Source organism: Primulina eburnea, chromosome 3 (genome assembly GCF_022965805.1).
Source record: "Primulina eburnea isolate SZY01 chromosome 3, ASM2296580v1, whole genome shotgun sequence".
In the NCBI taxonomy this organism is placed as follows: Eukaryota; Viridiplantae; Streptophyta; class Magnoliopsida; order Lamiales; family Gesneriaceae; genus Primulina; species Primulina eburnea.
The window spans coordinates 7,827,810-7,888,757 of NC_133103.1; the positions used below are offsets into that span (position 1 = coordinate 7,827,810).

The following is a 60,948-nucleotide window of genomic DNA, read 5'->3' on the forward strand; positions in this document are numbered from 1 at the left end:
TTGAGATATCTTGGTATGTTGCAGTCAAACTTGTGTCAAACTTTGGGGTATGTTCAGATTTTGGTTTCTGAATTTCTAGATACTTGTTTTGGAAGATGATTTTTTTGATAATGAATTGGAAATGAAGTGCATGTTGGATCCTGTTTTTGGAAGGCAACATAATTTAGTGTAGGTGCCAGTCATTTACGTTTTCATATGGTGATTTACTTTTAATAATGTGTGGGGTATTTTAGAATTTTGAAATATATTATATTGTATAAGAATATAAAGTGAAAAATCAGTTTGAAAATAATTATTATGTTGGGTGACCTTAGAAAGAGTCTCTAGAAAAAAAAATGCGAAAATAGAAGGATGGCGTTGGTTTTGTTTTTAAAAATGGACATGCTTTCAGAAAATGGAAAAGACTGCCTGAAATTTCATCATGCACAGGTGTGGGATGCGGCTTCAGGTTCAAAACAGTTTACATTTGCCGGCCATGAAGCAGCTGTACATTCTGTCTGTCCGCATCATAAAGAAAATATTCAGGTATTAACACCATTTTAGATGTGACAACTAATGACTGATTCATATGTGAGCGGTTTTCAGTCTGGAATTCCTTTCCAGGCTTTGAAACCGCCCTATGAAAAGAAAAAGCTTTTTCCTGTTAAAGAACAAATGCAATGATGAAATAGTTTGGCCACGTAGTTGACCAATTCAGGCATGAGATGTGCTACCACAGTATTGATATTGTAGCTGACTGCTTCACATCCCCCTGCAGTTCATCTTCTCCACAGCGACTGATGGTAAGATAAAGGCATGGTTGTACGATAACCTCGGTTCTCGGGTTGACTACGATGCACCAGGTCATTCATCCACCACTATGGCATATAGTGCTGATGGAACAAGGTCTATACAACATTATTTATTACTGTTTTTATCCATTATTCAACTATAGTTTTAAGATCCTAGAAATCCGCTTTACTTCGTGTATTGATATCCAGGTTATTTTCTTGCGGGACGAACAAAGAAGGAGATTCATATCTTGTGGAGTGGAATGAAAGTGAGGGAGCTGTAAAACGTACTTATACTGGTCTTAGCAAGCGAGCTGCAGGAGGAATAGTGCAGTTTGATACTCTAAAAAATCGAATTTTGGCTGCTGGAGATGACTTCACGATTAAGTTCTGGGACATGGACAATGTCAACTTATTGACAACAACTGATGCCGAGGGTGGATTACCGGTAATTGTTATTTAAACAGAGTCAAACTTGTTTAAAATACTTGTTGGTACTAACACGTATTATTTAATTTTCATAGCCATCTCCTTGTATCCGTTTCAACAAGGAAGGAATAATGTTAGCTGTCTCGACAAATGAGAATTCTGTAAAGATTTTAGCCAATGCAGATGGTGTTCGTCTGCTAAGAACAATTGAAAGTAGTCCTTTCGACACTTCTTCTAGGGTAGCCTCCTCAACAGTTGTAAAGGTGAGCACGTGTGTCTACCATTATATTTTGATTCTATTAATTTGATTTGCTCTTTTTGATGAAATCCACCTTGTGTCTTCAGTCTCCCTCATTTGCTGCTGTTAATGCTACTACTGGATCAAGCATTGTTGATCGAGTTGCTCCTGTAACAGCATTGGTTGCAATGGTATGCTTCTCTTTCAGTGTGAAAACAAGAATCCTTTTGTAACCCTGTGTTATAAAGTTGATAAAGTATTTGACTACATGCATAATTTTTTTTTTCTGTGAATGATTTATTGATCCACATTACTAAGATTCACAATTTACCTTGGGCGTTAACTTTACAATCCCATTATTTGATGATTTCTTTTAGGGTGGAGAAAATCGAAATTTGGCAGAAAAGCCAAGGATTGCAGATGAGTCTGCTGAAAAATCCAGAATCTGGAAAATGGCAGAAGTGAATGAGCCATCACAGTGCCGTTCCTTGAGACTCCCAGATAATTTAGCATCTGCGAAGGTATGAGTTCAAGCCCCTGTTTTTTATCACATCCATAGGTTTATCGTATGCATAACAAGTTTTATCTGAATTGTTGATAATTCATTATTCCCTTTTGAGTTTGAGTCTGTTCAACTGTGCAATGTTGCTTTAGATGCAGTCAAAAGGTAGTTTGAGATCTTTAGAAGCTTAATTTTCTCTTCAGAGTTGTGATATCACCTCAGTTTCATCTAATTAACCATTTTGAAATTTGTCCTGAGTTTGGAATCCGTTCCTATTTAGTTAATTGAAAACTGTGAAACCTCTCTAATATGATCTTAACTTTATCAGGTTTCAAAGTTGATGTTTACAAATTCGGGATTTGCTATATTGGCACTAGCTGCTAATGCGGTGCACAAACTCTGGAAATGGCCAAAGAATGATCGTAATCCAACAGGAAAGGTGTTACTTTATTTCACAAAAAAAATTCACTGTGTGTTTTTCTGCCAATATTTTAATGAATATTGAACTTTTGTAGGCTAGTGCTAATACAGTGCCGCAACAATGGCAACCTGCTAGCGGGATAGTGATGACAAATGATACCAGTGATGCAAATCCTGAAGATGGGGTTTCATGCTTTGCGCTGTCAAAGAATGACTCTTATGTCCTTTCAGCTTCTGGAGGCAAAATTTCTCTTTTTAACATGATGACTTTTAAGGTAAGGGGTTTACATAGCCTTTTCTTGCTAGCTTACACAGAATGTTGACAGTAAGAAACTCAAACCACCATCCAGCCTGAGCTGGTCTGCATGAGGAATTGCTGATGGACCATGGTACTGTGGGGTCCTGGGTTCTGTCATCCGAAATTTATTCTGGTCTGGATGTTTTCACTAATTGCAGTTTTTTTTGCTTACAGAAGCTTGATATCTGAAGTGTTTATCAGAGATTTGATTCACATTAGGCCATTGGAGCTTGATACATGATTTCCTACTTTGAAATTGACTGCCTATTCATGTCTTTGTTCCTTTGCATAACCAAAACCTGTGGTCTTTGGTCATTTGCTTGAACTAAAAAGCTTAGTGTGTGAATTATTATATTTAAACTATTTTCTTAAAGGAGTTATTCTCTAACGTGAACTTCAGTTTTAAGGTTCCTTATCTTATACTTCAGTATTTGAAGCTGCTTAGTAGTAATGTGCTCTCTCCTTATTCACAGACAATGACGACGTTTATGCCCCCGCCGCCTGCAGCGACATTTCTCGCGTTTCATCCTCAAGATAATAACATCATTGCCATAGGCATGGATGACTCCTCTATTCAAATATACAATGTGCGGGTTGATGAGGTAGTACCTAGTGCATGAACGTCTGCTTTTATTTTTTAACACAGTAAATTAAGTTGTTTCAGTATACGGTTCTCACGGACTTTTCATTTCACAGGTTAAAGTTAAGCTCATAGGACACCAGAAAAGGATTACCGGTCTTGCTTTCTCTGCCTCTCTTAAAGTGCTTGTATCTTCAGGGGCTGATTCTCAGGTCGATAAATTTGTTATAGATGTCTACAATTTGAAGATTTGAGATGGTTATAAATAATTACTCCAATCCCGATCAACTTACAAGGGGCCATTGCTGAACCTGACATGATGATCATATCTTTTTTAAATATATGACTAAAATAGAAGCATCTAACTCATGGTGGCTAATATTCTCTCCTTTGTGTTTCTATATCTGTTCTACTCCACGAAAACTTATGTCTTCTTACCGCTTTGTTTTGTCCATTCATACTGGAGTTCACATAATCTGGCTTTCTGTTTATTCATCTTCAGACCCTGACAACTTTGCACTTTTACAGCTCTGCGTTTGGAGTTCGGATGCCTGGGAGAAGAAAACAAGTAAATTCCTGCAAACCCCACCTGGTCGAACAACCGCTCCCCTTGCTGACACTCGTGTACTATTCCACCAAGATCAAACACATTTACTAGTAGTCCACGAGACACAGATTGCAATTTACGAGGCTCCGCAGTTGGCATGCCTTAAGCAGGTGTGACTCGCAGCACAATTGTATCTTTTAAATAACATTCTTTACCATTGTGAGATCTTTTTGTTCTAAACTTCATCATACCACTGCTCTTGCCTTTAACCATCCCCTTGATGGCAAATGTTATCGATTGTTTCTGAGAATTTTTACTTGTATTCATCTTCGTTGTACTCTTTTTTAAATATCATATCAACTCTTTCTGATTAGTTATTTCTTTAACAGTGGTTACCTGTTGAAGCAAGTGGTCCAATCACGTATGCTACATATTCTTGTGATAGCCAATCAATATACGTGAGCTTTGAAGATGGAAGTGTGGGTGTTCTCACTGCTTCTACGCTGCGGTTAAGATGTCGAATCAACCCCTCTTCATATATTCCCACCAGCGCAAGGTGCATATCGTGAATTTTTTCATAATTTTTTTATGTTTTAACTTTTTGACCTCTTAACTACACATCTTTTTCCTAATGGTCGGTCATGGTTTTGCAGTTTAAGGGTACATCCGCTAGTCATTGCAGCACACCCCTCGGAAGCCAATCAATTTGCTTTGGGCCTTAGTGACGGTGGAGTCTGTGTACTCGAGCCAATCGAGTCTGAAGGTAGATGGGGAACAGTACCTCCACAAGAAAACGGTGCTGGTCCGAGTACTTCTGGTGCAGCAAGTTCCGATCAACTTCAAAGGTAAAACTTGATGCAAATAGTAGCCTTTCCCAGAAACCAGACAAAGAAATCTACCAATGGGCGTTTATTGGACTTGTTCTATTGTTCTTACGCTCAAGAGAAACGTCGACACAGTTTAGAAACCTGACAATCTAGTGTTGAAAATTTAGATACATCTTAATAAAGTTGGAGGTGTTAATATTTTGGTCATGTTCAATGAACGGAAAGGTACACGACTGATGGAGTGGGTGGGTTGGAAGTCTCGGCCATTTTGTTTATAGCTTTGATTTCTTTTTATTTATTAATTTTTTTTTTTGTTATTTTAGATAAACTCTAATTCCCATGTGATATAATGTTTATTTTTCTTGGGCAGTATTTTCATTGATTTGGTGGGGTATTTTAATTTTCGTTTCACACTTATATTTGCTACTATTATGCCATATTCGATATGTTAAGTTACTTATAATTTACTAGAAAAGAGCATTACAAAATTAGAAAAGAGGATGTTCATCGCACACGATACTTTGATCCTGTTAGAAAAGAATACGTGTCTCGCACGTGGTATCGATCTTGTGCTGTAAAAGAGCACGCTTGTTGCAAATTGGAACCCGTAGTTGGATATTACAATAAAATTTTATTGAAATTTTTTAGAGGTATAGAACCATATTAAAAAAAAAGAGCAACAAAATTATAATTAATTAAAAGAAATTAAATTGTACGACGAATAATTTTAACTTCGTAGTTTGATTGATATAGTTTTACGATAATAATAATTTTTTCCTTTATCGAAGCTAATGATTGCAATATTCTATTTAGGAGTTTTTTGTCGTTCTATTGGAATTTGCAGGTAAACGTATGGTGAGAAGAATGAACTTTTGGGCGTTTTCTGTATTGTTTTTTTTTACCCATATTTGTTTTTTTTTTTTTTAGTATCAACTTTGTTTTTTCATACTAAATATTTATCATCTCGTTTAATGAATTGAAATCTAAAATGCATCCAAGGGTTCTTATCTAAACATATGAACACATGATTAATGTGACAAAACATAAGTCATTAAATCAATTATTAAGATAATATTCATCAGATTAAATTTAATTGTCTGATTTTCTTTGCCTCGGATTATTTTTTTCTCTAAATGTTGTTTATTTCTGTATATGTAGTTGACATGATAAAAATTGTTTATTACAGGAAGTTGATCGCGGCTAACCAGTAGTTTGTCATTTAAGCTAGGGTGGGTCTCATGTGAGACCGTCTCACGGATCTTAATCCGTGAGACGGGTCAACCCTACCTATATTTATAATTAAAAGTAATACTCTTTGCTTAAAATGTAATACTTTTTCATGGATGACCCAAATAAGATATCCGCCTCACAAATACGACCCGTGAGACCGTCTCACACAAGTTTTTGTCTTTAAGCTAAACTATATTTTTCAGTGAATCGTCGTTGTGGATTAAATGTGGAATTAGACCATTAGTTCATTTTAATGATAAAAATTTTGTTTTTCCTCGTGCACAATCCTCGATCATCCTAATGCAAACTGTAAGAAATGTTCGAAATTGTAATTTGTTGTTGATATTTATTTAATTTTTCTGATGGCAAAAAGGTTTAATATGTGGTTATATTATATTTTCGGGATGACGAATATTATGATATTTGATGTCGACATATTAATGTATATATTACGATAATTTATACTATATGATAATATAATCATGTTCAGGAAGAGTCTCTTGGGATAATCAACTTTGGCATTTGGATTTCGTGCACAAAAATATATAGTGGTGATGTGTTGAAACAAGTGATCCAATCACATATGCTACGTATTCTTGTGATAGCCAAGCATTATTATACGTGAGCTTTGAAGATGAAAGTGTGCGTGTTCTTACTGCTACGCTGCGGTTAAGATGTCGAATCAATCCCTCTTCATATATTCATTCCCACGAGCACGATGCTAGCTATATATGGTCTGTTAGCGTAAGGGAACTAATGCAGGTTCACATGTGTGAGACACGTGTTCTTTTTAACACGTGTTAGACACGTGCAAAGCACGAATTATTTTATATATAAGTCACACGTACTCTTTTATTCTAAGTTGTATCGATATTTCTCTCGAAAATTCCAAAAAAGCCATAGATAGATTTCCTTGTTTGGTTTATGGGAGAGCTTGCTATTTGCATGAACCATCAAATTTAACCTTTGAGGTTGGTCGGAACTGGCTGCATCGGAAATGCTACTTGTGAGACGTTCTCACATATCTTTATCTGTGAGATATATTATTATACTTACAATAATAAATAATATTTTGACACAAAAAGATATATTTTTCCATGTGTGAGTTAAATAGGAGATCCGTCTAACAAAATCGACTCGTGAGAACGTCACACAAAAGTTTGTGTGTTTAATCGATTCATCATACTCTTTCTCTTCTTCACCCTCATAACGCAAGAAAGACACATATAAATTACTTCTAATATTTTAATGCGTAATTCCGAAAAACTCAATATATAACAAAAAAAAAAAAACAAAAACTTGCATTATTTTGATTTTCATAGAAAAAAATGAAATTTTTTGTGGATATCATATGATAATTTTAACACAGTGCACATAAACAGTTGGTTATGTGTTGAAGCAAGTGGTCCAATCACATATGCTACGTATTCTTGTGATAGCCAAGCCATATATACGTGAACTTTGAAGAAGGAAGTGCAAGTGTTCTTACTGCTCCTATGCTGCAGTTAACATGTAGAATCAATCCATCTTCATACCAGCACAATGTTGCGGTTCGGCAATTTAAGGCTATAATAACAAATTTATATATAAAAAAAAAAACTCATGTCTTGCACGTGCGAACCTGTTTAAAAGAGCACGTGCCTGGCACGTGTAAAAAAGCGCATGTCTCGCACGTGTGAATCTTTAATAATGAATAATTATCTTTTTTAATCTTATATTTAAAAAGCACACACAAACTTATTGTACTTAAATAGTGATCTTATGCTTAGGAAAAAGTAATTTTTAATATATAAATATTGAATATTGGATAATACTTGATGACAAAAACTAGTGTGAGATGGTCTCACGGATCGTATTTTATGAGACATATATCTTATTTGGGTCATCCATGAAAAAATATTATTTTTTTATGCTAATAGTATTACTTTTTATTGTGAATATATGTATGGTTGACCTATCTCACAGATAAATATTCGTGAGACCGTCTTATAAGAAACTTACTCATATTTGATTCATCATTGTTGTCATTACTATTACTAATTAATAAATAAAATGTGGTGGACATTTTGTTTTCCTTTTAGCATAAATACGATAGTTATAGAGAGTGGTCAAATCAAGTTGTTTAAAATTATGGGACAAAAACTTATGTGAGACGGTCTCATGGGTCGTATTTGTGAGACAGATATCTTATTTGGGTCACCCATGAAAAAATATTATTTTTTATGTTAAGAGTATTACTTTTTATTGTGAATATGAGTAGGATTGACATGTCTCACAGATTATGATCCGTGAGACGGTCTCATATGAAACTCACTCAAATTATAAATATCAAATTATTGGATTATTTGAATGTATTTTCAATGAGTTATATATAGATATATCATTATTATTATGGTCTGAAACTCGAAATTTAATTATATTATTAAATTTTAATAATAAGCACATTAATATTTTTAAAAAATAGATTTTATCCAAAAAAAATTTAATTATCATGATATAATGTTTTACGTGTTGATTTAGCATAAAATATTATCAGAATTGGATTTTTGACAACTAAGATTTTCCACCGATTATAGATAAATTTCCTTTTTAAAAGTAAAATTAGTTTCCAATATTTTCATATATTAATCGAGTCGTTATCTTTTCATTCCCATTTGCCAATAAATGAATATATAAAGACGAGAGGAAAGTGTAAATACAAACCTCGTCAAGTGGTTTAATGATTCATCCATTGCTGCGTTACTGTTTCCATCTCTTTCTCTTCTTCTCCTTGTGGATTTTCCGGCGACGGTGACCTCCGGAAGATTGATCGTCTTCTCTTCATCAAGATACTTCAAAACCAACGTAAGTTTTTTTTTTCTTTTTCTCACCAACCTTCTAGATTGTATATACAGTAAGCATTTCTTAATGTGAGAGTTTATTGATCGATTCTGCTTTTCAATCGAAAGATTGGTTTTTAAGATCATGATGTAAGATCCGTATTTCAAAATTTCCCTTTATTTGACTGCGTAGGAAACTGCATGCGAGCGTATGTTGTCCCGGCAGTGATGTCATGCTTTTTTTCCCGATTAAAGTATGTGGAAAGAAAAAGAAATGTGTTTCACGTATTATGCGTGCAAGAATCGATGTGATTAGAACTTGAAGCCCATTCCCATAAATGTATCGGTTTTTACTTTTTATTAGGAGATCTTATGGTACTCTTATTCACTGCATTTTCAAACAGTTTCAACAACTACAGGAGAAACTGAGATTCGGGAATCAGTCAAGTGTTATGGGATCAAGATTTGAGTGAGAACGAGATTAAGATTTGGTTTAGTGGTTGTTTTGATGGCATCCAGGACGATCAGAAAGGCAATTGGGGCGGTGAAGGATCATACTAGCATAAGTTTAGTAAAAGTGACAGGCAGCGTTGCCCCTGACCTTGAGGTGTTGATTGTGAAAGCCACAACACATGAAAATGAGCCTGCAGATGACAAGTATGTGAGGGAAATATTGAATATGTTATCGTATTCAAGAGGGTACGTCGTGACATGTGTTTTGGTGATTTCAAAAAAGCTGAGCAAAACCCGTGATTGGGTTGTGGCCTTGAAGACCTTGATGCTTGTGAATAGATTGTTGAGTGATGGGGACCCGGTTTTGGACAGGAGATTATGTTGGTCATCCCGAAGGGGACGAGGTTTCTAAATTTGTCAGATTTTCGAGATGAGGCTCACTCAAGCTCGTGGGACCATTCAGGATCCGTGAGGAACGTAACTATGCATTGTACTTGGATCAAAAGCTTGGTTTCATGATGTATGAGAGGAGACTCAGTGTTGTTCATGGTGAGAAGCAGAGGAATGAGTACGAGTATGGAGAGCTCAGAGATCAAGCTCATTATGATACACACAGGAAGTTGAGGTCATATGCAGATCTGAACGAAATTCAAAGGGAGAGCAAAGAAATGATATCTGATAAGGAAATGGAGCCCTGGAGAATTTTGGAGAGATTAATTCAGTTGCTCCAGATTCTTGGTCGACTATTGGCTTCTAAACCAACAGGAGCTGCAAATAACAGTAAGATGGTGCTTGTAGCACTATCCTTGCTTGTAAAAGAGAGTTTTAGGTTTTATGCAGATGTATCTAATTCATTGAATCTTTTGCTCGATCATTTCTTGGAGCTAGAATATGCTTCCTGTGTTAAGACTTTTGATGTGTATGTTGATGCGTCGAAGACCGATTGATGAACTTGTTGTGTTCTATAGTTGGTGTAAGGATCTAGGGTTGGTGAGATCGTCCGAATTCCCTGAAGTGCAGAAAATTACGGATAAACTTTTGGGAACTTGAGGGGTTCTTGCGGGAAAAGGCTAATAGGCTAAAGAGCACAGAGGAAATCAAGGAAGAGGTTTTCCTAAAACTCAAAGTGGAGAAAGGACCTGATATATATGAAATAAAAGCTCTCCCTCCACCAGAGAATTACAACTCTCCAACCACGCCACAGTCCCTAGACAAGCCGAAGCAGCAGGTCACTGGAGACCTTGTGAATTTGAAAAATGCAATATCAGCTGATGAATATGACGATAAATTGGTACTCTCCTTGTTTTCAGTGCCTGCTGATGCAGGAAAAAATTATGTTTGGGAAGAATTTTCTCCTGATGGAGAGCCTGTCTTGACTTCAGCATGGCAGAATCCAGCAGCTGAGAGTGGTAAAGCTGACTGGGAACTAGTCTTGGTGGAATCTTCCAGCCATTTATCACAGCAAAGGCAAATCTTCCTGGTGGCTTCAAGTTCAATTCATTGCTATTAAGTGGATTGTATGATCAGGGGGCCATAAGGCAACAAACTAATTATTCTGAATGAGCGTTGGAAGTTCAAGCAGTGTAGCACTGCCGCAAACAAGCAAAAATATGCCAGTTTTGGCGTTACCTGCACCGGATGGAATGGTCCAACCAGTCGGGCAACAAGATCCATTTGCTGCATCTCTTTGCGTGCCACCACCTTCTTATGTTCAAATTGCGGACATAGAGAAGAAACAACTGTTACTAACACAGGAACAACGGCTTTGGCAGCAATATGCAAACAATGGGATGCAAGGACAAATGGCCTTGGCCAATGTTGCTGGTACTGCAAGCTACTATGGAACACCGCAAGCTTCAGGCCTCGGAGTGCCAGCTGGGTATTATTAGTCGCCCTACTAAATTCTATCACCATTTATATATAAAACAGTAATCCTTCTTGGTTGTCTGCCGCACCTATCTTTATCCGCTATTAAGCTTTTTATGGAATTTTCTGAAATGAGATTTGGTGAAATGATGCTGTGATGTTACTAATAAGCATTTTCAATGCTTGGTGATTATATACACTGGGATCATAGGTAAACGAATTTATTGTATCAATGTGATGGATGACCATTGCTGGCATGAGGTGCTATTCTTGATTCATCTTGGAAAGCTTCTTTAGCAAAATTGTGGAACTCTTGACTGTTGAAAGATTATAGGGAGAAGAATACTTGGGAATATAGATTTCAATGAAGTCTATGCCATAAATCGTGTGAAGCACACCTAATGTTGTATAGCCTTTATATTACACACAAAATAAATTAAAACGATCCGTGTTGGATACATGTAAGACTCGTGTATATGCGCAAATTATATATTTTTAAATGTTCATGTTACTTATTTCCCTATGACATGTTTATTGGGGATGTAGTCACATAATTCCTTTGTCACATGCCCGTGTCGAGATATTTTCACCTATAAATAGCAAGAGTATTTGTACACTCATTTGACATATGATGTTTCGATTTTCTTGAAAAAACAGGAGTCGTGTCCTTCTAGCCAACTCATAGGCTATACAAATCGGATAAATTGAACTTGATGTATACTGTATGTTACCCTCGGATGACACCGAGGAAAAAATATTATTCGATTTTGAGTATATATATTTTGATTTTATTATTTACGAGCTCAAAACCAGACAGTAATACAAATTAGAAGGTAACATAGTCTTAACTGTGTTCTACCTTTTTACGAGGGAATAGTTTCAAAGATAAAAACATCTTTTCGCAATAAATCTTTATGAAAATTGAAAATAAAAAATTTGAATTTTTCCTATTAAATAAGGTCAATTCCTTGTGGTCACGTATACATTGTTCAAGCACAGTTGCGAACAAGAAATTCCACCAAATGTTGCATAGACGTTGCGTGGTCAAATTGGACTCAACTTTTCTCTCTTTCTGAACGCATTTTGTTTCATCTTTTTAAGTGGGAAACACCATTTTTTTCCCTCCCAAGATATAAGTAAATTTGGAAAAGGGTCGGTCCGACGAATAAAAAAGTCCTTAAATAGATATTTTAAAATATTTTTGTTATATTAGTGGAAAAATCATTTTCAAATCATTTTCAAAACTTAACCTTTTTTGAAAAAAACGAAATCGTATTTTAATTCAGTCAGTTTTTTCGATATAAGGTCAAACCACCTAGCTCATGGCTAATTCTTGGAGATCATGCACGCGTTTTGTGACTTAGGTTTAATATTTTTAAGGGGAAAAAAAAACACAAATTCAGAAATATTAAATATGATCATTCAATTGGGTCATAAAATACTTGTATGCTAAAATTGATATATGCGTGTATGTTTTGCATAAAAATTACGAGATAAGCCACGAGAAAGTAACATACTAATTAATATTTGCGGTGGAATGGTCAAGAAATATGAAGTCCCTCTCAAAAAAAAAAAAAAATAGCTCATACTTTATTGATCCAAGAATCAAAGGCTACTAAACATAGAAAATCATATTTATTCGTATGAAGACAGTATATATATGATGAGAAAATTACATAAAATAAAACAAATATCATGAATCATGAAATAAAAAAGACATGCATCGTATCTAGTTGTACAAAACTGCGAAGGCAACGGCCAAGAAAGTCAAGGGCAAGGTTGCGACGGCGAGAGATGGGGCGGAACTGTCTGGTGGAGGTGGAGGTGGAGCTGTGGTGCTTCCGGAGGGCGGTGTGCCCGATGGTGTGGAAGGAGAAACGGGAGGAGTGGCGGTGGCGCCGTCGGCTGTGACGTTGATGGCTAGCTTCTGACCTGCTGGGCAGTGCCCCGGGATGGTGCAGATGTAATAGTGCTCCCCGGAGGAGTTGAGGGTGATCCTGGCGGGGCCGGTGGTTATGATGGCGGTGGAGGATGTGTTGCATGAGTCGTATTCATCCTTGGTAACTTCAACCACGTCATGCCGATTAGTTGGAAAGTTGAATACTGCATTTTACAATTAAAGATTGCAAATGAGAAACATGGAAATAAAAGGAAATATTTCAGGAAAATATTTATAAGCGTTTTGCTTCTCTTTTTTTTTTTCTCTTTTTATATAGGTGAATTTTAATATGCGTCATTTTAAATATATATTAAATCAACAATATTAAAAGATTTATTGGTTTTGGACAAAAAAAAAACAAAGATATCAAAACATACCAACTTTTCCGGCTAATTGCAATTTCCTCACCAAACAATATTAAATCACTCAAAAGTCAATTTTTTTATAAACAAAAAAGTTACGTTTTTTAGAAATAAAACAAGTTTAAACATTTTAAAAAACATCAACTTTCAAACGCATTAATAAAATTTAAGATTCTTTTAAACTTATGACCAAGATGAAATCTTACCTAGAGTGTCTCCGACCAAAAAATTCTTGCCCCTAGCCCATGTTTGGTAAGCAACTGAACCACCAGGAGGAACAGTCCATCCAAGGCTATCTCCCACAGTGTAAGTCACCGCAGCTCTAGCCGGCGGTGCTGGTGCTGGCGTAGCCACTGGTGGAGGGGTGGTCGTTTCCGCCGGTGATGGGGCAGGGGAGACAGAGGGAGAGTTGACCACATTGATAGACAACTTCATACCAGCACCACAGTGACCTGTGAAGGTGCAAATGAAGTGGTGTTCCCCGGAAGATGTCAAAGTGATATTAGCCGGTCCATCGGTAGAACGAGAAATTGGGTTGTTTCCATTGCATGAATCAAATGAAGCCTTGGTCACCTCTGCTACATCATGTGATCCTGTGGTGAAATTGAATACTGCAAAAAAAAAAAAAAATAATTGTTCATACCAGCATATCTATTTAGTTAAAACAAAAACTTCATAAAAATATAGTTTACTAATGGTCACACAATAAAATATTGACTTCCTGCAACTTACCAAGCACATCTCCGACCGCAAAATTTCGTGTGCCGGCCCAAGTGCTATACGCTACTTCTCCACCGGGCGGAAAGGTCCATCCCAACGCGTCACCCACCACATGTGTGGTTTGAGCCAACGACTTATGAAACATTGCTATGACAACTAATGTCATGAAAATAATGTTAGAAATGCCTAATCTTGCCGTCATATTTTCTCTGTGTTCTTAATATCTCGGGTCGCCCCCACCAGACTTCGATACAAGATTGTAGATATATGTGTCTATATGATCTAAATGAATTGAAGATGTGTTGAGTGTGGTGGTCGCATTTGTATGATCAATATGTTCATATATTTATAGGATACAAAAACCGACCTAGGTTTCATACGTGATTTGAACGTTGAACCAGTGAAATGTTGAATGGGATACGTGGGACAAAATGTGGACTCTTCACACAATAAAAAGTCAAATATTAACCAAATATTGCTCGGTCCGGTAGGGTCCGTGTTACGTGGAACATACTTTGTAATAATAATAATTTTTTGGTAAAAAAAAATATATTAACGTGTGAAACCATCAATGTTGAACTTTCTCAGAGGTAGACTAGACTCAGTCCTTGCCATATAAATATTTTTATGTCACCAACTTTAAGATTGTTCGTTTCCAGATGACAAATATTTTTATGTAAAAGAATTTTTTGAATAATATTCAAAAGCTAAAAAGAACTAATCACAATAATCAAAAGCTAAAATTTATATATATAAAAAATTTATAGAGAAAATATATGGAGGAAATTAAATAGTCGTCTTATTTGTTTCCTAGAAACATTTTGTTACGTAACCAGAATGAAATTAATTAATTTTTATTTATTTCTCCAAAAAATAGATTTTGGAGTTTGCAAATTAAACCTTTTTATTCAAACATGTTTTGGATTTACCCACCCTCCTCAAGAAGGTATATTTTAACATGTTTGCCAAATGTCAAGTTCTGAATATTTTTCATATACATTTTGAAAATATACAATTTTAGAGTTTTCAACATTTAAAATCATAAAAAATTTAGAGATACAACATACAACAAAGAATTCGAAACCAAAGTGCGCGGGCCACAGCAAGCTTACTGAAATTTAAAGATTTAATTTGGAGAAAATTATTAATTAGCCTATATGCAGCCAGCCTTATATATTTTAGTGACTTCATTTAGGTGGCGTTTGGATCTGACGAAGTAATTGAGAGAGATTTGAAATGATTTTATTATATTGGCATTGATTTGAAATCTGTCGTCAATTGGATTTGCCCATATAAACCAATGGATTTGAAATTCTTAACTTCAAACACATCAATCCAAATATAACATTAATTATAAACATGTACGAATGGTGAATTCGATTTGAAATATAGATGTCCTACCCAAATTTAGAAATATGTAAATATAGGGAAATTTGGAGGTCTAAAATCTAATTTTTTTTCAAAAAAGTTATATCCACTATTAATAAAATATGGTTTTAATTTTAATTATTAACGATTTAATGATAAAGTATTTTTATTATTTTATATTTATCGTAGAAAAGGTCATCCATAAACTATATAATTGTTATTGTAGGCTTCGAGGTAACCGGTATCACACGGTTTCCAAATTATGTTTTTCTTCGTCTCTATTTGTTTATATTTGTTTGGTGGATATTATACTTTTAGAGTGGTTATCATGTGAGACCTACTCACGGATCTTAATCTGTGAGACGGGTCAATCCTACCGATATTCACAATAAAAAAATAATAATTTTACCATAAAAAGTAATATGTTTTCATAGATAACCCAAATAAAAGATCTGTCTCACAAATATGACTCGTGAGATCGTCTCACACAAATTTTTGCCAAACATTTAATATTTCATTGATTAATTCGTGTTTCTTCTTGGTTTACTAGAAGTAGAGAACTAGTCGAGTCATTAAAATATTTTTTATATCAAATAAATTTTTAAAATTTTAATGCGTCAATATACAATAAATCAAAAGGTAAATATTGAAGTATTACTTTGGCAGCATATATCTCTGGCATCTATTGAAATGAATGAAGTTACACAACAAAAAATCACATTAAATAAAAAGTTACAAATTTAACAATAAACCAAATACAACCTATGACTGTTAAAATACACTAAAACATCAAAAATAACCAATTAATTTTATTAGTACACAACTCCACAGCATATATCTAATCCTCAGATACGTAAAAAGAAATAGAACCAAACAATTAATTGCACACAAAATATGTGCATAAACAAACAAGAATACAAATGCCACAACTGCATAGACACCAATAAATTAAAATAACATACTCCATCCAAACATATTTACATCATGATCAGGCCGGTGATCATGGACGCGAAAACAACGAAAAGCGCAGCATAGCTCGTTCTAACCGGGGCTGAGCTTGGTGGCGGAGGCGGGGTAAGTTCCGAAGTCGGGGGAGGAGTAGATGGTGTTCCGGGGAACGTGCCTGGAGTTGGTGCTGGTGGACTGACCATGCTTCCAGGAGCTGGTGCTGGTGCTGGAGGGGTGGCTCTGCCGCCCGGTGCGGGAGACGGGCTTGACGTCGGTGGTGCCACTATCGGTGTAGGTGACGGGGTGGTGCTAGGAGGCATTGGTGGTGAAGCTGGAGCGGGGCTAGGACTAATTTTAGAGGCAGTGACATTGATAGCTAGTTTTTGTCCAAGCGAACAATGCTGGCCGAATGTGCAAATGTAGTAGTCCGCATCAGCCGTGTTGAGGGTTAAGCTTGCAGGCCCGACTGTGGCTAAGAAAAGGGGCCTCGTGGAGCTGCATCCATCATATGCCGACTTTGTTACTCTGGCCACGTCATGCTCTCCGGTGGTGAAGTTGAATACTGAAAGCAAAGGCAACCATATCAACTCAATTGTCATCAAAACACCATTCTTTGATTTTGATCTAATGATGCCAAAGTAAATCAAAAATTTTAAGGGCATAAGTATTAACCTAAAAATCTGCTACTAGTACTGCTTAATGATGTTCAATGCTCCATTTTGTGGTAGATTTTGTGTCACGGAAGATATACATGGTATAATAATTCTCGTAGGACGATGAAAATTAAGGAACAATTATGTTGTATGTATCGATTTTGAATGAAACGTAAGTACAACGTGGAACAGAGGATTTCATTCTGCAGATACTCGAGACAGAACCAAACATAACCATGTCTTCCATCAATTTAAAACTCTGCTATGGACTCTTACGTACTGTAGAATAATTCACATATATTATTTTTTGTCTGGATAATTTTTGTGACTTTTTAAGATTAAGCACGAGATTAAGCAAACCAACTTGTGAAGGAAAAAAAAAATCAAACCCCAGAAATTTCAATGAATCCTTTCACGTAATGAAATAATACACACACATTACCAAGAACGTCCCCGACTGTGAAAACATGCTGAGAAGCATAGTTGGCATACGTCGTGCCGCCGTCCTGCGGAATACCCCATCCGAAGCCGTCACCGACGACATAGGTGGCTGCGGCCGCGTACCCCACCAGCTCCGCCGCCAGCAAAATTGCAAAAACAGCCGTCCAATTGAACGCCATTCTCTCTGGTGTGTTCTAAAGTCGCCCCTGGATTCGAGATATCTGGCTGAAACAGGTTGAATTCCGATTTGGGTAGGGGCTATAAAGCGATCAAATCTATGAATCTACGGGGTAGCCTTTGAACCATGTTAGATGATTGTTGCAGTCTTAGTGGAGTCGCTATTTACAGCGCTACTGGCTGGTTGATATCATCGTGTAGTTATTACATAGGTTAGGGTGACCACAATAATAGCAATTTGCAACTTGAACTATTCAAACATTCAAATTTATCTCTAAATTTTTAATTGAAACCGCCATAGAGTTAATATCACTATTAAAAATGATAAAATTATATCAACGTAAGTTAATGAAATAAATGATCGTTTGACCAATAATAACAAGAAATATCACTCTTATTGATACATTTATTATGGTGAGCTTATTATACAAAATTTTTCAGTATCATTTACATGATTAACGTAATTTACACGATAATATATTAGACCAAAAGTTTACTCTTTATACACGGAATAGTAAAAGTCTAATCTCATGCTTCTATAATTTACGAGTACATGTTTTTTTAAAAAAAGGCATTGCATTAAAAAATAATTTCAGCTGGTAAGAGGGCCTAAACCCTATCTATACCGACGTACAAAATAATTTTTTGAAATTTTATGAAATCTAGTAACTTATACACATTATTACTATAGCTTGACTTTTCAAGTCAGCTTCTCTTTCTGTTTTTCACCAAATCTTGATTTAAGATGAAATCTTTGGTCGATCTAATATTTTCTTATATACTTCAGACTTATAAAATAATTTTAAAAATTAGGAAAGGGTTTTCATTTAACAATGATGCATTATTTCGTATTAATATTTGTGAAAATGTTATTTCTACGTTTGCCCACGTGCGCACCGAACAAATTACACCAGCAAATTATCACTATCTTTGTATTTTTTTTAAGTAAAATAAAAATTAGGCTATTTTAATGCCCAATCCTTTCATGTTCTCAGCCATGAACCAAGTATACTGTATACATAGATGTGTGTTTATCGCATAATTGTCAACTACTCGTATGCGATAGAACTTGGTATATATCATCCATTGAAGCGTAAGGTTGTATGTCGTTTACCCAGAATTTGGATATGTGCGAGGAGTCGGGCGAGGACAATTTTGCACCGAATCGAGATATATACAAGACATGCACACTTGTCATATTCTACATCACTCCTTTATTATTATTATTTTGTTAATGTTTTCCCCATTTTTGTTTTTAAAATAATCAATACAATAAGTACGTATATATATCAACCACATAAACTGATTTTAACTATTTCTTACAATCCAATATGGATAGAAGCTAGATATTCAATTAGGGAATCGGGCTATAATTATCTAAAAACAATTTAAGTTAAAAGCTAAATATGATTTGAGCCACAGTTTTAATCGTATGTTACCTAGTCAAATCTTATCAATTTCATAAAATAAAATAAAAAAATCGACGAGTGCGGTACTTACAGATGTGTTGAATTGAGAAGTTTAGTTGTATAAGCTCTCCAAGAAGTCCACTTTACCATATCATTGGCTTACAATCAATGAAACAAGGGAATTGTCAGAGCATGAAAAGAGATTCCTTGTGATATAATTCATCGTCTGCCCCATTCTAGGAACATGTTGCTTATATAATTTTGTTTATAAGCATGGATGACAATGTGTTGAGTCAATTTGAGTAAAAAAATATTATTCCATGTCAGGTTCGTATCATATTTTTCTCTCACACATACAAGAAAATGGAGATCACCAAAAAATCGCATAAAATATTGAAGCCTTTAATCGAGTCGAGAAAGTGAAAAAACAATGGATCTCAACTCGAGTACCTATACACGATAGACCTCCACAAAGAGCAGAACTCGTTCCACAAACTTCATCCCGGTGAACGTAAACAGCCACCGGGAAGTAGGAACTTGAACTTCTTGGAATTTTCAATCAAATATGCAGGAATATGAACTGCTGAAGCCGACCTGGGAATTGAACCCATTTTCTTGATCAAGTCCTTGAAAGAATACTCCTCAGGCAACATATCGAACAAATCATCTCCCCGGCATATGAGTTCCTGAATTCTTGAATGTTTCAAAAATTCATTTCGCCTCACCCTGTCTGCATGACTGTATGCTGTCATTTTAAATACAAATTCTCTAAGATACCGAAAGCAAAAGCTACAATGCCACCCTGCATCAGAGAGAATGACATCAGTCTGGCGAGAATGACGGTATTGGGTATGTTGGTTGTATATGTGGATGGTAGCACGCCAGCTGCTATAGTCGACTGGGAACTCGAAGGAATACATATAATTCTTCATTTCAAGATGAAGCACAGAAGGAGCCCCATCACACCATTTCAGTAGTTTCACAGTATGGGGACTCGGGATTTCATCGGTGTCTGATATGATGAGTAGGTCACCAACTTCTATACCAGCCCGACGAAGCAGCCCATTCATGGCTATACGATGTTCTGCTTCGAGTTTGAATGGGTCTTCATGTGACCCGTATGACGCAATCCGACCCGGGAATACCCCATGGACTATTTTTTCTTCGGCAAAAGCAAATCTGTTCCGATTTGTAGCGAAGTAGAGAGGCTTCAGAATACCTGTGAAAGTAGTATTGGCTTCCAGAATCACGAATTTATTAACATATGGATAGAGTTCGTTCCACCGAATCTCAAGCATGTCCAGTTCATTGCTAAATATAATTCCATCAAAAACTCTGCGTGGCTCTGATCTTAAGGACCAACCATGGAGATGACAAAGGTTTCCCATAGAAATGTTCTCGGCATAATAATGTGGTAAGTGCTCGAATGGAGGAGGAGGATTGTCCCATATCGGGCGGAAAAAATATGAGATCTTCTGACCGTAGGTAAAAATTCCAATGACACAAATTGGTCCAAGTATCAAGATCAGAATGAAAATGAACTTTCGAGGAGTGCGTCTGGAGGAGATACGGTGAGATCTTGGGGCCATGCTACAGGAGACATTTATCAGGATTAATTGCTAACACAGAATCATGGTTCCACAAATCATGCCCTGCATATCAATTTCGGAATATTTTAAGAAGGATAAAGGACAAGTAACAGATAAAAAACCTAGTAGAATCTGATAATCTGGCCAGATGTTCATAAAATCAAAAGTCCAAAGAGCAACTGCAAATACTTTTCACGGAAGTTGAAATTAGAGCCAAATTCCCAGAAAAAAATAAGACAGTCAACTACATTAAACATACAGGATGGCCATCGTTCAGTTAAGGCAAATCACATTTTCAGCACCTATTGTAAGAACATTTTCATAGCAGTGTGCAAAATTACCAATAGATTACTGGAACCTCAGAAATAAAATAAAATAAAACTCCAAACTATATGAAGGCTTTCAATTGTGCTCCTCTCAAGGTCCAAATAAATTTGAGATTTGGCCCAACAACGTACAAAGATTTCTACAAGCGTATCTCTATAGTTGAATGAGATTTCCTTCAGAGAACAACGGTTGACAACAAGTGAGAGTGTGATCCCTCGACTCAGTGCCATTCAATTAACCAGAATAATTTATCAAGTAACTACTGTGGCTCAGCTACTGATGTCTCTGACTCTTTTCCACCACCAAACTCCATCAGCGAGATACAGAACTTTAAAATTGTCATCACGTCAAAAAACCAGTACATAAACCCTTTACTTTTCATATGGTATGAAGATAACATCCTAAGTAATCATCTAAAAATGTCATAAATACCTCTCAGTTTATTGAGACCGTGAAATTTATATTGTTTTCAACAAAAACTCCAGACTTAGTGAGGTAAATGTACAAGTATCACATAAAGAAATTTCACGTGTTTTTGTATTTCTACTGGGAAGGGATAATTCATGCAAAGCAGAATCTATACATCAACTTAAAAGAAGCCAAATTATGTATCATCAGAATGATATAGAACACTAATAAAAGTAGATGGTTAAAACACAGAACTAACTGCAACCATCATATGATAAATTGTCATTAATCACTCATGTTATTAACAAAAATACTTGGGGCCAACCAAGTTGAACAATTTATATATCATAGAAGTTCGATGTACATGACTTAGAAACAAGGCTTCAACAGTGAAAAGATTGCAAAAATGCTGCCTGCAGTTTAACAATTGTATTGCTGGATTCAGGAAACTTGTCATGCATTTTAAATTAATCTCTTTTAACTAATGACTCTAAGAACGCATACAAAGTTTAAGTTTCATGCAAAAACAATTTTAGGCATGCTCTGCATTGATGTCCATTATTTTCCTTCGGATTAAAGAATTTAATACATTTTTTAAAATGATACTTGAAATGACACTTCCTTCCAAATATGGAAGGTTATTCATACTTATCACTTTTCACTAGTTTAAACATGGGATTACTTCCTAAATAACGCAATCCGTCATTTATCCACATAATACCGCATTCCATATCTACTAGCTGAAGGAGAACAAAACGCCAACCTTAAGCGATTAATACTCAACCTCAAAACATAATCAAAATCCAACTTAATCTATCTGCAATTAAATACACACCCACACAAAACAAAAAAGAAAAGATTTTAACCGTAGGATTCGAACAATCAACGCCATTAATAAACAGAAGAAAACAAAACTGCGTAACAGAATGACGAGGAAAAAAAAGTCAACGAGTATCTCCAATTAGGTAAGGAATGATAATTCCCCAAAATTCGCACACAAAATTCAATAAATCCATTTAGGCTTTGACCACTTTCACATACCTTTCATCGTTGAAATTCCATGTATCGTCGTACGTATTTGGAAAATGCCAGAACTGTTGCGATATTATTATACGTATAGAGAGTGTATGCAGGAAAAAGGGGAACTATGAATAGCTGAGAGAGAAATGAAATATCATTTAATAACAATTTCATAATTGTTGCTTTCTCCGCACAAGCAGTTAATTATAGCTCTGGAAATTTTTATAATCAATAAATATTTATATGAAATAAATATAATTAAGTAATTTTTTTGGTCTGAATAGTTTTGGAAGTTTTTTTTTTTTAAGTCGAAATGAATTTGTCCTTATTCGAGTTTTGATATTCTTGAGACATTGGTATCACATTAACTATAAATAATTGAGAATAGTTTTTGAGGTTTTATTTTTAATAATCTCTTTTTTATGCAATGTATGTTATTTTTTGATACTTAGCTTATCATCCCCGTCTATTAGCATGGTTGAGATATGTCGGCAACAAATTTATATCAAGGTTTTTAATTTTCCAATTAAAATCAAGATCTAGCTAGCTTTGGGGTAGATGTTTGGTATCATAGTGTTTGTGCTCGATTGATGACATTCTATGAAAATATAATATTTCTTCAGTATACTTTTGGGATACACAGTACTTTGGAGGAGTATAATTAGCATGAGAAAGGTTCAGCAGTGTAAAAATTAAAGCCACCAAGATAAACAACATAAAAACTCAATAAAATGACTGAAAACTGGAAAAAAAAAAAAAAACAAATTTTTAAAAAGAAGACAAAAAAATACTTTAAAAATCACTATGCCAACAATACCATTCATGGTAATAATAATCATGTTTAAATTAAGAGTAAATCTCTTGTGAGACAGTGTCACGGATCTTTATCTGTGAGACGGGTCAACCCTACCGATATTCACAATAAAAAGTAATACTCTTAGCATAAAAAGTAATATTTTTTCATGGATGACCCAAATAAGATATGTATCACAAAATACAACTCGTGAGACCGTCTCACACAAGTTTTTGTCTTAAATTAAATATGCTTCTATTGAAGGAAAGTAATTCTATCGATATCATGTTCATTCTGGAATTTCAAATTGAAAATTACGTTTAATAATATTTCAAACGATAAGTACATCGTAAAATGTAAACATCGACCCTTGCAAAATTACGTGTAAACAGAAATAGATTCGAAAATATTTCACTTTTTCGTAATTTTCTAAATAAAAATTCTTGATAATTAAATAATAAAAAAACTTCTACGCCAAAACAAGTCGATTCAAGAACCGATTAGCTCTAGTTCCACAATAGCTTAGACCGAAACAAGTCGATTCTAGAGAATCGTGGTCAGACCCATCAGGTCCACAAACTTCCGATGAGCCAAATCCAGATAGCAGAAAGCGATGATATATGAACTTATTATGGCCAATGTTTGACTTTAGAACAAAATTTATCGAGTCGAAATAAGTAAAGACGAATTCAGTTCCAGTAAGAAACTCAAATACTAAATTACACGAATGCCAAAATATCAACCACAAATGTATTCACATGATTGAGTAGTACATTTACAAAGCATCTACAGTATATCATCGTCTGGTTGAGGATATATCGAAGCATCCTCAAGCGGCAGAGAAGGTGGAGTTCCAGGTGGGATAGAAGCCGCACCATTCTCACCAGCATGTATGCACAAGGCTTCAGCGTCCCTAAGGGTTGTATCGAGGTCAATGCGATCACTCAGCTCATTGATGAATTTTAGGAGTGTATCGAAATCCATTTGTTCTCCCATTATTATAGCTCGGTGTCTTTTGAGGATCGCGACACAAACATATAGGTGAAGATGCTCATTTGGATAATGGGTCCATAGTACCTCCCACAGACGCATTGTCTTCTCATATTCAAATTCCCTGCAAATATTAGTCACCCACTTAATAATCAGAATCGAATACCCAGCCACACTATGATGTCGTTAATGCGCTGCACTATATGGATTGTGAAAAATTGTAGATTAAGGTTGCTTCAATCTGGTGTATCCAAAACTTTAACTTTCTCTTTATTAGTTTCTCTCTCCTTAGATGCATGGATAACACTAAGATCCAGTGTTCTAAAAAACGGTATGCGGTAGACAGGCGGCCGCTCACCATCTAGCGCCAAGGCGACTAGGCGGCCGCCTAGAACACTACTAAGATCTCTCGCAATGGAGTCCAAAATGAAATTTAGGTACTTAACTGAAAGGAGAAAAAAAAAATAGCAGTGACGAAAGTAACCATAACCATGGAAAAAATTGAAGAATCCGAGAAAGTAAACACAAAGGTTTAAATGTTCAGGATTTTATCCGGGGTACTTGAGAAAATTTCATGAGATAAAACAAAAACATTAAATAGATAAGATTCAAAGCAGCAGTAGCACTTGCCTCTTAAACTGTATAAGAATCCAGCGAAAACAGAAGAAATAGTTCAAGCAATCATTCTGCGCAAAATAGTTATGCAATGGGCTGTCCAACAACTCGACCAGCTGCATGAAATAGAATTTCATTTTACTCACTAATCGAAAAGAAGAGCCAATTTATTGGCCATAGCGCCAGAACTAAACTAAAAACATTGAACAAATATCTGGAAACATAAGAAGCGAAGTGAGGCAAATATAAATACTAGATCAAAATCCATAACTCAAACTCTTTAAGTAAATGTTCGACCATTCCTTCAAACAAATATTATATAACTAGAAACCTCTCTATTTAGTAGGTGGACACGTTTGCATAGATTCGTCAACAAAATTGAAGTTTTCCCCCCGAGAAAAATTTGTTCAACTCGCTCAAAAAAAAATTAAAATTTGCAGCTTCTGCATAAAACAGTTTTAAGTAGAAAATCTCATCCGAGCACAAAATATGTCGAGAAGAAAGAAAACTGAGGAAAAACAAGGCAACCATAGTTCAAGTCTAGGCATCTGTCCTGTTGATCAAGATCATATTCCTAAACAATCAGATGGCACTAGATTTACAAAAATAGCCAGATATAGCTCTGAGACTCCTATCAAAGCTACATCTCATGAAACAAACTAAGTTTACAGATCTCGATTCAACAAACTAAATCCACAAAGACGTAGAGAAACATTTATTAAAAGAGAGAGAAAGGACCTTTGATAATGCAAAAAGTTGAGAATGCATCCCACTTTGGTCGCGATTGAAATTTGGTCCAAGGCGTTCCATAAGAGAAACAAAGCACCAAAAGGACTCGGATTCATCACCCATGACAAACAAGATTGGGGATAGAAGATCACTCATGCCCTGAAAGTCAAACAAAAAGCTTTAGAAGCAGCAAATCGGCGTAACAACAATGATGATCATGAATAGATTTCTCAAGCCCTTGTCCGCTTAACGATAAAAAGACAAGCCGATTACCTGGCAATAGCCAAGATCAAAGTTGTAAAACGAGTAGGTCAGCAGAATGTCACGCAAGAGATACACATTTGAATTTTCATCGCCATCATAGAATGAGAGTGACCTATCAGTTCTCACCTTCAAGTAGAAAATAAAACAAATTATTAATAGTGGTGCATCCTGCAACGTCATGATATATAGTATATATACACACAACACACACATACACAAGCCAAGAAAAATGTGTGCCAGTAGAGTGTACCACATCCTTGTCGATAAGGCCTTTCCTCTCCCTGAATTTTGTAAATCTTTTTGCCTGCTCCGGTGAAATGCTCTAAGAAAAGAAAACATGACCCTGTTAAGCTAGGTCATTAAATTAAAATAGCAAACTGTTAAAATGTGACATAACACCAAAATTGAGATCTTAAAGAATACCATTGACATGTTGCATATACATTGCTAATTATATCAACATCAAGTTAATACTTTGTAAATCAAAGTTTAATGCATTAAATCATTGTTAGAGCTAGTGGCATTTTGTAAAATTAATAAAACATAAAGAGATCAATTAATATTTTATGTTATGATTTTTTTTAATCTCTATCTAATTCACATGGATTTTGTAGTTACCATTAAAAAGGAGGGGGCGCAACAAAAAGAGACCAAGACAGTTAGAAACATTCCTCAAATAAGCCGCCAGTGCATCCTTCCCAGTCTCAGTCATTACATCCATCTTCAGTTTTAGACTTATAGAATCATGCCTCTTGGGCATTTTCACATCACATTAGATATGTTATTCTATTGGACCCTCAGCTATGATAAAGCAAAATGAGCCTTCCAATCTCAATGGCCCACCCTAGATCACTCTTTCCCATCTTGACTCCAAATTTCAGAAGTAATCAGTTTAAACAAATGCCACAAACAATAAGATAAAAATGTTGAAGATATCAGGCCATAAATAAATTACTATCAACATTGAAGGAGTGCGGGTCAAGAGATGGATAAGAGAAAATGGTATATCTATCATTGATAGACATTTCATCAGAAAGTTCCAATGCGATCCAAAAATGGCCAAGTAATGTGAATATGTCACTTCATATAAAAAAAATTATGTGCTAAATAATCTCAAATAAGTATCTAAAGAACCAAACTCTGAGGCTCACTAGACAGTGTTCAAGTGATGATGTAAAAGAAAAGAAAAGGTCAATAGTTCCCGTAAACAATAAACAGCAGTATAATTAAGAAAAAATCACGGGGAAAAAAGGCAACAAATGCTGATATAAACAACTTACCTGCCACTGTTTTTTAATTGTTTCATATTCCGTCTTCTTTATTGATGTGAGGTATTCCCTCTCTGCATACGTGGAATCATATGAATAGTATCCTAATAAAAATGTCCAAACCTGCAAATGATAATAAAATTCACATCATTCACAAAAGGAAACAACACTATAATTCAAAACACAAAATGAAGCAATCATGTATGTCTTTTTCAATGCACGAACCTCCTTCCGCATATTGTGCTCAACTCCCCCGTAGAAGATTCTCTTCCTAAGTGCTTGTGAATCCATTACTCGCCCTTCTGAATCCAAGAATGTAGTCCACTGCAAGTACATATTTTTTATTCAATTATAGATGGCAATACATTATCAGAAATTTCTAGTTACGAAAATCAAAATAACTGACTCTGGCTGTCCAAGTCATTGAAAAAAAGGAATATAACAGACATAATATGTATATCCAATAGAAAATCAAGTGAAAATAGGATACGACTAATGCGCGATCAATAAGTCTGTTCTTTCTTTGTTTCATCTTGTTGGAGCCAGCTTTGACACATTGATATCACTCAAAAACATGGTATATAATGTGAGACTACAACATTAAAAGCCCATTGTTACAGTTTACGGCCGTGTTATCAAGAAACATGCGATCTGGCAGAATGATGAAAGGCAGAAAAAAGGCAGAAATGAGATTCTGTAACTCTGTAGAAATATCTTTAATTAACAAATTGTTTACCAATACTAATTGTAAATCTGTACAATAAGGTGGTGGATTACATACCAGAAAACACACAGTTCAGATTTCTGAGAAGCTTACATCATATAGGATTAAAAAGAACGGATCTTTAGCCAAGTGGTTAATTATTTCATCTCATCCAGGTGATTTTTGTCCCCGTAAATGCATCATTTATTTGGTACTCAGTATTTTTAGAGTTTTTAGGCACTGATTACTTGGCAATTAAATTAGAGTGCTTACACAATAAGCTTACATGAAAATACATATTTGAAAAATACTTGGACTGTAAATATGTTCATATTTTGATTGCATGAGTACCTATATTAATGAATCAGAGTTATCCGATATGATATAATCCAATTAACTCAATCAGGACAAAAAATCCAATAAACCCGATATACGCACATCTCTACCGACACATGCACTATAACAAATAGCACAAAATGCATGCAACTTCAGTTTTTATTCTGAACACTAGTATGTACAAGATAACACCATTTTTGGTTCGTGCACAAGAAAGGGAATACAATAAAATACTTGTGTGCTATGTTTTACCAGAGGTTATTCATGTCATTCCTCGACTATTTTGGAAAATCCACTCAATAAAAAAACATCAAAAGGCACAAATGAATTATAAGAGATTATTCACAAACAAAAATAACCGATCGCAGAACTTAGAACCATGCTCATAAGCGAGACCAAAAAATGTCGTGTACCTCTTCATGCCCCAATGGTGGCTGACGTGGTTTCCCCCATGCTAGCGATAATTTATCAAACTGTCAAGAAAAAAATGGTCTAAATAAAAGGGCGAAAGAAAACAAAGACGGTGAATATCAAAGTTATAATAATAGTGACTTGCTTATGGACATTTTAATATTGGAAATACAAACAATTAATTCACTATACTCCCCATTAAGTAAACACTGAACATTCGATGAAGAAAAGGAGAACAATTTAGTTAAAAGATGAGTCATACCAATAAAATAAAGTTGAAAGACATTAACAAAACCAAAAATCCTAATACATACCTCCTTACAAATGCAAGCTCAATTATTACCAAATTGATGGTTGCTTCCTCACAAAATTAATTTCCTAGACAAGGTTATCTGTATGATTGGAACCAAACTGGACATTCTAATTTGATAGCACTAGGCGGTATCTCTGGACAGTTATCTCTGACCCAGAATCAATGATAAAAAAATGTCAGGAAACCATGAAATTTCCAACAGGTAAGTCTTATACAAGCGATCCTCCTTTCCATAATGAAACGCGACTCTATCAAGGGAATATGCATTGACCAAGTCCGAGCCAATAGCTACCTAAGATAGTATGCAAGCTTTATGCAGAATTACTGATTGTCAACGAACTACATTACAAATTCAAGAATCAAACATCATTTATGCCTAATGCCTCCATGGAATCCTCCTAGATATATCTCCAAAAAGGATCATTTAACCAAATAAAGAATTCTACATGGTTACATTGCACTAACTCGGATCCACTAAAGTTCAGTTTCTAGGAAACTATGAAAGAGTGGAACGGATAAATGATGCATTACCTCCAATGGATCAGATGCTACAGGAACTTTTTTGAATTCATTAGATGCTGTGATAAGGTGATGATCTGGAAAAGATTGATCAGGCTTCCTCCCATCATTAATGGAAAAGCCATCAATATGACCATCCCAAAAGAGCTGGGAAGTTGTTTCTCGAGCAAATCTAGTGACAAGGGAGAATTTCTCCAGGACTTGTATTGAAAGGTCCCGAGCGGGATCATGATGTTTCTGCCTTTGTCGACCATTTTGCTGATAACTGTCAACATCATTTTCTTGATGAGCACTTGAGGGAAATTCACTAGCAGCAAGAGCTGGGGATGGGGCATTTGCAACAGAAACAGCCATTGGAAGCTCCAAGGAAGACAGAGTTCGCTGTAAAAGCAAAAGATTGCTATTTATCTATCAGCCTGATTAATGGTAATTGTGTAAGCCATTTTGAGTCATTAACAGGCTGAGACATGTTTGGGGGGCGGGGGGGCGGGGCATTCAACCTACTGTTTTGACTATCACGTTCGGATAAAGAACATATTAGGCATTTCAAAATTCCAATTACCTGGAGAGGATTTTGAAAATCGTTCACCAGAAAAACATTTGCATCTTCTGCTGACCTAGAAATGTATTATCAAATTAGCGTCTATCGACAAGCAAAACTAAAAAAAATGCTTACACATTTTACATCAACCAATATGATGGAGAAATTCTCATTTTTTATTCTGTTTTAGAAAAATAAAATTCACAAATGCAGTAAAATATCTATTTTAACATGGAAAAGTGTAATAATTATATATATCAAATAAATCTCTGTTTTCCATCCAACAAAAATTAATCTTTTTTTTAAGCTTACATAGTAGAGGAAAGATAATTTATATCAACACTTTGCTTCTCATCCTTTCTCCTTGTATTATTTACTTCCATCATTTATCTACGCTGAGATGAACTATAAACTTCTACGTGCAGTCGACAATACAATTTGTATTATTTTCTTCATATAAGAATTTCAACTGCAAATAAAATAATGTATGCAGTTTAATTGAATAGTTAATATAATTATTCGCAAAAAACTGGCAAAACCTCAAAATGACAGTTTTCCCCAATCATTTCCCGCTATCGAGACCTTTTGGTCAACATCAGCTACTGATCTAAAGAAAATCCTGGATAACATAATCCGTATTCCTATAGTAATTAGCCAGCATCCAAAATCAATTCAAATTTTAACTCGATATACCTTATATCTAAACCATTATTACACTGATTATCAACGAGAAATCAAAGATTTGAGTACTAGAAAACTGACAGAGTTACTAGATAAAATTAGCTCCATAGCAAGTTAGATTTTATTATGTGGCTTTTATAACAAAATATATAGAGTGTCATACAGACTTATAGATACCACTCTTCATTCCATTTCTTCACTACTAAGGTATGAACTTCTGTTCATAGCAAGAAGCAAATTGAACATTCCATGGTAAGCTATTGAAATAGAGAAAAAAGCCAGGAATCGCATGCTTTAGGATTCCAATTTCCAGCAGCTCTTGGGAAAATTTCTAACAGGAGCTGTTGTTTATGGAAAATTCCAGAAAGAGCAGTGAATGCAACAGATAAATAAATTATTTTGGTTGTGGTCCTTATGGATAGACGCTACACCCAGAAAACCATTGGTAATGCATATAATGTAGCCATTTGAATGCTTAAGGATAGATAGACATAATTGCTTTTATTATGTTAAAGAAGCTACAGCATACTTACCTCACAAGGACAACGTGCTGCTTAGCAGTTGCTATAAATTCTCTAACTCCTCCATTGTAGAAATAAAGAGGAGGAAAAGCTAGTCCTGAAATTGTTATAGGAGATGAGATATGATGAGTAACAATTAACGTCAAGATGGAAATATATACGATATAAAATAACCCATACGTAAAGTGTTTCAGCGAACAGTACACGATGACATCTATGAAATTTATGGCATTATAAAAACAATATGCCACATATTTACAAAAAACTAAAATGACGATCAATCATAATTTAGAATTACAACACGAGTGAATAGACAATATTAACATCATAAAATTACAAGCATTGATCCAATAGTTAGGATAGACTACATGGATTACCCATCTCCAATGTGCTATTCCCAAAATTATAGTCTGAATTTCCCCAATTCAATAAAGACAAATTAACTTTATCTTAATTATGGCTCGGTCACTTTTGCTCGTGGACAAGCTTTCTATTTCCTGACTTCGTCATAATCATAATAATAACAATTCATAAATGTCTGAAATCGTCATTTAGATGTGCACGCTATCTAAAATGGACGACCATAATCTTCTGTTTAATATCTTCCACACTCAACCTTTTCACAATAATAACCATTTCTGATTTGATCGAATCCACTTTAATTTTTACATTTCTGTAACACTGAATATATCATTTTTCAAGGTCCAATAATCACCATCACATATCATAGCCACGCACAACTGATTTACATGTGTCGGACACAATTCTTAAGAGTTGTATCTTTGATGTTTCTATTTCAAAATTTTAAATCAACGTCTTACTTACCATTCCAAATCAACTATTCAAACACAATTACTACGCAACAACACTTATTCTTCATTTATATAATAACTTTTCTCAAAATCCTTGAGTTGAAAAATAGACAGAAGCCATGTGCCAGAATCTGTGCTCAAAAAGTACCATTACACAATAATAAATAGAAGCAATACCTGATGACATAACTACTATAACATACTGCCAGCCCAGGGTCGGAGTATGTCTACGTATGGAGCGAATATCTGAAAATGGCACAGCCCTGATAGTATAGAGATTCTTATCTGCACATCATATCATAATTAAACTAAAGTAACCAATTTCAGTAAATGTGTGTGCTGTGCCGTGTTACATAATTCACATTAACCGAGGCCCGACCTTTCTCTGACAACCTAGAGCTCGAGCTGTGACCTTTGTAAGGAATCCATGTCTACAGAGGAATTAAAAGATCATTTCAAAGTCTAAAGCACAATGAAGTAGCTCATCAAGAAAGCTCGCCCATAAAAGCCATCACAACAGTCAAACAATCCTAAATTCCAAGAAGTAAACACTCCTCATCCAACATAGATAGAAAAACGCAATACCATGAAAAGAGAGTTCCCTTGCTTGATCAACTTCAACCGGCCGCTGATTCTCTCGGAAGCATATTGCGTGGGATGAATTGCCACGTTATCCTTTGTATATACAATCTCCGCACCATCCAAGTCACTAGATGAGCTTCGTTTGCCGCTACCACTCCGGTTCACGACACCAGAACCCTAATCACAAAAACAGAGTACAAACGAATATCGTGAAATTCCTGCATACAATTAAGCGATCCATATCTCAAATGGACAAAGAGTCTGATCCTGATCCAATTCAAGTCCTACGTCAGTCGCCAAACCTTCCATTACTACAACAATCATGCACCATCAAACAAAAAATGAGCAAACGACGCCTAGGTAAATTAATTACCTGTTGAATCGATGCAGCATAGTCTGCATCATCTGACAAATCATGGACTTCCGTTTCGTGCATCGCCACTAATGTATCTGTGTGAGATGGGGGAGACATTGAATATATGGTTGATTTACTTGTAGGCGAAGGAAGAAAAAGAGGAACGAGGGGGCGCGGGGTGTTTCTAGTTTCACGGCCACGCGCTGGAAGGGTTGATTCCGTCCCACGTATATAGGGGCAAGCGCTCAAATTTGCTCCAAAGGTGAAATCGCTCATCTTAGGCGTCCCTTACCTCCCGGCTTGATAGGAATGTGAGAGGAGATGCCAATCAGCAGCAGTTAGACCTTATGCTACACCGCGCACAAGGAGCTCCTCCTCATTGGAGGAAATTTAACTCCCACACTGCCACAGCGAGGGCGCAAGCGCTCAAAATTTAATCATATATACGTACGTGAGGTTTATTAATGTTTTTAAATCATATATATATAATAACGAGATTTAGATAATTTTTAAAATTGTTTGAATAACATCTTGTTTATAAGTATTTATTAATCTAAATATATCAAAAAACAATAAATAAAAATATATGATGACGATAAATCAAATATATTCATTTACACAAAAACTCTTGTGAGACGATCTCACAGATTTCGTTTGTCGAATATCTTATTTGTGTCATCCATAAAAAAGTAATACTTTTTATGCTAAGAGTATTATTTTTTATTGTGAATATCGGTAGGGTTGACCCGTCTCACAGATAAAGATTCGTGAGACCGTCTCACAAGAGACCTACTCATTTATTTATTTATATAACATTTTTCAATCCGCGTGATTATAATATTACGACTGCTCTATCAAATTAACAAAGATATTTTTCATCCAAATATTATTAACAATGGAAAAACAATAAAAATAAAATTAATAGAATAATGAATATTACTAAAACCAAAATCACAATATATTTAAATGAAGTGCATATAGCGATTGTCAAATAAAATTCTCTTAATTAACTAAATTATCATAATTATGTTAAAATAAAACCCCTAAATTGTTGTTAAGTTAAATATCAATTTTTTTTTTGTTAATTTTTAACTCCTTGAAAATTTTGTTTAACTTTCTCTTTTTTAGAATAGATATTATATATAGTTAATTTATATCAGAATAAATCATATAAAAATTAATATTGATGATTAATAAATTCATGTTAAATAAAATTTTAAAATAATATCAATAAAATAAATATGTGTAGTAAAACACATATACGTAACATTCAATTTAAAAATATCATATATAAAAATTTTAATTTGTAACAAATGATAATAAATTAGCACTATAATTCATATTTATTATAAGGATTATCTTAATTAAAAAAATTATAAGGATTATCTCATAAATTTAATATAAAAGTATAAAGTGATTTTCATTCTTTTTAATTTCTCATTAATTTTTTTTCTATGAATAAAGTTGAAATAACTCAAAATAATCAAATTATATTGCAAATAAAATATTAGAAAAATTAACAAAAGAACACATAGAATTTGCATGCTCTCAATATCCATTTTCATTGGGAAAAACCATAAGAAAATGACATTTTCTCGCATGGTTTTGATAACACCTGTAGAAAAGTTTAAGCTGAAGATATATATCGAGACATTAATTAAATATCACAATTTATTAAATTAAAAATATAAAAAAATATCATACTAATGTATTTGTAATATTTTTCGTCAATTCAACTAAAATAATGAAATAAAGTTATTATAATTTTCCATCTCAATCATTAAATCAGAAAATTAAAAATTCTGCTAAATAAATATATGAAACATTAATTAAGTAATGGTATGTAAAAATGTAACTAAGAAAATTCACAAATCAAAATCAGATATTTCTAGGTATATAGATTTGCTAACTTTTAATCCCTTGCGGATTTTGTTTAACTATCTCTGTTTTTTTTAGAATACATATTATAGATATCGATGATTAATATTTCATGGTAAATAAATTTTTTAAATAATATAAATCAAATAAATATGTGTAGTAAAACACATATATAAATAAAATAATAACTTAATTAAGTAATGGTGTAGAATTTGTATGCTCTCAATTATATCCATTTTCATTGGGAAAAACCCATAAGAAAATGACATTTTCTCGCATGGTTTTTATAACACATGTAGAAAAGTGTAAGCTTGAGATATATATTGAGACATTAATTAAATACCACAATTTATTAAATTAAAAATATAAAAAAGTATAATACTAATGTATTTGTAATATTTTTCGTCAATTCAACTAAAATAATGAAATAAAGTTATTCTAATTTTCCATCTCAATCATTAAATCAGAAAATTAAAAATTCTCCTAAATAAATATATGAAACATTAATTAAGTAATGGTGTGTAAAAATGTAACTAAGAAAATTCACAAATCAAATCAGATATTTCTAAGTATATAGATTTGCTAACTTTTAATCCCTTGCGGATTTTGTTTAACTATCTCTGTTTTTTTTTAGAATACATATTATAGATATTGATGATTACTATTTCATGGTAAATAAATTTTTTAAATAATATAAATCAAATAAATATGTGTAGTAAAACACATATATAAATAAAATAATAATTTAATTAAGTAATGGTGAGTGAAATGGTAACTTATAAGTAAATTAACAATTCAAACTCATATTTTATCTAAATAAATAAATAAATAAATAAAACATTCATGAAGTAATGTGATTGGTGAGAGAAAAGATAACTAAGTAAATTCACAATTCAAACTCAAATATTTATAGTTAGTATATTAGTATAGATAAATAAATAAATAAATAAATAAAACATTATTCAAACTCATATATTTATAGTTAGTATTAGTATAGATAAATAAATAAATAAAGTATTAATGAAGTAATGGTGAGTGAAATGATAGTTAAGTAAAACATTAATGAAAGGAAACTCAAATATTTATAGTTATAGTATATTAGTATAGATAAATAAATAAATAAATAAATTATTCGAACTCATATATTTATAGTTAGTATTAGTATAGATAAATAAATAAATAATAAATAAAGTATTAATGAAGTAATGGTGAGTGAAATGATAGTTAAGTAAAACATTAATGAAAGGATAACTAAGTAAATTCACAATTCAAACTCCTATATTTATAGTTAGATAAATAAATAAATAAATAAATTATTTGAACTCATATATTTATAGTTAGTATTAGTATAGATAAATAAATAAATAATAAATAAAGTATTAATGAAGTAATGGTGAGTGAAATGATAGTTAAGTAAAACATTAATGAAAGGATAACTAAGTAAATTCACAATTCAAACTCCTATATTTATAGTTAGTATTTATAGTTATAGTATATTAGTATAGATAAATAAATAAATAAATAAATTATTCGAACTCATATATTTATAGTTAGTATTAGTATAGATAAATAAATAAATAATAAATAAAGTATTAATGAAGTAATGGTGAGTGAAATGATAGTTAAGTAAAACATTAATGAAAGGATAACTAAGTAAATTCACAATTCAAACTCCTATATTTATAGTTAGATAAATAAATAAATAAATAAATTATTCGAACTCATATATTTATAGTTAGTATTAGTATAGATAAATAAATAAATAATAAATAAAGTATTAATGAAGTAATGGTGAGTGAAATGATAGTTAAGTAAAACATTAATGAAAGGATAACTAAGTAAATTCACAATTCAAACTCCTATATTTATAGTTAGTATAGATATTAGTATAGATAAATAATAAATAAAGTATTAATGAAGTAATGGTGAGTGAAATGATAGTTAAGTAAAACATTAATGAAAGGAAACTCAAATATTTATAGTTATAGTATATTAGTATAGATAAATAAATAAATAAATAAATTATTCGAACTCATGTATTTATAGTTAGTATTAGTATAGATAAATAAATAAATAATAAATAAAGTATTAATGAAGTAATGGTGAGTGAAATGATAGTTAAGTAAAACATTAATGAAAGGATAACTAAGTAAATTCACAATTCAAACTCCTATATTTATAGTTAGTATATATATATATATATATATATATATATATATATATATATATATATATATATATATATATATATATATATATATATATGAATCTTGTCCATCCAAATTATGTGGGAACAGTGACTCCACATTTAATATCGAACCTACCCGCTCGAAGATAGTGATCATAATTGCTAATTTTTGTATACAAGCTGATTTAAATAGATATTTGTTTTTTTATTTATTGTTGACATAATATTCATATGTTTGGATTGAGATATTTGAAACATAAACTTAAGCATAATTTGATATAAAATGTATTTGATTTAAGATGTTGAGAAATTTAAAATCGAAAAATTTGAATTTGATCGTCTTAAATTCGTTTATCAAAACAAAACATTCACGCTATTTTGGTGTATATGATATATCTAAATGATAAATTAATTATCTCATGTTCTTGTTTTTCATCGGGCGCACAAAATAGCTGGTGAGACAAATGTAGACTTGGGGTGAAAACTTAACATTATCCTCTCGAGGATTTGTCAATCAAGCTTGCTGTTAAAGAAAACCATTTTCCAAAAATCTCCTCCAACTTTTTCCTATGATTTCAGCGGTCCTTCTCTGAATGAAGCTCATATATGTTGAAGTTTGCGATTTCTTGAAAATGTTGCAAGATCCAACGAATATTGGTTCAATTGACTTGTAAGAAATGGACATAAATTTCTCCATTGTGGCTTATTATGGTTGTTTTGAGAGTACACACACAATATCTAGCTAGCTTAATCCTTATCATTTAAATTTTTTCATGATAACTCAATAGTTTATACTATTCAAACTTATAATTTTGCTTAGCAGTAATATCGATATTATATTATCTATATATATATAAAAGCAGAGTTGTCTGCTATTTTTGGCAAATTCCCGCCCAAAATTGCCTTCTAAATATGGAAAATATCGAGAAATGTGGTATATTAAATCATAATAAGTGTCTCCATAAAATTTGTAAATTCTTAAATCTGTATATTAATACCTGCGTGCTAGAATAATGCATAACTTCTAGGATTTATCAAAAAAATAAATTATTTTTCAAATTTCAAACCAAATATTTAATTCAATTCTGGGAATTATTCGAAATTTAAATACAGATTCTGGAAACTTGAATCAAATTAAATTATATTTCAAATTTTAAACCAAATATTAAATACAATTCTGGGAATTATTCAAAATTTAAACACAATTTCTAGAAACTTGAATCAAGTTTCAAAAATTGGGCTTCGTCGATATCAATTTATTAATTTAAAATTAATGTATTTTAATCTATAAGTACATATATAAATTAGCATTACATATCATCACATAATACACGACAACCATTTCCCAAATACTCCGCCAAAAATATACAAATTTTGTTTTGTATCTGATCTTTCAAAAATGGCACCTTTATTCCGTTTAGTTCGTGAAATTGAACCTTCAACGTGGCAGTGGGCGTTGAAATTACGGCTGGTACGATGTTATGATCTTCCTTCGTATGGTAACAATGGACCTACTTTTGAATACATCTTCCATGATAATGAGGTAACAAATTTATATATGTATTTGATATTAAAATCATGTAACCACTTAAGTGATATAATGTATTCATTCTCCCTATTTTTTTTTAGGGTTCGCGCATACATGCAACAATAAAAGAAGGCCTCATACAGAAAATGAAACCACTTCTCCGAGAAGGTCGTCTTTTTGCAATTAAAAACGTAATTGTTGCGGACAATCGTTTGAAATACAAGACAACAAAACATAAATATAAACTCATATCTATATATATATATATATAAACAGAGTTTTTGCCAAAAATAGTAGTTTCCCGCCAAAATGTCATTTCTAAAAAAGGAAATATATAAATACAATGAATCTCGAAATAGGTGTACTGTAATAAATGATAATTTTAATTATTGTTTGCATTGATTACATCAATTTTTTTATTAATTCAAATTTGAATTTTATTATTTTTATATCAATTTGAATGTAATTTATAAATTATATGTTTTTTTATTTAAATCTATATATAAGCAGAGTTTTTGCAAAAAAATAATAATTTTCCGTCAAAATGTCATATATATATATATATATATATATATATATATATATATATATATATATATATATATATATATATATATACTGCAATAAATGATCACTTCAATTATTTTTTGCATTGATTATATCAATTCATTTAATTCAAATTTGAATTTAATTCATTTTTATATTAATTCAAATATAATTTATGTATTATATGTTTTTTATTCAAATTGAAACTAAACTCTATTGAAAACATAAAATACATTAAATTTTTGCATTGATTATATCAATCAATTTAATTAAAAAATATATAAATAAATTTAAAATACAAATGATTGCAATGTTCAGTATCACTCATTATGTAAATCATTCAAAAATACATTTTGCTATTTTAAGTAATTTTCTGTCCAAATTACTTACTAAAAAAGAAATATAATATTAAATTTTTCCTAAAAATAAAATTGGTCGATTGTTAAAAGTTATCTCTACAACAAGGTTTTTCAATGGACATTAAATTATCATTTAATAATCATAATTTTTTGATCTCAAATGCATATTATTTCGAAATTACCTTAATTTGAAAGAACTAATGCATTGTAATTTTCTTCCAAAACCATATGTATATTGTATATTTTGAATTGTCTTTTTACCATAAGTATATTATATATTTTGAATTGTCTTTTTAAAAATTCAAATAAAATAGCACAAGAGAATTAAAATAGATAGATTCAAAAGAGTTTCAAATGGACATTAAATTACACTCAATAAATATGTATATCACCCTCAATAATAAGAAATGTTTGACACCCAGTGCATGCAATTTGAGATTTTCATAATTTGATAGAGTTAATGTATGGTATAATTCTGTCAAAAGCATCCAATGTATAATTTTTGTCCCTTGGGATGTCTTATTTGAATTTTAAACTATAAGTAATATAATATTGCATATTATATTAAAAACCGATCCTATATTGATTATTGTGTTCAGATCGAATAAATTGAGCTGAAATTTAAACTTTATGTCGAGCCCCGGATCAAGTTCAAATAGTTTATCTTGGGCAACAAAAAAATTTGATCTCGAACTGGAAAATATACAACTGATGTGTAAGTGGTATGACCTCCTCCTCCTGATGTGTAACTGGAAAATATACAACTAGAAAAACTCGTGGCGACTATAAATAAAATTCATTAATCAAATGCTTAATCTTATATATATGTGTGTGTGTGTGTGTGCGTGTGTGCGTGCGCGGGCGTGTGTATATCTATTCTATATTATAATAAATGAGAGAATTAGAAAAACTGTTTGAGGATGACACCAATTTTTTTTCTTTTTTTACTCTCTTCTTCAACACCAAAAAACTTTTATTTTTTCTACCATAATATTATTACATTTTTTTTATTGAAATTAAGTTTAATTAAAATTAGATTTTTTGTCATACACAAGGATGTGTACGAACACACTAATTACAATATTAATATCAAATTACAAATGTCCAATATTTATTCTATAAATTGATTAAACAATCTTTTCAAATATCTAATATAATGTTACACGTAACATACGTGTCTCAGTCTCAGTCGTTAGTTAGAATAAAATATTTAAACTCGTCAAATTTGATATAATAATTTTACTATTCACTATAAGATATTTATTACTTTAGTAACGCATATTTAAACGGACATTCTTTTTGTAATTCCATGTCGAATACACTTTCAAATTTGTAAAGAATTGTTCTTTTCTTTTTTGATATGAAAATATTTTATTCCATTACAACTCAGAAGCACCTGATTTGGTGGGGGACTTTTAATTTGATCCTTTTCCTCTAATAAGATTGGATGAAAATTTGGAAAGAAGTATTATAACTTTTTTGAAAATATTTTGAAAATATTATTTCCTTAATAATACCTTCACTTCATTTCAACGGATAAAATCTTGTCACACATACAATTTCAAAAAAAAAGTGAGTCCTATATATGCATAGCAAATCTTGACTATCTATCTTATCATGGGACATTGTCACGTGAATATGATGAAATAAACTCATTTTAACTTAGTTTCTCGCCGATTTCCAAGGTAATCTAAAGACTTCTGTAGAGGGACCGAGTGGTTCTAAAATCATTTCAACTACTTTCGGTTGAAAGTAATTTGGATTAATTCCTTCGTTCATTCATTTATTTTATTTTTTTATGCTCCACACATAATTCCATGATATATATATATATATATATATATATATATATATATATATATATATATATATATATATAAAGAAATTAAGAAAGAGACTAATTTTAATCCGCATCATTATCACAAGAGGTTGCCACTTGCTCCTTTAAAACACCCAAATATATCTATATATTTTATTAGTTTTTTATACTAAATTTATATTTTTATTGACTTATATACGGTCAACTAGAATTTTTCCACACACAAATACATATATATTTATATATTCGAGCCTCGTGTGAAATTTGATGTCATACCTAAAGAAATGGAGTAATTTCTCCGGCAGTTGATGTCGGTTTGACGCGGTTTGTGGGTCAAGAAAAGCACATCAAAGTACGCGTTTGCTTCCTCGATACTAAAAGTAAAACACTATAAATATAAAATACCAAAAGTATTTTTAAGTTTGGTTCTCTGAATTCTATCTATCCTCTTAACCAATAAGCCCTTGTTTCCCTATCTGTTGTTTCAGGTCATTTTTTCGCTCCTTAGCAAAATCAAGCCACAACAAAATGATTGTTATATTGTTACCCTCTATTCTCTTCATATTTGGGCTTATTTATACATTTTCTACCATCCCTACAACCAAAAAAATTGCTAATATTATATGGTTCAGATATATTCTTGGTCCCCATGAAAAAACTGACGTTTCCCAGATAGAGAAAGTCGAGAAAACAAGCCAAGGCATGGATCAAGAGAAGGAACTGGTGATCAAGGATGGTGTTGTTACCAAAAGTGAGCTCAGAAGTGTTTTTGGTACATTTGATAAGAACGAAGATGGGTACATAACCAAGCAAGAGCTTAGAGAATCACTCAAGAACATTGGGATCTCAGCAGAAGAGAAAGATGTTGATGATATGGTGGACAACTTTGATTCAAATGGGGATGGTTTGATAGAATTCGACGAGTTCTGCGAGCTTTTTGAGTCGATCTCGGGCCGGAAGGAGGGTTGCTTGAAAGATGAGAGCTTGCAGGAGGCTTTTGATGTGTTTGATGGGAACAAAGATGGGTTGATAACAGTTGAAGAGTTGGGTTTGGTCTTAAGTTCTTTGGGACTTTCGCAAGGAAAGAATTTGGAGGATTGCAAAGAGATGATTAGGAAGGTGGATTTGGATGGAGATGGAATGGTTGATTTTGACGAGTTCAAAAGAATGATGAGAAATGGGATGGAAAGGCTTGTCTCGGTTTCTTGATCCAATATAGGTCCTTCAGTTTTTATTCAGTGTAGCTTGTCCAAAATTTACCTGCATCCGTAGATGATTTATAGCTTATCAGGTATTAAGACCTCTAGTTAAGGACAAAGCATCGAGTTTGAGACTTAATTATAACAAATATCTCTCATTGTAATTATTTGCATCGACCCTCCGAAAAAAGATTATGTTACTAGTGATGTTTGTATCTTCCAACACTACTATTTTTAAAATTTTGTGCGAGGCTCATGTGGCAGAAGGATCACATTCATGTTAAGAATTTAGATCGATCGAATTTTTATTAGCCTGTTTCTAGTAGAAGTTAGGCATAGTTGTTTTCCTCGAGTTTGATGGTATACAACTATACACGAATGAAATCAATTTTAAAATAAAATAAGTACGTGTTGAGAATTCAATCAAAATCTTATATTAGAAATTTACGAGGGTTTGTCTAAAATAAACAATATCATATAATTTTAAAGATATGAAACAATAAAAATAATGGTAGAAACATATATCGGTTTTATGACATCATGGAAAACAAGAAAGACTGTGTAATATAACTTTTTAATTATTATTATTATTCGTCAAAAAAATAAATAAAGGAACGATATTAGCTTAAACCAAGAGACAGGGAGGGAATTGCTATTTCCAAAACCCTGGGAACAACCATTCATGTATCTACAGTTTGTTGTGCCGTTCAAATAGAGTTGGTGTGATTCAATTTTTTAAAAACATCGATTGGATTATCAATCTCGACCAAGTCTTAATTCCCAAGAATATATTAATGGATGATGCACGACCTGCAAAAATGTTGTTGACTGTTTTTTTTAGTATTTTCGTTTCTTTATTTTATTTATCGAACCATCCGAAGTGGACTTTGTAGGGAGTAAAATAATAGTTCCAAGGGAGTCTGACTTTGACAAGGTTAGGGTATCCGCATTACACACACAACCAGGATTCCGATCAAAATTATCAATTATCTCGATTCGGGTCGGTCGGGTTTTATTGGTGTGAATAATAATAAGTCATAGCGTTACTGTCAGATTGTGTTGAGAAAATAAATAAATAAATGATAGTTTCGTTGATACTTTCTTCACCAAAATAAATCAAGCAGTGTTTGCTTTTATTTTCTAAAACACTATATTTCCCAACATAAAAACGACATATTACCATATCATTTTCATTTTCAATCTTCAATTTATACTTCCCTCGATTTTATAAAGTCAAAACATCTCATTTACTTCCCAAAATGCCATATTATTATTATTATCATGATGATGATAATATAATGATAATAATAATAATAATAACATCGAAAGCATAATACTTATAACTTTATAAGGCCTCACTCATAATCATCAATTCACGTAAATATCAATTTAAATATAAATTAATAAACTTACCACACAAAATCGAATATGACTTTATCCTCACGGTAAAAAGTAAAAACCGTTCCCTCGAAAAGAAAACTTCATACCTTTCATAAAAAAGAAAGAAAAAGAAACTTCATAAATATCTTTTAAAATAAACTAATCTCATAAGAAATATTATGATAACAATCAAGCAAAGGCTCCAAGTAATTATCAAATTCAATTGAAATAGGGATGAAATGTTGCGAGTTTAAGAAATTTTGATGGACAGAGGCCACAGAAGAATATACAGCAAATAAAAAGGCCTCACACAAACTAAACACTAAAACCGAAGACAAATGCACACCTTGATAAAATCACGAAGTTATTTATTATACCAGGAAACCACGTTACAATCGAACCCCGGGTTCCTCATTTGCTAAAACACATCCGGGTGGAACCGTCCAGATATCGAGTTGCTTTGTTGAGCTTGTTTGAGGTGCATTGCAAGGGCATAGTTGTTCACCTGATGAACATAACACGGTATGATGATATACCTGACTGAGATCCAAATATTTTGTTTAGTAGCGCTATGTAGAATGAAGCAGACCCACCCGAAGCTTTTGATTAGTTGGAATTATTGTCGAAATAGCAACCACTCACTTGACCTTTTTAAGTAAACAAAGTCGATTTCTAGATTTATTTTTCAATATGAGGCAAAATAAAATCTGTAGCTAAGGCATGATTTAGTGCCATGTGCTTTCTTCTGTTAGTTTTCATGCAGTCGGACTTAAGTAAGGAGATAAGACAAAGACCTCAACACCCCAATGAATTAAAACACACAATTTCACAAGTTTAGCCCAAGAATCTGACCTCAAGCGTCCTCAGCTGCTCCTGGTACTGCGACACTAGCTGTTTCAGCTGATGCAACTCCCGGCCCATTTCCTCAAACTCTTTTTGGCGCTCATGTTGGATTGACACTGCTCGCTTCAAAATAGTATTTTCCTGTATGAACGCTTCCAGCTGTTGCTTTAGAATAATGTTCTCCTATAAAGTATAATTAGCAGATTTAAAAATTAAAAAGCAAGAATACATAACTTCAAATCACGCATGCGGGGGAAAAATTAGAGAAGATTGATACCATCAAATGGGGAAAGAAAGAAAAGATAATTAGATGGGGAACTGACATCCCTTGAATAAACACATTATCGGCATTATCAATGAGACTCTGTAAATTAGGTTTTCAAGCAATAAATTACAGAATATACCTTCTGAAAGCTCTGGGCAGCTTCTGCAGTTGCATTTGCACAAATAGACTTCTCCAAGGACTCAAGGGCTCGCGACACGCGTTCTTTAGCATCTTCTACATTTGAAGCTCCTGTGACCTCTCTAACCAAGAGCTCGACCCACTCTGTACCATCCGCAGAGAGATTGCTTCCAGCAGGCAGTTCCTTCCTTGGAGCAGTCTCCACATTATTTGCCACTGTACCTTATGTCACGGAACAAAACACAATCAAACCAAAATACATCAATATTTGATCTCCAAAATTCCGAAAAATATATTAACAAAATTAAAGTAGGCAATAACTTCTCGTGAGCAATCGGCGCTATAAATAGGACTTTACTAAATGTAAAAGGAAAACACCAAAATATCAATAAAATGACTAAAGCTCACAAAGATGTTTACACTATGTCGTGACTGTTACATGAAACTCACAATCTATGTTCAGTATGAAGATGGCAAGAGTAACTATAGAACCAAAAATTTAAATCTTCTCAGCTTCAAAAGATTTCTTCAATACATTTCAGCATTCAACGATGATTTTTTGGGTATGATAATTCTCAATATCCTGTAACATTGCCAGAAAATGTTAAAATTCATTTTAAGAATTGAGACAGGTTTTGCAATATGTGCCAAGCCGAGATAAGGCTATGGAATCATCTCAGTGAGATGGAAATAATTTCAAACTTAAGGCTGAAAAATGGAGGTAACACGAGAAAGGGACCAAAACAGAGATGGCCGGTGATGAAAATAAAAAAGAAATGAAACGCGATAGAGCTATTTTGTTGTGCACACAAAGAACTCTAGGTCTTGGAGAATCAGTTCGTCGAGGCTCTTTGGTTGGAAGAAGGGACCCAGCTATGGACTGGACTACCAACTCCTGGAGAAATGAGCAGTCCTGGGTGATGCATCAACTTCACAGTTGCTACACCATTTTAAATATTCTTTACACTGGGAACCTTAGGACCAGGGGATCCGTCAGCCTTCTATAAGGTGCCCAGCAGAGACAGCTCTATGAGAAGATATACCTTCAGATTACCAGCTATTTTCAAAAAGAAAAAAAAAACTTAAGCTTGAATACCTTATAAGCAGCTTGAGAGTCCACAAAGAAACGGAACATAAGAGCAGATCAATCAGAAATCAGGTACAAGTTTATAAGCAATTTATGATCTCAATTCAGTTTCCTGAGAGCTTTGAACATATAATCCATGTTCTTAATTCATAAATTTCCTAAAAAATTTCTGCTTCATGTGAAATTTTGATGAATGAAGTATGTGGGAGAAATAGTACTTCAAAATCAGTGTACGTAATTTTTAACATTTTTTACCAGGGTGATTTATTATGGATCTGGTAATATGCAAAAATTAATTGATCCATGCCAAAAAAAACAGCAACTGAAGCAATAAGCATATATCATTTAATGAAATACCATAAGGAGAGACTTTTAATAAGGATGCCAAAAGTAGAAAAACCTTGAAACGAAAATTGAGCGTTAATGCTCTGGGTAACATTAGATGCGATCGTTGCCGTACTCAAATGAAGATCATTTAATCTTTTGATAGCAGAATCCAGGTTGTCACCGGATTCTTCAAGGACTTTCTCCAGAAACTGCGAATCAAAAGCATTCGTAATTGATTGATTGATTAGTCCAACACCACCAAAAATAGCGAAGGATGACAAATGATCAACTTATCCACCCAAATGATCAACTTATCCACCCATAGAAGTTCCAATTGAGATATATTACGCAAATTCCACATAAAAAACTAGTGAGCTTACACCCACTCATAGGGGACCAAAAAATCATACCTACTTTGGCGTGTCACAGCAAAGCATAATGAAATTCAAAAACAAAAAATCTAAAATTGATGCCTAACATAACAAATTTGAATTAAAAGCGATAATATTATGTTGGGACGTATGAAAACATGTTTTGAAAAGGGAGAGAAAGTGAGATGCTAATGTTTGTTTAATATCGGGAGTGGAAAGTTAGGTTTCCAAGATTGGAGCCAAATAAAATGTTCACATTTTTAGTGCAGACTGGTCTCAAAGAAAATATATTTATACCAAAAGCCGTTTTAGTAATCTGAACTCTCCAAAAAAGAAAGAGTACCTAATTAAGAGCCCTTTCATCTAAAAATAAAACATCATATAAAATTTTAAAGCTTGTAAACTACTTTAAAAACTTAAAAGTTCGTCCATCTTATTTAAAATTAAATTCCGAAAACATTTTGTATAAAATAAGTCATTTGAGATTATAAGATGATTTTGAAACTGTAGTGTCATGTAGAATAGGACTTTTCCATACACGTGTTGGTGTTATTTTGGTTATTTCGCTTAAAGTTCATAAGATCATAAAATAAGTCGCATCATCTGAATTTTTTTTTAAACATGATCAAACCCAGTTGCACATATGCAAAGTCCATAAGAAACGCACGGATGACAGTGAGGCACAAATGGTATTACATTTCAAACTCTTGATCTCGGAAAATCAATAAATACTGCTGATCAATTATCAAATTTATAAGGGCTCTATGCGAATCTATCATCTAATGCAACCAAAAATTATAAATAACATATAAGAATTCGAAAAGCTCAAAATCTAAAAATCAGGAAGAAGATCTTCAGAATCTATATCTGAATAAATAAATAAAAAATTAATAAATAAAGACCTGCTTTTCCATATCAGGAAAGAGAGTAAAAAGACGATCGATCGGTGAATATGTATCAGAGACCACGCAGTTGAAAGCGGCAGACCTCGGCGGAGAGAAATTCCGGGAAGGAGATGAAGAACAGCGGATTCTCTTGGCGACTGGCGGCGACGACGGCGATTCCTCGAAGAAATTCGATCTCTTCCCGCACACTATGGCAGACATGTTTCGCCAAAAACAAAGAAAAATCCTTCCACTACTCGGTCTCCAATCTCTCCAACACCACTTTTCTCATGCAGAATCACCGAAAAATTATCTTTAATACGGATTCGAAGGAGTGATTATTGATTCCCGTCGATAATACGGGAATCGAATCATTCGGTTCCCCGATTCATAATATAATCGCTATTGTTGAACAATTATTAAAATTTAAAATTTATTTCCCCAATTCATTTCTGTAATTTCTTCTCCAATCTCTCGTTTTGTGTTTCTCTTCGCGCATTTGTATGGCGGATTTATCATATTATTATAGTGATTAGGTGGTCCTTGGCTGACAGGGTTGTGACGTAACTACGAAGCACCAAAGGCCACGTGTATTTTAGCGAATTTATCCATTTATTATAATTATAATTTTATCCAGTTTGTTTGTTTTTTTAAAAAAAAACATTTATTCAGTTGTTTGTGAGTGTTAAATGTTGGTTAATTGTGATTTTAAATCATCTTCAAATGACGAAACGACAACCCAAAATTAGGATGTTTCTCAGTCAGTTCGATCAGTGTAATTTAATTTGATTTTAGATTTTCGATTTTAAAAATATATAATTCAATATCCAAACAATTTTCTTTCAATTTAGTTCAGATTTCTATAAAATTGTTTTTTTGTTTTGATTCAGTTTATTCATTTTGAAAATTATTTAAATTAATAAGTAAAATAAATTTTAAAATATAATATGTTACCTTTTAATTATTTAGTTAATTAATTATTTAAATATAAAATATAAATTAACTAAATAACAATCAACTAAAAATTAACAAAAATATTATTAATTCACTATTTATCATTTAATCAAAATATATATATATATATATATATATATATACATATATATATATATATAATCTAATACAAAATATAAACTAAAATTATTAATCAGTTTTTCCTATGCATAGAATTTATGATTAGTGTGATATATAATTTGTTGTGGAACATGATATTATAAACATTTATTTAGCATAGAATTTGAGCAATACGACACTTATAAAAATATATATGGTCATATGATAATTTAAAAGTTCATCATGGTAATATGAGAATTATCAAACCAAAACTTGATAAAGACAAAATGAAAAATTAATATATTGGTCATGTCAAGAGACCATGCAAATTTTTTTATATAGTGATTATAATATACATATATGTTTGCAGTTTTGATTTGTTGTCTAATGTCTACCAATTATGTCCACCTCTTGTACTCATACATTCAATAGATGAATGACACCTCATTGATGGACATAATAGTGCGTAAACACGTATTGTGTACTTGCGTGTATCAATAAATTGTCTTAAGTGAAGAGAAAACGAGTTTATAGGTTAATAAAAAATTGAAAGTTTTATTTTACCCTTTTTTTATTCTAAATTTAGTTTGGTGTAATCAAGTTGGATCGAATTCATTTAATAAAAGATAGACTTGTCAAACATTTTGGCTTCGTCCGCCTCAGTCCACGGTAAGATCAGACCGGCCTGCCAACTTGGTGGGTTTGGAAAAACACCCACCGATCCTTCACGGGTTGCGGGTTTAGGCGGACCAACCTTCAAAAAAATTTTTGTTAAAAAAAACTAATACACACTAATATAAACAATATACTGTTCATACTTAAATACTATAAATATATACAAATTAATCAATTATACATAAATAATTATAAATATTTCAAAACTTACCAACCATGTATAAATTTTTTAAAACTAGACAATCATATTTGAAAAATTAGTAATATAACAATACAAATAGAATTTAAAAAATTGACGGCTAGCTCGCCCCGCTCTGACCCATGAGCCAAATGAGTCGGTCAGTTTTAACCACACCTCAAAACGAGCAGCCAAAAGCATAATCCAACCCGTCTTTTTTAGAGATATGACGGATTGTCTGACAAACCAAACCCAAATTGACGGTTCTACTAAATATGCCTTAAATGTTATTAAATATTAGTCATCGAGACATACATATTTCGTATGCACGACACGGACAATAAATATTATAACGTCATATGATAAAATGAAATCAATAAACTCCGAAAAATTGTATTATTTTTGGAACATACAGAAGTTTCACTTGATAAATAAAAAGAATGATATTTCTTTCCTATAATAAGACAATATGTATTCTTTATTTCCAATTTGCAAAATTAAATAAGTTTGGATACGAGAAGTTAAATTTAAAGAAAATTGTATATTTGGAAGTAATTAAATTATTAAACCATGACATCATGATAGTTTTTATAGACATTAAGTTTCATTATCTATTAATAATAAGAGACATTATAGTATAATACTATATTAAAAAATAATTTTTTGTGAGAATGTCTTTCAAATTAATTTTGTTAGAGATATATTTTATTTGGGTCAGTTACGAAAATTTTACTTCTATATAAAAAATATTTCTTATTATTATAAATATTCGTATGATTAACTTATCTCACAAGAGACCTATTAATAAAAACTAGTATTTAACCCGTGCGATGCACGGCATGCTATTATTAAAAATTAGTGAAAAATGAATAAATATTTAAATTGAAAAAATAATATAATTTAAAAAATTAAAAATAAAAACTATTTTTCGCTAATTTAAAAAAACTTTCTTAAATATAACGCATGTCGATTAATTTTTTTGACTAATGATCACTAACATATATCAAAATTTTAGATTATGTTAGTCTAAGGCAATGACACGATTCTTATCGTGTTTAGTGTATTGATGTCGAACATCAACCTTAATACATATTTAATTCTTTAATTTTCGAGAAGCTATATGATTTTTTTTAATATGTGATAAAATAAATATTTTTAAATCACATTCAATAAAATTAATGAGAACTTTTTTAAAAATTCAATAATTTCGTCTAAATCCACATTCACAAACAATTTTGTGACATGACACGTGTTTGACACATTTGAATGATAACAATAATTGTTTCATCAATATCTTTATCCAAATGGGTTATGATTTTACCTACAAAATATCTCCATAATATACACAACAGCCTATTATTTTGAAAGAAAAATGAAACATGTGATCATAAGTAAATTATGTATAAATCAGAAAAGTTATTTTATTAACATTTACTATGTGTTTTCCAAAACAATGTCAATAAATTTTATAAGATGTCTTCTAATAAGATGCGTACTTTCTTTGGAATTCGTTTAATCATTTCAATTACGGAGCATTTTATACTATCATGTATCCGTGACTTTGTAGCATAGAAGAAAATTATCACATTAGTAATACGTAATAATTAAAATTTTGTACAAATAGAAAAATAATATTTTTTACTCCTCGATCATGAAAGACATATTTCAAATTTAATGTCTCGTTGTTCTCGCTGTTTTCATATGTAAGTAGTTCATAACAACGAACAAATCTAAATTTAAACGAACATTACATCTTGGAAGGATTCAACTCATATATGGTGTTGAAAAGAGGAGTCATTTCAGAATTCAATTTTGGAGTAGATAAATTTAGTAAGATAAATAGAACAAAATTGGTACTTTATAAAAAAACTATAACTGTAGTAATTGTTCAACTGAAATCATATAAACTGCATAGCAACCCAAACGCCATAGTTTGAACACTCTATCTAGTATGAACAATTATAGCACCTCAACAATCTCTCTGTCAATAATCACATTCTTTGCAATCAATAAGAATCGGACTCATGACATTGACTCTAATATCAATTGTAAGACCGACCGCTTGCCGCTTTACCAAAAGTTATAGCTGATATATTGTGCAACTCAAATCTTTTAAACCGCAAAGTATCACAAAGGTCATGATTCGATGTTCTTGTAACCAACAGAGACTATTATTGCACATCAACAACAAGGCTTTATTATATATATATATATATATATATATATATATATATATATATATATATATATATATATATATATATATATATATAGAATTGAGATCTTTAATTAAAAATGTGACTTTGATTCTGACACTAATTGTAGTATCAATTGCAAGAAAAAAAATTATCAAAAACATAACAATACAACTCAGCTCAACTATTTTAAAATGTGTAGTAGTAAAAACATCAAGATTTGACTTTTCTTTTAATAAGGGTAACTATTGCTCTTTAAAATTATGCAAAAAATTAAGTAAAAACTTAAATCCAGCCCTGAGTTCGCGAGCTTGTATAATTCTCAATATCTATATTATCTATACTAGATAATAATACATTAACTTTTTAGAGTAATTACCTCAGTCATTTACCAATCATTTCTTTTAATCATAATCAATAACTTAAATGTGTAAAAATAATAAATTAATTATATTAAAAATGTATGCACATGAATTACGAGAGAGTTGTTATACATAGAAGTTGACAAATGGCTGGAACGAAAAGAATAAGAATTATAGCTTATTTATTATGATGGGCCACATAACTAAAATAACCGGCCCAACTCATATCAATGAGGTTTAGACTCTGGCCCAATATAAGTATGACCTAGTTGCAAAACAGGCCTGTTCTCTTATTTATTGTTTTCAGAAACAAAAATGATTTATATTTGCAAACATGTATGTCGAAAGTGTTTTGGATATAAATTTTTAATTTCGATAGATATATATATATATATATATTTATATATATATATATATATTTTTTTTTTTTAATTTTTTTTTAGAAAAAGAAGAGACAGCTGATCCATATTGGAATCCAAAGAAAAGTTGCAGTATACTGATGAGACGCCCCACGTGTGAATTATGTGAATTGTACTTTGTGTCGATAAAAGTGACAGGACTTACTTCACAGCTACCCAAATTATTAATTATCTATACCTACGTAAATTCTTCACTTAAATAAATAACATTTAAATTTTATACATGCATGATCACTTATATATATAGACACACACACACATCACCCTTGTCAGTATCACTCTTATTCAAGATAATTATTAGAGTTATTAACCTGTAGTTCAAATATAATGTATTTTGGGGTGAATATGATACGGCTTTGGCTATTTTTTTTAAAAATAAATACGTTTTTTGTGGTCATTGAAAATCGAACTCGTGAGATTGACTTTTATCTCAATTGTAAGACCGAGAGTTCATTGATTTACCAAAATTTGCAGTTGCTGGTAACAATGCAATTCAAATATTTTAAATCGTATGATAGCTTAAGCAACACGTTTCGATTACTATAACAAGTAGAGACAATTATTGCACTCAATTTTTTTTGTTATAATAATAATAATAATAATAATAATAATAATAATAATAATAAACAACACAAAATGAATCGACTCATAAATTAAAAAAAATGATACAATTTAATTTTGTAAAATAAACAACATAATTTTCTTCCAGAAAAAAAACATAAATGAATTTAATAAACTAACATTTGATTATTTATATAATAAAAAAACATTTGAATGCCTAAAATGTATTACTTTGGTTTGATCAATAATAATAAACACAAAAACTATCTTACGTAGGAGGAGTCTTGTTGAGATAATTACACGCATTATTTCATGAGAAAACTATATTTTTGGTTCTTTATATTTATCTCTTCATGATTTTTGTTCTCTAAATTATCAAATTTCAATTTTTTTTATATGTATCTTTCATTTTTTTTTCAATTTATTTTTAATCACAAATTATAAAATGCATGACCCAAAAATCACCGCCGTAAGTTGAACTTCAATTTTGCTAGCAGACTGTTGTATTATTATTAGGAAAAAAAAAAGAGAAAAATTCGTCTAATCAATTAGGAAGTGCGTCGATGCTGCTTTTCTTTCAAATAATCACCAAACTACTCTAGATGAATTACGTACCCTAGAGATGAATCAATAATTGAAATGGAGTAAAGCATAAAACAATTGAGAAAAACAAGGACGACCGAGTTCTATCAGTCAAGAATCAACTGAGACATTTTATTTTTATAGTAATTAAAATGGAATAGACAAAAATTTAAGTGACCATAGAATTCTTCACCTCTCGGAAAATAAATTAAAAAAATTATCTTAAAAAATATTTCCAAAAAAATAACAATAATTAAGGTTATAAGCTGAACAACCACCATTTTTGTAGCTAGCTCCTATTTTACTTTCTAGCTTATAATTTTAGACTTTCTATGCAAAGATTTTGGATAACATGATCAAACCCAATTATGCATTATTTAATATACAAGTATAGAGTACAATAAAAATCATTACTCAATATAGCTAGCCGGCCAGCGATTTCATTATATATATTTATATAAAAAAATGAAATTGAAATGGTCCAAATGGAACCATGGGATCTTGCAAACGAATGAATTTACAGTTGTTTTAGTAAAGATAATGTATATTAATATAATGTGTATGATGCAGAAAAAACCCATAAAAATTGGGGGACCATAATCACTCCCATACCTTTTTACCCCAAAATAATTAAATTGGTGGGAGATCATGCTCACATGGTGGCATGTGAAGGGATGATGGGATACTTTTTATCATTTTTCTCTTTTTATGTCCATCTTTTGGCCATTGGGTCACATTTTATTTAACTTTCTATCGAAAGAAAAATCGTCTAGGCGCTAGGTTTAATAACACACGACGTAGTCAGGAAATAATTTGAGGCTGGGCTGAATGCTAGTTGCGACGGACCTACTAGCGACGGCGATTTAGATCGGCGACGGTTTTGATTAAACCGTCGCTGATCAGCGACGGTTTGTACTCCACCGTCGCTATATATAGCGACGGTTAGAACAAAACCGTCGTAATTGTAGCGACGGATTTAGTAAAACCGTCGCGAATTCATCCGTTTTTTTGTAGTATGGGCGATTTTAATAAATTCAAAAATTTTAGTGACGGATGTACTAAACCGTCGCTAATCCATCCATATTTTTTAGTAGGCCTAAAAATCAAGCCTATGCTGGAGCCCACCTAAACCTTTGGGGTGGCTCCGTCCCTGCACACATGCATGATGTGATTTGCATGAATGAAAATCATACCCCAATTACCTTCAACTTTGGTGTGTTCTGCCAAAAAACTACAAGCCTGTTGAATTTTTTTAAGTCTTTAAGCCTTTACTTTTATTTTTTTTATTTGCATAAAAAATCGAGGTTCCATTTTATTATGGAAAATGATTGTATTTTTTATCCACTAACCTGTCAAATCTTGACTTTTGGTGAACTAAGTTTTCGAATTTTAGTTTTGTTATATTAATTGCTAAAATTTGACTATTTTAGTCAAATTGCTAACATAACATCAGAAAAGTCGGCAATTTTATGTATCACGTGAATAATTTTCGATGACACTTCAGCATTCCGGCGATTCGAAGAAATTCAAAGTTGGTATACCAAAACCAAAATTTAAAAACATAGTAGACCAGAATCCAAAATAAACAAAGTTACATTGTTTGCCTATTTTACTAATTTTAATATAAATTAAGTTGTCATCGTATACTTAGTAGCTATACGATCCTAAAATTAAAAATTAATTTACAATTCTCTTTATGCTTCCAGCGTTTCGGTCACAGGTTCTTGTTTCAAGGAACATCTGGTGGCTGGTGCCAATCCACAAGTCCAGGGATTCACACTTCCAAACAAATTTCAGTTTATGGAAGATCCAATTTCAATTCACGGTACTTTCAAACAAAAAACTAGGTGCATGCTGACCGCCATAAAATCAAGAAAATAACATATAACATGGGCCATTTTGGTGGAGTAAATCCTTGTTTGTCCCCCCCATCCCCTCCCCTACGAAGATGCTCACACACATATATACACAACAAGCTATATATATATATAATATATATATATATATATAATATATATATATTATATATATATATATATATATATATAGAGTGGTCCGTATAAAAAAACTTTGTATGGGCATGCAAATTTATTTTCTTCGCTCCTTTTTACTCTCGTAATTTCCCCATTCTCAGTTACTCCTCCTTCCCATTCCACATTTATTATTGTTGTTGTGATTGTTATATTTATTTTACCTACAAACAGCCCCGGCTCAAGAAATAAAGGTGGCAAGAGAAAATTTACGTAAATATATATAAATTTTGCTTACCGCAGTGAATAATTTATGAATTTATTAAATTTCCAAGTCCTTTCAATGCTTTTCCACAGCTTTCTTGAACTTTGTTAGGTGCATGAATCCTGGTGACCAGAAAGACATGGAATTTAAGTTCAAGAAAGATGTGGGAAGACATGGTAAATCCAGGCTTTTTATTTTTACTGTGGTTAAAAAACCAACCTTCATCACCAAATGCAGACAGCTCCTGGCTTTCATTTTCATGGTAAATATTTCTTCGATCATGCTCGTAACTGTAATTATGATTTTCTGTCTTTCAATTCCCAGTAATTTTAGGTCACAAGTGTGAAAAAATTGATTAATTATTTAAAATTTTCAATTGCGGAGTCTATCTGCATTCTTTTACTGATATATATTTGAGAATTTTCGAGTCCAGGTTAAAATCACTGACCGTAGCTCTTGAATGTTTGTTTTCCTCTACTTGTACTCTGCACTTTCTTTGGTTCAGCTCTTTTTCTGTTCCATTGCAGCAATTGTTACCTTTGTTAGGAGATAAATCCAAAAAAAATTAAAAGATTTGAGTTACAACGTCACCATCGTCAGGTGTATCTATTAGCAAAATGCAACCGCTCGATTCTATAATTTTTATTAAGTAGATATGCTTTAAAAATATAGAAACAGTAAGGATAAAATGGTGAAAACGAGTTTTTTCTTAACAAAAATAATAAGCATAAATTCGAGAAAAAATTACAATTGCGGGTTTCTAACTTTAAGTAGATCTCTTGTTTGTGAGATGAGTCAACCCTACCGATATTTTAATAATAAAAAGTAATACTCTTAGTATAAAAAGTAATATTTTTTAATGGATGACACAAATAAGAAATATGTCTCACAAAATACGATATGTGACACCGTCTCACATAAGTTTTTGCTTCTAACTTTTAACTTTTTAAAATTTAAATATTTTTTAAAAACATAAACTTCCAACCAACCCCACCATTTTAAAGTGGAAACTCTATCAAATTTTTTTTTTTTAATTTTTTTACTATTTTGTAATGAGTTGGTGATTATAAATAAGGGGTAAACATCGAGGGACATTTGTTGACAAGATACCTGCCCTTTCCTTTCTTTTTCATCAATAATTGATAGTTCATTCATCTTGATGCCTTTTGTTTTTGCTTCTGTGTACTCTCATACATTTCCATGAAAAAAGCTTAAATTTTGTCACTTCTCACCCAAATCATCGCTTTAATTCCTTTTTCTGCTTTCGAATTCACCACTTTTCCACCACCATTAATTTTTTTTATAATATATACATGGAGGCTGGAGCTAGATTTTATATATATCGAGATTATAGAAAATTTGAACCGTCACAAAACGTCGAGGTCAAGCATGAAATATTACAAGACTAAATCTATTTCATTGAAGTTTAAAAATAAAGATATATTTGGCCTGTTATAATTTTGATCATCTCGAATCATATTATTGATAAAATAATATATACATAATGAATGAACCCAGGATCTTTTTAGAAGTAAAATTTCAGCTTGTTTAAAAAAAGTTTAAAAATTATTATTTATTTTCTTGAAAATATAAATTATTGTGATTTAATAATTTTGATACTAAAATAAAAAAACCGGAGACTTGTTTTGTTCTTAGTTCCAATCATGACATTAATTACTTTCAGATTTTTTTTTTAAAACCAAATCGTTGTGTTTTATTAGTGTTTCACGCTTAATCTCCAATTAATCTTATTTCTACAACATATTAGAAAATAAATATATAAAAAATTTAACAGAGAAGTACACACAATGATACACTTCTGAAACATTCATGGGATTTGGTGTGTGTTTATTACAGTTGTTAATGCTTTATTATTTGTGTCCTCAACTGCACAACCACATCGCACCTACTCAATTATGAGTCTATTTCTGTTTAAATTTTGTCGGGTTTATGTTCAGTCCAGGAATTAATTTATCAAAATTTGACGAAAATACCATATAGTAAATTTAATCTAGCGCTGAAGATTACCTTGAAAATTTACTAGTTTAGGTAGTTTAATGAAGTACTTGAGATTGGGTGCCTAAATGTATTTCACCTACTTATTGATATGGTTCTCTTGGATTCATGAAAATGCATATTAAGTGATTCATCTTTAACATATACGTCAATTTTTATTACTGACTATAATTTAGCACAAGCCGAGTGCCAAAAGTGGTATTCGGTTGGAATTGGGTTGCGAATCTGGCGAAGAACTTGAGATTACTTTTGAATTGATGGTTTTGAATTGATGGATTTGAAGTTAGATATTTCAAATCTATAATAATATATCAATTGATTTATTTTGACAAATCCACTTGACAACACATTTCTAATCCCAAAATATAGTTATTTTGTAGTCATTTTAAATCATACCTATAAATAATTACTCAAATCTAAATCATTCGATACAAACACAACCTAAGTGTGATATTAGTTCGATCAGGAGCCCATATATATTCCACCAACAATTTATATTTTCATGAGCATCAAATAATTTTAATATGCTAAAACAATAGTGATTAAAGAAATTAATTTCACGTACAAATTAGATGCACACTCTCAAATACAAATTGGTTAAAATTGATTTTTTTTTTCATTTTAACGACTATATTCAGTTGAAAAAGTCACGGGTTCTTATTTCTGGCAGTTGTCCCTTTTAAATTTTTGAAATTTTGTACAATCTAGCATATATTTCTGTGTAAAAATAAAATAAAACTATATTTTGTTTTCTCTATATTTGAAATATCTTGTAGATTTTTAGTTTTCCCCGTACAAACCAAATCCTATCTACCGAAATTTTCCTTTTCTTATGGAATTTCAGGCGAACGACTTGTTTCCTTCATTAATGGAGTTTCATAAGTCCTTAAAATTCCAATTTTACCTTGAATCTCATGAACGAATTAATTTTTTTAAAAAAAAGAAATTATAATTTTCTTAGTTTCGTTAAAAAAAAATGGTATTTGTATAACCCTGATGGAAGATGATCATGCTGATTTTTTTTTAAAAAGAAAATCATGATCAATTTATTCGTCTTATTTAAGTAAAATACGTCAAGAAATTATACTGATTCTGATTGAAATAAATACAAGATGAAAATTAATTATTTTACAACTTAAACACCTCCTTCAACATCACATCCAGCTGGTTCAATGATCACTCGAAGATATACGGCAAAATGATTAATTTGGTTCGTAAATTTATCCCTACACCATATTTTGATATCAACCTAGAATTTTATGCGTCGGCTATATATCTACCCTATAAATTTTTATTTTTTAAACCGGTTTTTATCAGGAAAAGTATATATTATAACCTTGTTCGATTAAACACTTCTACGTTATTTGGTCACTTGCATTATGGCATATGAAAAAAAAATTGATACCTGATAAAAAACACGACGTATTGGATAAATTTTATTCTCTACTTATCTCGAAAGCGCCTTTCAAGTTTTTCGCAAAATATAAATATTATTGTTATTTGAATTGATCAGATAAAGATTTAACATTTTGCATCCTCAATCTAATGAAATAGTTCCTTCCCACCGTGTTGGAATTGTAGAGTCACTTGTCGGAAAAATTCTAAAATTGGTCTTATAAATAAGTTGGTTTATATGAAATTTTTGTCCACTAATTGGTAAAAATTCTGTTTTAGTATAGTAAACTGATTTTTTTCTTGCACGATTTCAATTTTCAGCCACGCATGTTAGCATCATTTGACATCATGTCAATAATGTATAATATCATGACAACAATAACTAGAGTTTTGTAGGTATTTGGGCGAAAATCGGACTAAATGTGCAAAAATATCCAATTGACTACGTATAATAAGATAAAAATGAATTAATTAGAGGACCAAAACTCGATCCAAGCTAACTTATTACATGAAAGTTTTTGAAATTTTCATGTCACTCCAATTTATCTATCAAATTCTAATCTACAAATTAACAAATGTTTTCTATAAAATCATATATATCTCGATTGGATGATATTTATTAGCATATATAAATCTTCAGATTAATTAGTCTTGAAAGGATATTGATATGAAGAATACTTTTATACATCAGTAACCTGTTTGGAGATTTTTTGTTTGTTTTATAAATTCTAAAATAATCGGTTTCTTTTTTTTATTATTATTATTTTACATTTTAGTTTCGAATTTCCTTGATTTCTACTCTTTATTGCTCTACCACCCATAAATAGATAAATAGAAAAAGATGGATGAACTCTTTAACTCTATCTTTACAATTCAATTCTGACCAAATAATGCTTTCCTCTTTAAAGTTTGCCTATTAATCATTCATAAGTTGAAGATATATGTTTGATACTGCTATCAATACATTCAACTGGAACGTGCAGTAACTTTATTGAACAAATTAAAGAATATTAATTATTTCTTTGGCCTACAAAATAAAAATAACTGCGCGCTATCACAAGAAAATTCATAGGTTAATAAATACATATATTGCCGCAAATTGTTGTAAATTTTGGGTAAAAAAGGGATTTTACAATGGATTTGAAGCTCAAATTGGTCGAAAATTGACAGCAAATCAAAGAATATATTTACGAAGTCATGAGCAGATTATTGATAAAATCAATACTGCGGTTCCATATATATATATATAGTAAAAGTAATTATAAATAATATTAGAATCATTGTTGATATTAAAATAACATCACTTTCATTAATTTAATCAGCTTTCCAGATTGGATTTAGATAGATTTAAGCCGATAACCAACTACATTAATATGTATAATTAGACAATTATATATAAAAATAATGTAACAAACACAAAGTTCTTTAATTAAGATCATGCAACTATATATATTAATGAATTTATTAATTGTGGTGCCGTAAAAAGAGAAGGCAAAGAACACAAAGATCTTGAAATCGAAGCATGAGACAGCCCTCACATGACAAAACAATATTGTAGCTACAAAAATGTCTTTTTTTTGCCTTTCTCGGGTGAAAGAAAAAGAACCCTAGTTTTCTTGCAAAATTTTCTGACATTTTTGGTCTCTTTCCCAAGGTTAAATCTACAAGGGTAAAACTAAAGAAAAATTTATA

General features: G+C 32.1%; 6 protein-coding genes and 1 pseudogene across 10 annotated transcripts in view; 3 read left to right on the forward strand and 4 right to left on the reverse strand.

The window, feature by feature from the left end:
* Positions 1-4,993, forward strand: part of LOC140825936 (topless-related protein 4-like) — a 9,006-nt gene extending 4,013 nt beyond the window's left edge. The window contains 13 exon segments of the mRNA XM_073187987.1: positions 430-525; positions 758-885; positions 981-1,218; positions 1,295-1,462; positions 1,545-1,628; positions 1,815-1,958; positions 2,268-2,378; positions 2,455-2,634; positions 3,131-3,259; positions 3,354-3,449; positions 3,766-3,954; positions 4,174-4,340; positions 4,438-4,993. Of these exon segments, the coding sequence (XP_073044088.1) occupies positions 430-525; positions 758-885; positions 981-1,218; positions 1,295-1,462; positions 1,545-1,628; positions 1,815-1,958; positions 2,268-2,378; positions 2,455-2,634; positions 3,131-3,259; positions 3,354-3,449; positions 3,766-3,954; positions 4,174-4,340; positions 4,438-4,633 (1,926 nt within the window). The 3' untranslated portion in view covers positions 4,634-4,993.
* Positions 4,994-8,512: 3,519 nt separating this feature from the next.
* LOC140825937 (probable clathrin assembly protein At4g32285) lies at positions 8,513-11,552 on the forward strand (annotated as a pseudogene).
* Positions 11,553-12,544: 992 nt separating this feature from the next.
* On the reverse strand, positions 12,545-17,800 carry LOC140828706 (uncharacterized). Its single transcript, XM_073191625.1, has 6 exons — positions 17,412-17,800; positions 16,348-16,878; positions 16,027-16,050; positions 14,013-14,216; positions 13,487-13,891; positions 12,545-13,082 (listed from the first exon to the last, which is right to left on the reverse strand). Exons 1-6 carry the CDS (start codon positions 17,587-17,589, stop codon positions 12,709-12,711), a joined length of 1,716 nt encoding a protein of 571 aa, XP_073047726.1. The 5' UTR covers positions 17,590-17,800; the 3' UTR covers positions 12,545-12,708.
* Positions 17,801-19,293: 1,493 nt separating this feature from the next.
* LOC140825938 (uncharacterized) lies at positions 19,294-22,516 on the reverse strand. 3 transcript variants are annotated; one of them, XM_073187988.1, is made up of 2 exons: positions 22,362-22,516; positions 19,294-20,648 (listed from the first exon to the last, which is right to left on the reverse strand). In XM_073187988.1, the coding sequence occupies exon 2, from the start codon at positions 20,583-20,585 to the stop codon at positions 19,494-19,496; it is 1,092 nt and encodes a 363-aa protein (XP_073044089.1). In that variant the 5' UTR covers positions 20,586-20,648; positions 22,362-22,516; the 3' UTR covers positions 19,294-19,493. The 3 variants fall into 3 exon arrangements, with proteins under 3 accessions (XP_073044089.1, XP_073044091.1, XP_073044090.1); XM_073187990.1 differs by having other exon boundaries at positions 19,294-20,586; positions 22,362-22,515; XM_073187989.1 differs by lacking the exon at positions 22,362-22,516 and adding an exon at positions 22,187-22,348.
* A 1,310-nt stretch (positions 22,517-23,826) lies between these two features.
* On the reverse strand, positions 23,827-32,984 carry LOC140825939 (uncharacterized). Its single transcript, XM_073187991.1, has 15 exons — positions 32,792-32,984; positions 32,422-32,595; positions 32,216-32,267; positions 32,014-32,121; positions 31,037-31,121; positions 29,844-29,898; positions 29,294-29,662; positions 28,452-28,511; positions 27,225-27,323; positions 27,012-27,122; positions 25,982-26,053; positions 25,741-25,857; positions 25,477-25,626; positions 24,754-24,854; positions 23,827-24,247 (listed from the first exon to the last, which is right to left on the reverse strand). Exons 1-15 carry the CDS (start codon positions 32,888-32,890, stop codon positions 23,920-23,922), a joined length of 1,980 nt encoding a protein of 659 aa, XP_073044092.1. The 5' UTR covers positions 32,891-32,984; the 3' UTR covers positions 23,827-23,919.
* Positions 32,985-41,492: 8,508 nt separating this feature from the next.
* On the forward strand, positions 41,493-42,497 carry LOC140828155 (calmodulin-like protein 3). The gene has a single exon (XM_073191141.1). The coding sequence runs from the start codon at positions 41,620-41,622 to the stop codon at positions 42,298-42,300; it is 681 nt and encodes a 226-aa protein (XP_073047242.1). The 5' UTR covers positions 41,493-41,619; the 3' UTR covers positions 42,301-42,497.
* Positions 42,498-43,871: 1,374 nt separating this feature from the next.
* On the reverse strand, positions 43,872-48,095 carry LOC140825940 (uncharacterized). Of its 3 annotated transcripts, none has more exons than XM_073187994.1 (5): positions 47,604-48,095; positions 46,404-46,539; positions 44,918-45,138; positions 44,523-44,654; positions 43,872-44,175 (listed from the first exon to the last, which is right to left on the reverse strand). In XM_073187994.1, exons 1-5 carry the CDS (start codon positions 47,805-47,807, stop codon positions 44,089-44,091), a joined length of 780 nt encoding a protein of 259 aa, XP_073044095.1. In that variant the 5' UTR covers positions 47,808-48,095; the 3' UTR covers positions 43,872-44,088. The 3 variants fall into 3 exon arrangements, with proteins under 3 accessions (XP_073044095.1, XP_073044094.1, XP_073044093.1); XM_073187993.1 differs by having other exon boundaries at positions 44,523-44,696; positions 44,918-45,132; positions 47,604-48,093; XM_073187992.1 differs by having other exon boundaries at positions 44,523-44,696; positions 47,604-48,093.
* Positions 48,096-60,948: the final 12,853 nt, after the last annotated feature.

Coding starts and splice junctions, on each gene's coding strand:
- LOC140828706 (XM_073191625.1), bottom strand. CDS start 17,589: ATGGCGTTCAATTGGACGGCTGTTTTTGCAATTTTGCTGGCGGCGGAG. Junction 14,217..16,026: donor CAGAGATATATGCTGCCAAA/GTAATACTTCAA, acceptor CGAGATATTAAG/AACACAGAGAAAATATGACG. Junction 13,083..13,486: donor TTTGGTCGGAGACACTCTAG/GTAAGATTTCAT, acceptor TGTAAAATGCAG/TATTCAACTTTCCAACTAAT.
- LOC140825938 (XM_073187988.1), bottom strand. CDS start 20,585: ATGGCCCCAAGATCTCACCGTATCTCCTCCAGACGCACTCCTCGAAAG.
- LOC140825939 (XM_073187991.1), bottom strand. CDS start 32,890: ATGTCTCCCCCATCTCACACAGATACATTAGTGGCGATGCACGAAACG. Junction 32,596..32,791: donor ATGCTGCATCGATTCAACAG/GTAATTAATTTA, acceptor TTTTGTGATTAG/GGTTCTGGTGTCGTGAACCG. Junction 29,899..31,036: donor CAGCACGTTGTCCTTGTGAG/GTAAGTATGCTG, acceptor ATACATTTCTAG/GTCAGCAGAAGATGCAAATG.
- LOC140828155 (XM_073191141.1), top strand. CDS start 41,620: ATGATTGTTATATTGTTACCCTCTATTCTCTTCATATTTGGGCTTATT.
- LOC140825940 (XM_073187992.1), bottom strand. CDS start 47,807: ATGTCTGCCATAGTGTGCGGGAAGAGATCGAATTTCTTCGAGGAATCG. Junction 45,139..46,403: donor CGCTCAATTTTCGTTTCAAG/GTTTTTCTACTT, acceptor CCGTGACATAAG/GTACAGTGGCAAATAATGTG. Junction 44,697..44,917: donor CTGCCCAGAGCTTTCAGAAG/GTATATTCTGTA, acceptor TATACTTTATAG/GAGAACATTATTCTAAAGCA.